At 44.3% G+C, this 71,578-nt stretch overlaps 5 protein-coding genes across 5 annotated transcripts; 4 read left to right on the top strand and 1 right to left on the bottom strand.

Moving 5' to 3' along the window:
* The first annotated feature begins 14,822 nt into the window (after positions 1 to 14,822).
* Positions 14,823 to 15,833, top strand: LOC123440689. The gene is made up of 2 exons (XM_045117246.1): positions 14,823 to 14,918; positions 15,022 to 15,833. Exons 1-2 carry the CDS (start codon positions 14,858 to 14,860, stop codon positions 15,420 to 15,422), a joined length of 462 nt encoding a protein of 153 aa, XP_044973181.1. The 5' UTR covers positions 14,823 to 14,857; the 3' UTR covers positions 15,423 to 15,833.
* A 1,447-nt stretch (positions 15,834 to 17,280) lies between these two features.
* Positions 17,281 to 19,327, top strand: LOC123442068. The gene is made up of 4 exons (XM_045118181.1): positions 17,281 to 17,375; positions 17,419 to 17,884; positions 18,651 to 19,199; positions 19,280 to 19,327. The coding sequence occupies exons 1-4, from the start codon at positions 17,281 to 17,283 to the stop codon at positions 19,325 to 19,327; spliced, it is 1,158 nt and encodes a 385-aa protein (XP_044974116.1).
* A 13,888-nt stretch (positions 19,328 to 33,215) lies between these two features.
* Positions 33,216 to 36,395, top strand: LOC123445217 (protein CPR-5-like). The gene is made up of 5 exons (XM_045122174.1): positions 33,216 to 33,555; positions 34,353 to 34,409; positions 34,493 to 34,528; positions 34,606 to 35,274; positions 35,368 to 36,395. Exons 1-5 carry the CDS (start codon positions 33,307 to 33,309, stop codon positions 35,902 to 35,904), a joined length of 1,548 nt encoding a protein of 515 aa, XP_044978109.1. The 5' UTR covers positions 33,216 to 33,306; the 3' UTR covers positions 35,905 to 36,395.
* A 565-nt stretch (positions 36,396 to 36,960) lies between these two features.
* LOC123445216 lies at positions 36,961 to 39,640 on the bottom strand. The gene is made up of 3 exons (XM_045122173.1): positions 39,191 to 39,640; positions 37,458 to 37,667; positions 36,961 to 37,338 (listed from the first exon to the last, which is right to left on the bottom strand). The coding sequence occupies exons 1-3, from the start codon at positions 39,510 to 39,512 to the stop codon at positions 37,220 to 37,222; spliced, it is 651 nt and encodes a 216-aa protein (XP_044978108.1). The 5' UTR covers positions 39,513 to 39,640; the 3' UTR covers positions 36,961 to 37,219.
* A 27,229-nt stretch (positions 39,641 to 66,869) lies between these two features.
* On the top strand, positions 66,870 to 68,709 carry LOC123440688 (cytochrome P450 CYP99A1-like). The gene is made up of 2 exons (XM_045117245.1): positions 66,870 to 67,837; positions 67,919 to 68,709. The coding sequence occupies exons 1-2, from the start codon at positions 66,917 to 66,919 to the stop codon at positions 68,549 to 68,551; spliced, it is 1,554 nt and encodes a 517-aa protein (XP_044973180.1). The 5' UTR covers positions 66,870 to 66,916; the 3' UTR covers positions 68,552 to 68,709.
* Positions 68,710 to 71,578: the final 2,869 nt, after the last annotated feature.

The raw sequence follows: 71,578 nt of genomic DNA, 5'->3' as shown, positions 1-71,578 counted from the left end.
CATCAACCATCCATCATCGCCAATTCCATGATGCTCTTCACCGTTCGTGAGTAATCTCATCGTAGGCTTGCTGGACAGTGATGGGTTGGATGAGATCTATCATGTAATCGAGTTAGTTTTGATGGGGATTGATCCCTAGTATCCACTATGTTCTGAGATTGATGTTGCTACTACTTTGCTATGCTTAATGCTTGTCACTAGGGCCCGAGTGCCATGATTTCAGATCTGAACCTATTATGTTTTCATCAATATATGTGTGTTCTTGATCATATCTTGCAAGTTGTAGTCACCTACTATGTGTTATGACCCGGCAACCCCGGAGTGACAATAGCCGGAACCACTCACGGAGATGACCATAGTATGAGGAGTTCATGTATTCACTAAGTGCTAATGCTTTGTTCCTGTTCTCTATTAAAAGGAGACCTTAATATACCTTAGTTTCCATTAGGACCCCGCTGCCACGGGAGGGATGGACAATGGATGTCATGCAAGTTCTTTTCCATAAGCACGTATGACTATATACGGAATACATGCCTACATTACATTGACGAACTGGAGCTAGTTACATATCTCCCCATGTCATAACTGTTACATGATGAATGTCATCCGACATAATTATCCATCACCGATCCAATGCCTACGAGCTTTTCCTGCTGCTCCTTGCTACATTACTTTACCGTTACTGTTGTCACTGCTACTACCGTTACCGCTACTGATGTCACTGCTTCTACTGTTACCACTGCTGTTCTCACTACTGCTACTGTTACCGCTGCTACTGTTGCTATCACGCTACTTTGCTACTGAAACTTTGCTGCAGATACTAAATCTTTCAGGTGTGGTTGAATTGACAACTCAACTGCTAATACTCGAGAATATTGTTTAGCTTCACCTTGTGTCGAATCAACAAATTTGGGTTGAATACTCTACCCTCGAAAACTATTGCAATCCCCTATACTTGTGGGTTATCAAACACCTCATGTGCATAGGAGGTGAGCTAGAGCACCACAAAGCTCTCCCACGACCGGCCAAAAAAACAGTGCACTACACTGCTCTGCTCTCCGGCAAGGGGTATATATAGGCTACCCATTGGTCCCGGTTTGTGGCTGAAACCGGGACTGGAGGACAACATTTGATCCCGGTTCCAGCCATAAACCGGGACCAATTGTTCTGGGCCAGGAGCGAGGCCCATTGGTCCCGGTTCTAGTTTGGAACCGGGACCAAAGGGGTCAGACGAGCCGGGACCAATGGCCCTGGCCTCACGAACTGGGACCGATGCCCCTATGGGTCCCGGTTCGTGCGTGAACCAGAATTAATGGGATTTCAAGAATGGACCGAAGCCCTGTTTTCTACTAGTGGAACATGCAATTAATATATTAACCAATGGTATCTTGTGATGGATATGATGGATATAAGAGTGCAAATGTTTGTATATGTATTAGATACTGAATATGAACTGATTATTATGAATTAATTTCATGTTAGTATATGGTACATTTGCAATTATATTTAAATGTAGGCCCTCACAACAAGTTTGACGGCATAAGTATTGGATGATGCATAATGTGTCGGCATAGCACACCGTCACATGAATTGTCGGTGTATCAATCAACGTTGGACCATCTGTCGCCATAGCCCATTGTCAGATAAACTGTCGACATATATTTGTTTGTCGGTGTAAATATGTTTGTCGGCATAGATCTGACAAGTGGTGTCATATTGTCTGTCGGTAGAGATTTATCTGTCAGGAAAAACCTTTTCTGACAGGACTATATGTTAGAAATATGCCCTAGAGGCAATAATAAAATGGTTATTATCATATTTCCTTGTTCAAGATAATAGTCTATTGTTCATGCTATAATTGTATTAACAGGAAACAGTAATACATGTGTGAATAAATAGATCACAATGTGTCCCTAGCAAGCCTCTAGTTGGCTAGCTCGTTAGTCAATAGATTATCATGGTTTCCTGATCATGGGCATTAGATGTCATTGATAACGGGATCACATCATTGGGAGAATTATCTGATGGACAAGACCCAATCCTAAGCATAGCACTAGATCATATTATTCGTATGATAAAGCTTTTCTAATGTCAAAGGTCTTTTCCATCGACCGTGAGATTGTGCAACTCCCGGATACCGTAGGAGTGCTTTGGGTGTATCAAACGTCACAACGTAACTGGGTGACTATAAAGGTGCACTACGGGTATCCCTGAAAGTGTCTGTTGGGTTGGTACGAATTGAGATCGGGATTTGTCACTCCGTGTGACGGAGAGGTATCTCTGGGCCCACTCGGTAGAACATCATCATGAGCTCAATGTGACTAAGGAGTTAGTCACACGATGACGTGCTACGAAACGAGTAAAGAGACTTACCGGTAACGAGATTGAACAAGGTATAGGTATACCGACGATCGAATCTGAGGCAAGTTCTATACCGACAGACAAACGGAATCGTATACGGGATCGATTGAGTCCTTGACATCATGGTTCATCTGATGAGATCATCGTGGAGAAAGTAGGATCCACCATGGGTATCCAGACCCCGCTGATGCTTATTGGCCGGAGAGGTGTCTCGGTCATGTCTACCTGTCTCCCGAACCCGTAGGGTCTACACACTTAAGGTTCGACGACGCTAGGGTTATAGGGAATTGTTATACGAGGTTACTGAAAGTTGTTCGGAGTCCCGGATGAGATCCCGGACGTCACGAGGAGCCCCGGAATGGTCCGGAGGTAAAGATTGATATATAGGACGGATGGTTTCGGACACCAGAAGTGTTTCGGGCGTCACCGGTAACGTACCGGGACCACCGGAGGTGGCCCCGGGGGTCCACCGAAGGGGGGCAACGACCCCGGGAGGCTAGATGGGCTAACTGGGGAAGGGAACCAGCCCCTAGGTGGGCTGGTGCGCCCCCCACCCAGCCCATGCGCACCAGAGAAAGCGGAAGGGGGAACCCTAGGCGCAGGGGAGGCCCAAGGCCCACCTAGGGCGCCCTCCCCCCCTTTTCCGTGCCCTGGCCGCCGCCCCCCTCCCATCTGGTGGCTGCCGCACCACCTAGGGGGAACCCTAGGGGTGGCGCACCCCCTCCCCCTCCTCCTATAAATACAGAGGGGTTTTGGCCCTTGGGAGACACACTTCTCCCTCTCCCTCGGCGCAGCCCTGCCCTTCTTCCTCCTACTCTCTGCCGGTGCTTGGCGAAGCCCTGCCGGGAGACCTCGTCTCTCCATCGACACCACGCCGTCGTGCTGCTGGAGTTCTTCCCCAATCTCTCCCTCCTCCTTGCTGGATCAAGGTGCGGGGGCGTCACCGGGCTGCACGTGTGTTGAACGCGGAGGTGCCGTAGTTCGGCACTAGATCGGAATCACAGCGCGATCGGAATCACACCGCGATTGGAATCGCCGCGAGTACGACTCCATCAACCACGTTCTAGCAACGCTTCCGCTTAGCGATCTTCAAAGGTATGAAGATGCTCTTACCCCTCTCTCGTTGCTGGTCTCTCCATAGGAAGATCTGAATATGTGTAGGAAAATTTTGAATTTATGCTACGTTACCCATTAGTGGCATTCGAGCCAGGTTTTCTATGCGTAGATTCTATGCACGAGTAGAACACGAAAGTTGTGGGCAATGATTTGTCAATTTGCTTGCCGCTACTAGTCTTATTCTTTTCCGGCGGTATTGTGGGATGAAGCGGCCCGGACCGACTTTACACGTACGCTTACATGAGACTGGTTCCACCGACACACATGCACACCGTGCATAAAGGTGGCTAGCGGGTGTCTGTCTCTCCTACTCTAGTCGGATTGGATTTGATGAAAAGGGTCCTTATGAAGGGTAAATAGCTTTGGCATATCATCATTGTGGTTGTCACGTAGGTAAGAAGGCGTTCTTGCTAGAAACCCAAATCAGCCACGTAAAACTTGCACAACAATTAGAGGACGTCTAACTTGTTTTTGCAGGGTTTGACATGTGATGTGATATGGACAAAGTTTTGATGTTGCATGTATGATGTATGAGATGATCATGTTATTTTAATAAGTTTCACGACTTGCATGTCGATGAGTATGACAACCGGCAGGAGCCATAGGAGTTGTCTTAATTTATTGTATGAGATGCAACGCCATGTGCTTACTACTTTTACTTCATTGCTAACGGTTAGCTATAGTAGTAGTGATAGTAGTAGTTGGCGTGACGACTTCACGGAGACACGATGATGGAGATCATGGTGTCACGCCGGTGACGATGATGATCATGCGATGCCTGAAGATGGAGATCGAAAGAGCAAAGATGATAATGGCCATCATGGATCGGACACGGGTTAGTCAACATGGATCATGTATCACTTAGATGACTAGAGGGATGTCGATTTAAGTGGGAGTTCATACTTAATTTGATTAAATGAACTTAATTGTCATGAACTTAGTCTAAAATTTGTGTTTATAAATATTGTAGATGGCCAATGTCAACCTCAATTTCAACGCATTCCTAGAGAAAAACAAGCTGAAAGATGATGGTAGCAACTATGCAGACTGAGTTAGCAACTTGAAGCTCATCCTTGAAGAACCTAAAAAGGCTTATGTCCTTGATGCGCCGCTAGGTGACCCTCCCGCTCCCGCAGCAGCCCAGGACATTCTGAACGTCTGGCAAACGCGGAGTGATGAGTACTCTCTGGTTAGGTGTGGCATGCTATAAAGTTTGGAAACGGGACTCCAAAGGCATTTTTGAGCAACACGGTGCATATGAGATGTTCCAAGAGCTGAAGCTAGTTTTTCAAGATCATGCCCATGTCGAGAGATATGAAGTCTCCGACAAGTTCTTTAGCTGTAAGATGGAGGAGAACAGTTCTGTCAGTGAGCACATACTCAAAATGTTTGGGTTACACGGTCGTCTGACTTCACTTGGAGTCGAACTTCCGGATGATGCTATAATTGACAGAATCCTCCAGTCTCTCCCACCAAGCTACAAAGGCTTTCTGCTTAACTACAACATGCAAGGGATGGAGAACACCATTCTCGAGTTGTACTCGATGCTCAAGTCTGCAGAAGTAGAAATCAAGAAAGAGCATCAAGTGTTAATGGTCAACAAGACCACTAGTTTCAAGAAGGGCAAGGGTAAGAAGAACTTCAAGAAAGACGGCAAAGCTGTTGCCGTGCCCGATAAGCCAGATGCCGGGAAGAAGAAAAAGAATGGACCCAAGCCTGAGACTGAGTGCTTCTATTGCAAGGGAAAGGGTCACTGGAAGCGGAACTGCCCCAAATACTTAGCGGACAAGAAGGCCGGCAATGTTAAAGGTATATGTGATATACATGTTATTGATGTGTACCTTACCAGCGCTCGTAGTAGCTCCTAGGTATTTGATACCGGTGTTGTTGCTCACATTTGCAACTCAAAGCAGGAACTGCGAAATAAGCGGAGACTCGCCAAGGACGAGGTGACGATGCGCGTCAGGAATGGTTCCAAGGTCGATGTGATCGCCGTAGGCACGCTACCTCTACATATACCGTCGGGATTGTTTTTAAACCTTAATAATTGTTATTTAGTACCAGCTTTAAGCATGAACATTGTATCAGGGTCTTGCTTGATGCGAGACGGCTACTCATTTAAGTCAGAGAATAATGGTTGTTCTATTTATATGAGTGATGTGTTTTATGGTCATGCTCCACTGGTGAATGGTTTATTCTTGATGAATCTCGATCGTGATGTTACGCATATTCATAGTGTGAGTACCAAAAGATGTAAAGTTGATAATGATAGTCCCACATACTTGTGGCACTACCGCCTTGGTCATATCGGCGTTAAGCGCATGAAGAAGCTCCATACTGATGGACTATTAGAGTCTCTTGACTTTGAATCATTTGACACATGCGAACCGTGCCTCATGGGCAAGATGACTAAGACTCCATTCTCAGGAATAATGGAGAGAGCAACCGACTTATTGGAAATAATACATACTCATGTGTGTGGTCCAATGAACGTTGAAGCTCGCGGTGGCTATCGTTATGTTCTTACTCTCACCGATGATTTGAGTAGGTATGGGTATATCTACTTGATGAAACACAAATCTGAGACATTTGAAAAGTTCAAGGAAATTCAGAGTGAGGTCGAGAATCAACGTGACAGAAAAATTAAGTGTCTACGATCTGATCGTGGAGGAGAATATTTGAGTCATGAGTTTGGCACACACCTAAGGAAGTGTGGAATCGTTTCACAACTGACGCCGCCTGGCACACCACAACACAACGGAGTGTCTGAACATCGTAATCGCACTTTATTAGATATGGTACGATCTACGATGTCTCTTACCGACTTACCGCTATCATTTTGGGGATACGCATTAGAAACTGCAACGTTCACTTTAAATAGGGCACCGTCTAAATCCGTTGAGACGACACCGTATGAACTATGGTTTGGCAAGAAACCTAAGTTGTCGTTTCTTAAAGTTTGGGGCTGCAATGCTTATGTGAAGAAACTTCAACCAGAAAAGCTCGAACCCAAAGCGGAGAAATGTGTATTCATAGGATACCCTAAGGAAACTATTGGGTATACCTTCTATCTTAGATCCGAAGGTAAAACCTTTGTTGCCAAGAACGGATCCTTTTTAGAGAAAGAGTTTCTCTCGAAAGAAGTAAGTGGGAGGAAGGTAGAACTTGATGAGGTAATTACACCCCCTCTCGAACAGGATAGTAGCGCAGCGCGGGAAGTTGTTCCTGTGGCGCCTGCACCAACTGAAGAGGAAGTTAATGATAATGATCATGAAGCTTCGGATCAAGTTACTACTGAATCGCGAAGGTCCACGAGGGCACGCTCCGCACCAGAGTGGTACGGAAACCCTGTGATGGAAATCATGTTGTTAGACAACGGTGAACCTTCGAACTATGAAGAAGTGATGGCGGGCCCGGATTCCAACAAATGGCTTGAAGCTATGAAATCCGAGATAGGATCCATGTATGAGAACAAAGTATGGACTTTGGTGGACTTGCCCGATGACCGGCGAGCCATAGAAAATAAATGGATCTTCAAGAAGAAGACTGATGCAGACGGTAATGTAACTGTTTATAAAGCTCGACTTGTCGCAAAGGGTTTTCGACAAATTCAAGGAGTTGACTACGAAGAGACTTTCTCTCCCGTAGCGAAGCTGAAATCAGTCTGAATCATGTTAGCAATTGTCGCCTTTTATGATTATGAAATTTGGCAAATGGACGTCAAAACAGCGTTCCTTAACGGGAACCTTAAGGAAGAGTTGTATATGATGCAACCAGAAGGTTTTGTCGACCCTAAGGGTGCTAACAAAGTGTGCAAGCTCCAGCGCTCCATCTATGGGCTGGTACAAGCATCTCGGAGTTGGAACATTCGCTTTAATGAGGTGATTAAAGCGTTTGGGTTCATACAGGTTTACGGAGAAGCCTGTCTGTACAAGAAAGTGAGTGGGAGCTCTGTAGCTTTCCTCATACTGTATGTGGATGACATATTATTGATGGGGAACAATACAAAAATGTTGAAGAGCATAAGTGTGATGTACTCTGAGTTATTAATAAGAAGACAATTGAATCCCGAATTGTCTACTTTTATTAATATTTGTGCTATGTTACTTGCTTGCGAAACGCTTGGATGCGGTCCTTTCCGATCTGGGGGTCTTGGTGTTATGTGTGTGCAAACTATGCCTAGACAAAGTGGGCATGTGGCTGAAAAATTCCAGATTAGTGAAATCTGAAATTTCACTAAGTCTGGGATTCTGGAAACATTTTCTTCTCTTATAGATGAGGATGTGCTGGTCATTCTGTTGAGAACTAGCCTTAATTCAGTGCTAGGATTTTGAACCTGATATGTTTGTGAAGCTCCCTGTCAATTTTCAAATCATTTGGAGTCCAGTAGGTTGTGTTTTGACTGCTGTCCAAAGGCTTCAGAACAAAGACAGAAACTCAGGTGCAGGAATTTTCACTAAGTCCCTGAGATCTGATGGTTTTAGGAAACTTTGTGGCCTTGTATCTTCTAGAGTTTAAGTCCTTTTGCTGTGATTCTTGCTGGTGTTGGTAGTGTTCTTGGTGGGCTACAACCACATATATTATTTGTCATGTTTGGAGTCCTGTAGCTATGTTGCATGTAGCTCCCAAAGAGCTAAGATGCAGATTATGGCAGATTATGTAGTTTTGTCATTTTGATCATTGTGTGTGCTTAGGGGATGTTGTGGTGTTCTTCCTTGCTCCATTCCATTCATGTTGGGTTGTTATATGTCTTGGCAACCTGGGAATACCAGATTTGTGTCAATTGTGGGTGTGGTGTTGAATCTTCCACGTACAGCTTCATATCTTGTTTCGTTGATTCCCGTTGATCCGTAGCTCCGTTTGCAATGTTCTTTATATGGTTTTGCATAGTTTTCACGAGCCGCATATGTTCATGCCATCCTTATGTATGTCAAAATATATTAGTGTACAGTTCTGTCCAGAAACTTATAGTAGTTTAATTTGCTTGTGCTAGTGATAGAATTAGTGATGCATGCCCATTTTTCATCTCATGCATCATGTGATTGTTGCATCTTGTGGTGCTGATGTTCATTGGTTGTTATTCTCATGTTGGGTAGCACCGGGATCGGAGAACGAATACGTGGAGTCAGGAGAGTACATGCAGGACGAACCAGAACCATTCCAAGCTGAGGATATCACAGGCAAGATGATATGACCTTGATTCCATCTCTAGACTTGTTATGCTAGTTTTTGTTTCCATGACATATTGCTCGCTGCCTACCACTGAAGTTAAATTGCCTCTTCATATGCCATGAGCCCAAACACAGTTCTCCTTCCTAGCAAACTTGTATGGCTAAGTAGGCTTGCTCAGCTACTAATGTTAGCGTTGCTAGATGCAGGTGTTTTGACTCATGTGATAACATGAGCTTTGATATCATTATATTAAATTCTGTTATTTAGTTAATGCACCTATATACTTGGTAAATGACGGGAGGCCTAGCCTTTTGCCGGGTGCTTTGTTCCATTATTGCCGCCTTAGTTACCGGTTACCGGTGTTTGATTCCATAATGATCGCTCCTAACACGTTCGGGGTTGTTATGGGGACCCCCTTGATAAATCGCGTAGTGCTAAGGCTTGACCGGCAGGACCCAACTTTGGTTTTAATCTGCTAATCACCTAATAACCTGCATAGGGAATAGCTACCCCGAGGAATTTAATCAACAACCCGGGCAAGTGCTCCTCATGAGTGTTGGTCCAACCACCTAGCAGTCGGAAAGATCACCCGGGGAAACTTGAGGTTTGGTCCTTGTCCACTTTGCATAGATGGTGTTGTCCTGAGACTGAGATATGCGACTCTTATCGGGTCGTCGACACACCGGGAGGTCCTGCTAGCCTTGTCTTACCTTAGCGGTATATCTTGCGTATAGGAATCCCAGTGAAGCTTTGGTTCTCCCCAGAGTTGAGGTTTTCCTCTAAGGAATCCGACGAGATCACGAGATTCGTGATAGAGGATGCCTTTGCGGCCTGTGTTCGTTTGTGATGGACTAGTTGGAGCACCCCTGCAGGGTTTAATCTTTCGGAAAGCCGTGCTCGCGGTTATGTGGCAACTTGGAATATTTTGTTAACATCCGGTATTAGAGAACTTAAACATAAACTAATAAAACTGCCAACTGTGTGCGTAACCGTGACTGTCCCTTCAAAGATCTCTCTTCGATCGGGAACACGGTGGGGTCATGAATGCCGTAGGTAGGAGTTCAGGATCACTTAGTGATCAAGTAATCCCGACCGCTAGCGTAGACCACCTTCACTTCCACTTTGCGTAAGTTAGCCACTTAATCAAGCATAGGTTGCTGCAGCCTGATACACTTCACCCTTACCCTACCTAATAACATGACTAGTTCTCGCACCAAGGTCTTAGATTGCTGAGTCCCCGTGGCTCACGGATTCCTCCGGAACTCCCAGCAGGTACAGGTACCCCAGAGACAGATGATCCCGACGGCACCCAGCTAGCGTGGCAGTACGACGAGGAGACAGACCGCCTCTACGTGAACTATCCAGAGGACTGAGGCGTGGTCGTGATCGTGGGCCTGCAGCAGGGTAGCATAGCATTTTCCATGTTTTGTAGTCTGTAGCGGAACTACCTTTATTGTATCTGTGATGTACTCTGAGTTATTAATAAGAAGACAGTTGAATCCCGAATTGTCTACTTTTATTAATATTTGTGCTATGTTACTTGCTTGCGAAACGCTTAGATGCGCTTCTTTCCTATTCGGGGGCCTCGACCCCCAGATCGGAAAGGACCGCATCCTGGTCGTTACAATAAGGGCCTATTTGAACAAGAGTTTTCCAATGAAGGACCTTGGAGAAGCTGCATACATATTAGGCATCAAGATCTATAGAGATAGATCGAGACGCCCCATAGGTCTTTCGCAAAGTACATACCTTGACAAGACATTGAAGAAGTTTAATATGGAAAACTCAAAGAAAGGGTTCTTGCCAGTTTTGCAAGGTATGAGATTGAGTAAGACTCAGTCACCGACCACGGCAGCAGATAGAGAGAAGATGAGTTCTGTCCCCTACGCTTCAGCCATAGGCTCTCTTATGTATGCTATGCTGTGTACCAGACCCGATATAAACCTTGCCATAAGTTTGGTAGGGAGGTACCAAAGTGATCCCGGTATGGAACACTGGACAGCGGTCAAGAATATCCTTAAGTACCTGAAAATGACTAAGGAAATGTTTCTCGTTTATGAGGTGACGAAGAGCTCGTCGTAAAGGGTTACGCCGACGCTAGCTTCGACACAGATCCGGATGACTCTAAGTCACAGACCGGATATGTATATGTTTTGAATGGTGGGGCAGTGAGCTGGTGCAGCAGCAAGCAAGAAGTCGTGGCAGCATCTACATGTGAAGCGGAGTACATAGCTGCTTCAGAAGCGGCTCATGAAGGAATTTGGATGAAGGAGCTCATCACCGACCTTGGAGTGGTTCCAAGCGCGTCGGGTCCAATGACACTCTTCTGTGATAACACTGGGGCCATTGCCATAGCCAAGGAGCCCAGGTTTCACCGGAAGACGAAGCACATCAAACACCGCTACAACTCCATCCAGGACCATGTCCAGAGTGGAGTAATAGATATTTGTAACGTACACACGGATCTGAATATTGCAGACCCGTTGACTAAACCTCTTCCATGGGCAAAACATGATCAACACCATAATGTTATGGGTGTTCGATACATCACAATGTAACTAGATTATTGACTCTAGTGCAAGTGGGAGACTGTTGGAAATATGCCCTAGAGGCAATAATAAAATGGTTATTATCATATTTCCTCATTCATGATAATAGTCTATTGTTCATGCTATAATTGTATTAACAGGAAACAGTAATACATGTCTGAATAAATAGATCACAATGTGTCCCTAGCAAGCCTCTAGTTGGCTAGCTCGTTAGTCAATAGATGATCATGGTTTCCTGATCATGGGCATTAGATGTCATTGATAACGGGATCACATCATTGGGAGAATGATGTGATGGACAAGACCCGATCCTAAGCATAGCACTAGATCGTATTGTTCGTATGCTAAAGCTTTTCTAATGTCAAGTGTCTTTTCCTTCGACCGTGAGATTGTGCAACTCCCGGATACCGTAGGAGTGATTTGGGTGTATCAAACGTCACAACGTAACTGGGTGACTATAAAGGTGCACTACGGGTATCTCTGAAAGTGTTTGTTGGGTTGGTACGAATCGAGATCGGGATTTGTCACTCCGTGTGACGGAGAGATATCTCTAGGCCCACTCGGTAGAACATCATCATGAGCTCAATGTGACTAAGGAGTTAGTCACACGATGACGTGCTACGGAACGAGTAAAGAGACTTACCGGTAACGAGATTGAACAAGGTATAGGTATACCGACGATCGAATCTCGGGCAAGTTCTATACCGACAGACAAAGGGAAACGTATACGGGATTGATTGAATCCTTGACATCGTGGTTCATCCGATGAGATAATCGTGGAGCAAGTGGGAGCCACCATGGGTATCCAGACCCCGCTGATGGTTATTGGCCGGAGAGGTGTCTCGGTCATGTCTGCCTGTCTCCCGAACCCGTAGGGTCTACACACTTAAGGTTCGATGACGCTAGGCTTATAGGGAATTGTTATACGAGGTTACCGAAAGTTGTTCGGAGTCCCGGATGAGATCCCCGGATGTCGCGAGGAGCTCTGGAATGGTCCGGAGGTAAAGATTGATATATAGGACGGATGGTTTTGGACACCGGAAGTGTTTCGGGCGTCACCGGTAACATACCGGGACCACCGGAGGTGGCCCCGGGGGTCCACCAAAGGGGGGCAACGACCCCGGGAGGCTAGATGGGCTAAGTGGGGAAGGGAACCAGCCCCTAGGTGGGCTGGTGCCCCCCCCACCCAGCCCATGCACACCAGAGAAAGGGGAAGGGGGGAACCCTAGGCGCAGGGGAGGCCCGAGGCCCACCTAGGGCGCCCCCCCCCCTTTCCCTGCCCTGGCCGCCGCCCCCCCCCCCCCATCTGGTGGCTGCCGCACCACCTAGGGGGGAACCCTAGGGGTGGCGCACCCCCTCCCCCTCCTCCTATAAATAGAGAGGGGTTTTGGCCCTTGGGAGACAGACTTCTCCCTCTCCCTCGGCGCAGCCCTGCCCTTCTTCCTCCTACTCTCTGCCGGTGCTTGGCGAAGCCCTGCCGGGAGACCTCGTCTCTCCATCGACACCACGTCATCGTGCTGCTGGAGTTCTTCCCCAACCTCTCCCTCCTCCCTGTTGTATCAAGGTGCGGGAGACGTCACCGGGTTGCACGTGTGTTGAACGCGGAGGTGCCGTAGTTCGGTACTAGAGCGGAATCACACCGCGATCGGAATCGCCGCGAGTACGACTCCATCAACCGCGTTCTAGCAACGCTTCCTCTTAGCGATCTTCAAAGGTATGAAGATGCTCTTACCCCTCTCTCATTGCTGGTCTCTCCATAGGAAGATCTGAATATGCGTAGGAAAATTTTGAATTTATGCTACGTTACCCATCACTATAGGCGACAACTCCTTTCTGTCGGGAGAGGTCTTTGCCGACACTAAATGTGTTGCCTTAGGTGACTTATGCCGACAGATTATTTGATGTTGATATGAGTGTCGTGGTGTAGTGATATGACACGTTATTTGGTTGTAACCTGCATAAAATGTGGTGACCACTTCTCACCAGTGGTGACCTTACCACACACGATCTTACTATATTTCAGTGCTAGCTAGAAAACAAATTATAGTTCATCCTAACTACTATCAAATGACAGTACACATTATTAAGAGCCATATGGTTAAATATAGGAAAGTTCATCATCGATGTTAATGAGGTGGAAGTCCATCCTCTTCCTCTTCCTCTCCTGCTGATGTTTCTGTTTCTTCGTCTTCGGCTTCTTTTGCTTCTTCTCCTCATCTAGTGCTTCTTCTTCTTCTCTTCTAATGCTTCTTCACTTATGTTGTTGTTCTTGCTCTTCTTCTTCTTCATCAGATCCTTGTCTGACCTCTGTTATCCCACATTGCATGTGCACGTTTCATCTCTTCTATTTTTTCAGGCTTTGTTGTCAAATGCCTCCATAACATGGTCAAAGTTGACAACATCTTCACCGTCACATCTTCCTTCTTAGGCACCAGTTCATCACAACCCATTGCAGGATCCAGTTATGCAAAATGCAACAAGCAAGAACAAGCTTGACCTGAATGGGAAAGTGTAGAATGGCTCCTAATCTAGGATCTTAAACATGTTCTTCACAACTCCAAATGCCCTCTCAACAGTAACTCTAAACCTGGAGTGTATGAAATTAAACAACTTATGTGGAGTCCTAGGATAATCCGTTGATCAATCTTACACCTTGCCTAACGGCCTAAAAATCAACCTAACATATAGGGAGGATGGGGTTTTGCTTACCGGCTTCGGAGACGACGATGATGAAGGGGGCATGGCTAAGTCGAGGACGACCAGACGGTGGCCAAGATAAATGGGAGCAACAGCTCCTGGTGTCGAAGAGTGTTCCTGTCGCGTCTGTCATCGCTTGGGTAGATCTGAGTCGTGGCCACCGTCGATGCTAAGAACGGAGGAAGTGCTTGTCCTAGAGCTAGTCGTGAACAAGTAAATAGGAGGGTGAGGTTAGATTTGACGACGTCCCATCATGCCCGATTTTCATCTCTCTCCATCCCAAGTCGATTTCATCCTGCTCCCTCATGTGAGAGTTGCATCCTTTTACGCCACACTCAACCTGACTCGTTGGAAAGTACCGATTTAAGGGTTTCCAGCGAGCCAGACTGCTTTAAGGTCCATGTCAATGTGAGCCACGCCATCCCGTATACGACCAAACGTATTATTTTGGCCCAAATCAGCGTGGTTAAGGTGTATGCGGGCTATCAAGCACGCCCCTATCTACTCTATTGGATACATGGGCAGAGTGACAATTCCAACAGTTCAGCAGATATGTACTAAGCATCGTGCCATCCCAGGGCCTCATGTCGCTGACTCGCACCAGGCCCTGCACTAAATTATTCAGACTGAGAACTGAATAAACTGAAGCTAACTGAAACTAAGGACTAAAGTGCAGTTAACTTTGGCGTGAGGTTTGCAGCACCTAACAAGGCCTACCCTACCAGCCACTCTAGCCGGCCTCGAGGCACTACAACCAACTTGAACTCATACGTGCAACTACCCCACCTTTACATCCACAAAAACCACCATAACCACCTCCATTCTTTGACTGCCTTCCCTTGCACTCCACACTTCTCTTTCCAACCTCGGTGAGTGGAGTATATAAAAAGAACAGCGACCATACCGAGCCACTCACCGCACGTACTCTTTCCCGCCGCGCCTCCTGAGAGCACCCAAGGACGATGGCATCGATCAGCACGGACGATGCTGCTCCGACGAGCCATGTCGACGCTCCAGTTCCAGGTAAACACAACACAACACATGCGTAGCCTTCTAGCTAGCTCTCTTGCGCGCCCAGCGGATCGACATAATTCTGTCTCGTGCGGGCACGCATGCATGCATGCAGTTGCGACGGGAGATCACGAGGAGGCGGCGGGCGTCGTCGGCAAGGGCACCGCGTCCGCGGAGCAGGCGGCGGCGAGGCGCGACGTCTTCCTGCTGGCCGGGATCAGGAAGCTCATCAAGAGCTTCAGGAGCCTGACCCACATCTTCGAGATGTACGAGGACGGCGACGAGGAGGAGGAGGACGACGACGACATCCAGATCGGGTTCCCTACGGACGTGGAGCACGTGGCCCACATCGGGCTGGACGGCTCCAGCAGCGTCGCCAGCCTCAGGGGGATGGACGGGGCCAGGGAGCTGCTCTCCCTCTCCACCAACATCTCCCTCCACCAGTTCGAGTTCGCCATGGCCTCCATCGCCGCGCATGACGACCGCAGCAGCGCTGCCATAACAGCTAGCCCGTAATTAATTAATTAATTACAGTGCTTAATTAATAACTGGGCCACAGCTCGCGCCGCGCACGTACTAGTTCTTCTACCCCCACTGGCGCTGGCTAGCCTACATGCTCTTCCCGTTCCTGGCCAATGCTGGCAGCCGCTACGTGAAAACAGGAATTAAAGATGCATGGTTGCCCCGGCCGTGGTGTATATAGTGTCACCTATGGATATTTTTGTAATTTGAGACGCCAACTGCTTTGGTGTGGAACGTGGATGTACATGCTATGTCACGTACGGAAATCTCAACCATTTTCTGTGTGTGTGTGTGTGTGTGAAAACAGCTTCCTTAGCTCAACCTTGCTTTTTTAGGAATAGTTTTACTTCCTTAACAGCATTTGTGGTACTCACTATTAATTAAGCATTTGGAGTATACAAAACGTGATGTTTCCTGCAAAACCGGAGCCTCCTAGCGTAGATTAATGCTAATTTAACTGATCTTCCATTCTTCAAAAAACTATTCGCTTCGTCCCATAATATAGACAGTTTTAAAACTACACTAATGATAAAAACGCTCTTATATTATGAAACGGGGGAGTATCTAACAAACACAGGCATATAAAAAATACAACTTAAACCACTGTAGTTCTTGACCTCTTCCTAAGAATTGAAAATCTCGTTGATGGCTTTCGTTGATGTTGTCAGTCTCCTTTACATTATCGGGTCCTGGTGACTGACACTTTGAGGGACATTAGACTATTGTAGCACAACGTAACACAACGTAGCAGAGTGTATCATCATAGCATTTACTTGTTTTGAATTTATAGTGAAGACATGATACCGTGCGCTGAATGATGATAATCTCAAGGTGCTGCTGGAAAGCTGAGATATTTTGACTGAGTCATAAAAGAGAGATCGTTGCGGGACAAGAACTTTTGAAACCTGGGTGTATATACATCCTATATGTAAAAAAATAGCAATTCATGAAAATGTTTTTCAAAAAAACTTGACCTTCCATTGTATTTGAAAGAAAAAAATCACAGAAAAAAATTACACTTTGACTTCTTTTCAAAAAATTCAATTTTCAGTCAAAATAGTATGAATAGCGACCTATAATAACAAATAAATTTTGTCTTTTTTGCCCAGAAGTCAATGTTGGCTTTTTTCTCGTGAAAATTTATATACTAAAACAAAGTCAAGTTTAATCTAAAAATACTTCAGAACTATTTTGACTTTTTAATTAATTATTAAAAAAATCTTCATATAAGATGCATATACAACCAGGAACCAAAGTGTATTTCCCTATCGTTGTGTGCATTTGTTTCTTTACCTATGCCTCCTTCTCCCATGTGTTTGCTAACACCATTTCCTTCGCTGTCTACTTCAATCATCTTGTCATGAATATGTATTTATGTGGATTGTAACTATTCACCATACTGGAATGTTCAGAGAACTTATTTTAAAAAAGTTCAGAGACAGAGTAGTGACATCGAAGTGTACATTGTGGACGACAGATAGATAGACATTACCATTAATTACTCGAGTGAAGATGGGATAAAGCATAAACAGGAGCGCTATTGGGAAGAGCCAACCTGGGCACTTATTTGATCTATACTACTAATAAAAGATCAAACAAAAACTTCTCTAAATACACACAGCTATTACCCCTTAAAAAACAAACACCAATCACCATCACACAATTAGTCAACAAATTACAATCTAACGGCCTTCCACCATCCATGCACCACGACGGTGTGCAGTTACCAAATTAACAAAGGCTGACCGTGCTCCACCTCCTCCTACAGCGAACAACTGTTGCACCTCCCCGGAAAAAAAAACGAGCCAATCAACTACAGAAATTTAGGCAGAATTAACGGCAGCCACACGCCATGTCCTGCACCATCGCCGTCGCCTCCGCCTCCGCCTCCCCCTCCCCGTCCGCCTCCAACTCCCCCTCCCAGTCCGCCTCCGCCTCCCCCTCCCCGTCCGCCTCCGCCTCCCCCTCCCCCTCCCCCTCCCCGTACGCCTCCGCCTCCGCCGTCGTCGCTCCCGCCGATCCGGGTGTCCGAGGACACCTCCCGCTTCCGCTACACCAACCCGACGGGCCACCCTCCTGGGCTCCGGATCGCGCACATCGCTGCCGAGGCCGTGCGACTCGTCGGGGGTGGGGGCGCGCGGTGGGTGGTGCTCGTGGACGACGACATTGTGCTCTCCCCGGACAACTTGGTGGTGATGCTCGGGAAGTACGACTGGAGGGAGATGGTGTACGTCGGGGCCCCGTCGGAGAGCCACTCGGCCAACAACTACTTCAGCCACGGCATGGCGTTCGGAGGCGGAGGCGTCGCGCTCAGCTTCCCCCTCGCCACTGCGCTCGCGCGGACGCTCGACGTGTGCATCGAGAGGTACCCCAAGCTGTATGGAAGCAACGACCGCCTCCATGCTTGCATCACAGAGCTTGGCGTGCCCCTTTCACGCGAATATGGATTCCATCAGGTGTGGAGCTATATCCTTCAACTTTTGTTCGGCACTCAACATTTTTTTTTTGCTATTTACAGCGCTTATCTTATTTGTAGAGATCTTATCAAATGGCTATAAATCTCATCCGAGCAACGCAATTGGGTCGCTTAGCCTGTCGTGCTATGTAGATTCTGCTAGCAAACTGTAGTTCTCAGGCGCGCTCCTCCCCCCATTCCATGCTTCATTAGTGCAATGTGACATGCTATTCATGTCGACTGAACGAATATGGGGATTGCTGAGGAATTAGCCCCATCGTAGATCTTGCTTTGCAAGTTTTGATGCTGATGCGCTGTTTTGAACTTAACTATGGGTATCATGCTTGATTCGTTATGACAGAAAGAAAGTTGATCCTTTGTCTGTGGTACCACCCTAGCTGTGTCCTGATTTGTTACCTCGCTGGTTGTAAAGCATGTACAAAAGTAGGGCCTTGCCAGAGTGTTTATGATAGTGAAAGCAAGTTTGGTTGGGCTTGACTGGTGCTTCCTTCTCATAGAATTTGCTTGCTTGTCTACTTTGTTTACGGTACTATCTTTGTACATCTCTCTGTTGAATAAGCAGTGCATCATTAGAGAAAGAGACAATTACTGATCAAGTTGTTTTGCTTAGTGTGGGCAATCGACCTTTGACTACATATTTTGATTTTCCAGTTCATTTATGTATTATGGATTTGGAATTTTGAATACATCTCTCTAACCTCCCTGCTCTCCTAATGTATGTACTTTCTCTCTGATGTTGTAATCAGTGGGATATCAGAGGCAATGCCCATGGTATATTGGCTGCTCATCCAATCGCTCCTTTCATCAGTATCCACCATGTGGAGTTTGTAGATCCTATATATCCTGGATTGAACTCTCTTGAGAGCTTGGAGCTTTTTACGAAGGCTATGAAAACAGAACCCATGAGCTTCTTGCAGCGCTCAGTTTGTTATGATAAAAAGCAGAAGCTTACACTTGCCATCTCTTTGGGTTATGTTGTTCAAGTGTACCCCAGTGTTCTTCTTCCTCCTGAATTGGAACGATCCGAGCGGACTTACATTGCTTTCAATAGGATGAGCCTGAGAACTGAATTCGATTTTGACACCAAGGAAATTCAGAAGTCTATGTGCAAGAAGCCAGTCTTATTTTTCTTGAAGGATGTTTGGAAGGATGGGAACATAACTAGAGGCTCCTACATAAGGTCAAGTGAACGGGATGACCTCAAAAGGAAGGTGTTTTGCTTTAGGTCACCTCCTTTATCTGACATAGACAAGATTCAAGTTTCTGCGTCCCCATTAAGCAAAAGATGGCATCTGGTTCGTTCTAACATTCCTTAGAAAAATCTCCTCTGCTCTTTCAACCTTCACAATTGCTAACCATCATTATTCTGATATAGGCACCAAGACGGTTATGCAGTGTTGTGAATGTTGGAATTATGCCCTAGAGGCAATAATAAATATAGTTATTATTATAATTCCTGTATCAAGATAATCGTTTATTATCCATGCTATAATTGTATTGAATGAAGACTCATTTACATGTGTGGATACATAGACAAAACACCATCCCTAGCAAGCCTCTAGTTGGCTAGCCAGTTGATCAAAGATAGTCAGTGTCTTCTGATTATGAACAAGGTGTTGTTGCTTGATAAACTGGATCACGTCATTAGGAGAATCACGTGATGGACTAGACCCAAACTAATAGACGTAGCATGTTGATCGTGTCATTTTGTTGCTACTGTTTTATGCGTGTCAAGTATTTATTCCTATGACCATGAGATCATATAACTCACTGACACCGGAGGAATGCTTTGTGTGTATCAAACGTCGCAACGTAACTGGGTGACTATAAAGATGCTCTACAAGTATCTCCGAAGGTGTTAGTTGAGTTAGTATGGATCAAGACTGGGATTTGTCACTCCGTGTGACGGAGAGGTATCTCGGGGCCCACTCGGTAATACAACATCACACACAAGCCTTGCAAGCAATGTAACTTAATGTAAGTTGCGGGATCTTGTATTACGGAACGAGTAAAGAGACTTGCCCGTAAACGAGATTGAAATAGGTATAGGGATACTGACGATCGAATCTCGGGCAAGTAACATACCAAGGACAAAGGGAATGACATACGGGATTATATGAGTCCTTGGCACTGAGGTTCAAACGATAAGATCTTCGTAGAATATGTAGGATCCAATATGGGCATCCAGGTCCCGCTATTGGATATTGACCGAGGAGTCTCTCGGGTCATGTCTACATAGTTCTCGAACCCGCAGGGTCTGCACACTTAAGGTTCGACGTTGTTTTATGCGTATTAGAGTTATATGGTTGGTTACCGAATGTTGTTCGGAGTCCCGGATGAGATCACGGACGTCACGAGGGTTTCCGGAATGGTCTGGAAATGAAGATTGATATATAGGATGACCTCATTTGATTACCGGAAGGTTTTCGGAGTTACCGGGAATGTACCGGGAATGACGAATGGGTTCCGGGAGTTTACCAGGAGGGGCAACCCACCCCGGGGAAGCCCATAGGCCTTGAGGGTGGCACACCAGCCCTTAGTGGGCTGGTGGGACAGCCCAAAAGGCTCTATGCGCCAAGGAGAAGAAAATCAAGAGAGAAAGAAAAAAAAAGGGAGGAGGTGGGAAGGAAGGGGGACTCCCTCCCACCAAACCTAGTCCAACTCGGTTTGGGGGGGGGAGAGTCCTCCCCCTTGGACTCGGCCGACCCCCTTGGGGCTCCTTGAGCCCCAAGGCAAGGTCCCCTCCCTCCCACCTATATATACGGAGGTTTTAGGGCTGATTTGAGACGACTTTTCCACGGCAGCCCGACCACATACCTCCACAGTTTTTCCTCTAGATCGCGTTTTTGCGGAGCTCGGGCGGAGCCCTGCTGAGACAAGGTCATCACCAACCTCCGGAGCGCCGTCACGCTGCCGGAGAACTCTTCTACCTCTCCGTCTCTCTTGCTGGATCAAGAAGGCCGAGATCATCGTCGAGCTGTACGTGTGCTGAACGCGGAGGTGCCGTCCGTTCGGTACTAGATCGTGGGACTGATCGCGGGATTGTTCGCGGGGCGGATCAAGGGACGTGAGGACGTTCCACTGCATCAACCGCGTTCTCTAACGCTTCTGCTGTACGGTCTACAAGGGTACGTAGATCACTCATCCCCTCTCGTAGATGGACATCACCATGATAGGTCTTCGTGCGCGTAGGAAAATTTTTGTTTCCCATGCGACGTTCCCCAACAGTGGCATCATGAGCTAGGTTCATGCGTAGATGTCTTCTCGAGTAGAACACAAAAGTTTTTGTGGGCGGTGATGTGCGTTTTGCTGCCCTCCTTAGTCTTTTCTTGATTCCGCGGTATTGTTGGATTGAAGCGGCTTGGACCGACATTACTCGTACGCTTACGAGAGACTGGTTTCATCGTTACGAGTACCCCCCTTTGCTCAAAGATGACTGGCAAGTGTCGGTTTCTGCAACTTTAGTTGAATCGGATTTGACCGAGGAGGTCCTTGGATGAGGTTAAATAGCAACTCATATATCTCCGTTGTGGTGTTTGCGTAAGTAAGATGCGATCCTACTAGATACCCTTGGTCACCACGTAAAACATGCAACAACAAAATTAGAGGACGTCTAACTTGTTTTTGCAAGGTATGCTTGTGATGTGATATGGCCAACGATGTGATGTGATATATTGGATGTATGAGATGATCATGTTGTAATAGAAATATCGACTTGCACGTCGATGGTACGGCAACCGGCAGGAGCCATAGGGTTGTCTTTATACTAACGTTTGTGCTTGCAGATGCGTTTACTATTTTGCTAGGATGTAGCTTTGGTAGTAATAGCATGAGTAGCACGACAACCCCGATGGCAACACGTTGATGGATGATCATGGTGTGGCGCCGGTGACAAGAAGATCGTGCCAGGTGCTTTGGTGATGGAGATCAAGAAGCACGTGATGATGGCCATATCATGTCACTTATGAATTGCATGTGATGTTAATCCTTTTATGCACCTTATTTTGCTTAGATCGACGGTAGCATTATAAGGTGATCTCTCACTAAAATTTCAAGACGAAATTGTGTTCTCCCCGACTGTGCACCGTTGCTACAGTTCGTCGTTTCGAGACACCACGTGATGATCGGGTGTGATAGACTCAACGTTCACATACAACGGGTACAAAACAGTTGCGCACACGGAACACTCGGGTTAAGCTTGACGAGCCTAGCATGTGCAGACATGGCCTCGGAACACATGAGACCGAAAGGTCGATCATGAATCATATAGATGATATGATTAGCATAGGGATGCTTACCACTGAAATTATACTCAACTCACGTGATGATCGGACTTGGGATAGTGTAAGTGAATCATGAACCACTCAAATGACTTGAGAGATGTACTTTTTGAGTGGGAGTTTAGCATATAATTTGATTAAGTTAAACTCTAATTATCTTGAACATAGTCTAAGTCCACTTTGAATATATTTGTGTTGTAGATCATGGCTCACGCGACAGTCATCCTGAATTTTAATACGTTCCTAGAGAAAGCTAAGTTGAAAGATGATGGAAGCAACTTTGTAGACTGGGCTCGTAATCTTAAGCTAATCTTACAAGCTGGGAAGAAGGATTATGTCCTTAATGCTGCGCTAGGAGATGAACCACCCGCTACGGCTGATCAGGATGTTAAGAACGCTTGGTTAGCACGTAAGGAGGACTACTCAATAGTTCAATGTGCAGTCTTGTATGGCTTAGAACCGGGACTTCAACGTCGCTTTGAGCGTCATGGAGCATTTGATATGTTCCAGGAGTTGAAGTTTATCTTTCAGAAGAACGCCCGGATCGAGAGGTATGAGACCTCCGATAAATTCTATGCTTGCAAGATGGAGGAAAACTCGTCTGTCAGTGAACATGTGCTCAAAATGTCTGGGTACTCAAACCGTCTAGCTGAGCTGGGGATTGAACTCCCGCAAGAGGCTATCACTGACAGAATCCTTCAATCACTGCCGCCAAGCTATAAAGGCTTTGTGTTGAACTACAACATGCAAGGGATGAACAAGTCTCCCGGCGAGTTGTTTGCGATGCTGAAAGTCGCAGAGTCTGAACTCCGTAAAGAGCATCAAGTGTTGATGGTGAATAAGACCACTAGTTTCAAGAGAAACGGCAAAGTCAAGAAGGGCAATTCGAAGAAGAGCAGCAAGCCTGTTGCCAATCCGCCGAAGAAACCCAAAGCTGGACCTAAGCCTGAAACAGAGTGTTACTATTGCAAGGGTATGGGTCACTGGAAGCGCAATTGCCCCAAGTATCTGGCAGATAAGAAGGCGGGCAAAGAAAAATCAGGTATATTTGATATACATGTTATTGATGTGTACTTAACCGGCTCTCGTAGTAGTGCCTGGGTATTTGATACCGGTTCTGTTGCTCATATTTGCAACTCGAAACAGGAACTGCGGAATAGACGAAGGCTGGCGAAAGATGAAGTGACGATGCGCGTAGGAAATGGTTCCAAGGTTGATGCAATCGCCGTCGGCACAGTGTCACTTCAGCTACCGTCGGGATTAGTGATGAACTTAAATCATTTTTATTTAGTGCCTGCGTTGAGCATGAACATTATATCTGGATCTTGTTTATTGCGAGACGGTTACTCTTTTAAGTCAGAGAATAATTGTTGTTCTATTTCTATGAGTAACATCTTTATGGTCATGCACCGAATGTGAGAGGATTGTTCATATTGAATCTTGATAGCGTTACGCATATACATAACATTGAGACCAAAAGAGTTAGTGTAAACAATGATAGCACCATATTTTTATGGCACTGCCGCTTAGGTCATATTGGTGTAAAGCGCATGAAGAAACTCCATGCTGATGGACTTTTGGAGTCACTTGACTTTCATTCACTTGACACGTGCGAACCATGTCTCATGGGCAAGATGACTAAGACTCCGTTCTCCGAAACAATGGAGCGTGCAAGTGACTTATTGGAAATCATACATACCGATGTGTGTGGTCCGATGAGCGTGGAGGCACGCGGCGGATATCGTTATTTTCTCACCTTCACTGACGATTTGAGTAGATATGGTTATGTCTACTTGATGAAGCACAAGTTTGAAACATTTGAAAAGTTCAAGCAATTTCAGAGTGAAGTGGAAAATCATCGTAACAAGAAGATCAAGTTCCTACGGTCTGATCGTGGGGGTGAATATCTGAGTTTCGAGTTTGGTGATCACTTAAGACAATGTGGAATTGTTTCGCAGTTGACACCGCCTGGAACACAACAGCGTAATGGTGTGTCCGAACGTCGTAATCGTACTTTATTAGAGATGGTGCGATCTTTGATGTCTCTTACTGATTTGCCGTTATCATTTTGGGGTTATGCATTAGAAACAGCTGCATTCACTTTAAATAGGGCACCATCAAAATCCGTTGAGACGACACCATACGAACTGTGGTATGGCATAAGACCAAAGTTGCCGTTTCTTAAAGTTTGGGGATGTGATGCTTATGTCAAAAAGCTTCAGCCTGAAAAGCTGGAACCCAAAGCGGAAAAGTGCGTCTTCATAGGTTACCCAAAAGAGACAATTGGGTACACCTTCTATCTCAAATCCGAGGGCAAAGTGTTTGTTGCTAAAAACGGAGCTTTTCTCGAGAAGGAGTTTCTCTCGAGAGAATTGAGTGGGAGGAAGATAGAACTTGACGAGGTTGTCGAACCTCTCATCCCTCTGGATGGTGGCGCAGGGCAGGGGGAAACCTCTGTCGTTACGACGCCAGTTGAGGAGGAAGTTAATGATGATGATCATGAAACTCCAGTTCAAGTTTCTGTTGAACCACGCAAGTCGACGAGATCACGTGCTGCTCCAGAGTGGTACGGTAATCCCGTCTTGTCAATCGTGTTGTTAGACAACAATGAACCTGCAAATTATGAAGAAGCAATGGTGGGGCCAAATTCCAACAAATGGCTAGAAGCTATGAAATCTGAGATAGGATCCATGTATGAGAACAAAGTGTGGACTTTGGAGATACTACCTGAGGGCCGCAAGGCTATTCAGAACAAATGGATCTTTAAGAAGAAGACGGACGCTGACGGCAATGTGACCGTTTATAAAGCTCGACTTGTGGCAAAGGGTTTTTCACAAGTTCCAGGAGTTGACTGCGATGAGACTTTCTCACCTGTAGTGATGCTTAAGTCCGTCAGAATCATGTTAGCAATAGCTGCATTTTTCGATTATGAAATCTGGCAGATGGATGTCAAAACGGCGTTCCTTAATGGTTTCCTTAAGGAAGAGTTGTATATGATACAGCCCGAAGGTTTTGTCGATCCTAAGAATGCTAACAAGGTGTGCAAGCTCCAGCGATCCATTTATGGACTAGTGCAAGCATCTCGGAGTTGGAACAAACGCTTTGATGAGGTGATCAAAGCATTTGGGTTTATACAAGTGGTTGGAGAATCTTGTATTTACAAGAAAGTGAGTGGGAGCTCTGTGGTGTTTCTAATATTATATGTGGATGACATATTACTGATTGGAAACAACGTAGAGTTTTTGGAGAGCATAAAAGGTTACTTGAATAAAAGTTTCTCTATGAAGGACCTAGGAGAAGCTGCTTACATTCTAGGCATTAAGATCTATAGGGATAGATCAAAACGCCTGATAGGACTTTCACAAAGCACATACCTTGATAAAGTTTTGAAGAGGTTCAAAATGGAACAGTCCAAGAAAGGGTTCTTGCCAGTTCTACAAGGTACGAAATTGAGTAAGACTCAGTGCCCAGCAACTGATGAAGATAGAGAGCATATGCGCTCCGTCCCCTATGCTTCAGCCATAGGTTCTATCATGCATGCAATGTTGTGCACTAGACCGGATGTTAGCCTGGCCATAAGTATGGCAGGTAGGTTCCAGAGTAATCCAGGAGTGGATCACTGGACAGCGGTCAAGAATATCCTGAAGTACCTGAAAAGGACTAAGGAGATGTTTCTCGTATATGGAGGTGACGAAGAGCTTCGCCGTAAAAGGTTACGTCGATGCAAGCTTTGACACAGATCCGGACGACTCTAAGTCACAAACCGGATACGTATTTATTCTTAATGGGGGTGCAGTAAGCTGGTGCAGTTCCAAGCAAAGCGTCGTAGCAGATTCTACATGTGAAGCGGAGTACATGGCTGCCTCGGAGGCAGCTAAGGAAGGTGTCTGGATGAAGCAATTCATGACGGATCTTGGAGTGGTGCCAAGCGCATTGAATCCAATAACCTTGTTCTGTGACAACACTAGTGCCATTGCCTTAGCAAAGGAACCACGGTTTCACAAGAAGACCAGACACATCAAACGACGCTTCAACCTCATCCGCGACTACGTCGAGGAAGAGGACGTAAATATATGCAAAGTGCACACGGATCTGAATGTAGCAGACCCGCTGACTAAACCTCTTCCACGGCCAAAACATGATCAACACTAGAATTGTATGGGTGTTAGATTTATTACAATGTAATTCACATGGTGATGTGAGGGCTGGATTATTGACTCTAGTGCAAGTGGGAGACTGTTGAAATTATGCCCTAGAGGCAATAATAAATATAGTTATTATTATAATTCCTGTATCAAGATAATCGTTTATTATCCATGCTATAATTGTATTGAATGAAGACTCATTTACATGTGTGGATACATAGACAAAACACCATCCCTAGCAAGCCTCTAGTTGGCTAGCCAGTTGATCAAAGATAGTCAGTGTCTTCTGATTATGAACAAGGTGTTGTTGCTTGATAAACTGGATCACGTCATTAGGAGAATCACGTGATGGACTAGACCCAAACTAATAGACGTAGCATGTTGATCGTGTCATTTTGTTGCTACTGTTTTATGCGTGTCAAGTATTTATTCCTATGACCATGAGATCATATAACTCACTGACACCGGAGGAATGCTTTGTGTGTATCAAACGCCGCAACGTAACTGGGTGACTATAAAGATGCTCTACAGGTATCTCCGAAGGTGTTAGTTGAGTTAGTATGGATCAAGACTGGGATTTGTCACTCCGTGTGACGGAGAGGTATCTCGGGGCCCACTCGGTAATACAACATCACACACAAGCCTTGCAAGCAATGTAACTTAATGTAAGTTGCGGGATCTTGTATTACGGAACGAGTAAAGAGACTTGCCGGTAAACGATATTGAAATAGGTATAGGGATACTGACGATCGAATCTCGGGCAAGTAACATACCGAAGGACAAAGGGAATGACATACGGGATTATATGAATCCTTGGCACTGAGGTTCAAACGATAAGATCTTCGTAGAATATGTAGGATCCAATATGGGCATCCAGGTCCCGCTATTGGATATTGACCGAGGAGTCTCTCGGGTCATGTCTACATAGTTCTCGAACCCGCAGGGTCTGCACACTTAAGGTTCGACGTTGTTTTATGCGTATTTGAGTTATATGGTTGGTTACCGAATGTTGTTCGGAGTCCCGGATGAGATCACGGACGTCACGAGGGTTTCCGGAATGGTCCGGAAACTAAGATTGATATATAGGATGACCTCATTTGATTATCGGAAGGTTTTTGGAGTTACCGGGAATGTACCGGGAATGACGAATGGGTTCCGGGAGTTCACCGGGGGGGGGGGGGCAACCCACCCCGGGGAAGCCCATAGGCCTTGAGGGTGGCGCACCAGCCCTTAGTGGGCTGGTGGGGCAGCCCAAAAGGGCCCTATGCGCCTAGGAAAGAAAATCAAAGAGAAAGAAAAAAAAAGGAGGAGGTGGGAAGGGAAGGAAGGACTCCCTTCCACCAAACCTAGTCCAACTCGGTTTGGGGGGGGGGGGGGAGAGTCCTCCCCCTTGGACTCGGCCGACCCCCTTGGGGCTCCTTGAGCCCCAAGGCAAGGTCCCCTCCCTCCCACCTATATATACGGAGGTTTTAGGGCTGATTTGAGACGACTTTTCCACGGCAGCCCGACCACATACCTCCACAGTTTTTCCTCTAGATCGCGTTTTTGCGGAGCTCGGGCGGAGCCCTGCTGAGACAAGGTCATCACCAATCTCTGGAGCGCCGTCACGCTGCCGGAGAACTCTTCTACCTCTCCGTCTCTCTTGCTGGATCAAGAAGGCCGAGATCATCGTCGAGCTGTACGTGTGCTGAACGCGGAGGTGTCGTCCGTTCGGTACTAGATCGTGGGACTGATCGCGGGATTGTTCGCGGGGCGGATCGAGGGACGTGAGGACGTTCCACTACATCAACCGCGTTCTCTAACGCTTCTGTTGTACGGTCTACAAGGGTACGTAGATCACTCATCCCCTCTCGTAGATGGACATCACCATGATAGGTCTTCGTGCGCGTAGGAAAATTTTTGTTTCCCATGCGACGTTCCCCAACAGTGAAAGGATATGTTAATGGTACTTTGTTTATGTTTGTTCGGCAATGTGGACGCGGAGCATTCGGCTCAGCCTCTGATTCTCTTGATTGATGGAGATCAGAGATGTATATTTTCTGTCCAGATGATACCTGCAAGATGTAGTTACCATCCTACATTCTTTGGATCAAGTGTTCTGGAGGCTCTTTTTCTGCCTCAAGCACTTGGCAGTAATTGGCTGCTTCTATACTACTGTTAAACAAGCAAACAAGAACTTTCTTACGTGTACCCAACAATTATCTTTTCTTATTTTTTTGTTTCTGCTTTCTTTTATTATTTTCTGCTTTATTTAATTCCAGCAACTATTCCCTATAGCAAAAATGTGTGACATGGTCCAACACATATCTTACAGTATTTTAAATGACCACAAAAATAATTGGGCCCATTGGAATATGTTTGGATTTTTCCATGGAATTTAAGAGCACTTTTAAATGCAAAAATGACTCTGTTTTGATGGTGGGGTCCACACCAACGTCGAGGGTGATGTTGTTTTCCTTAATAATAATTGTTTTGGATTATTCCACAATTGTGCAACATTTTTCCGATGTTGTTTGGAAAATTATTTTATTTTCATATAATTCAAGTGGCTTTTTACGTGGAATTTGAAAAGAGATATGAATTTCAACTTGATCATATCCAATTTAGCAAAATGATTTGTTGCTGATCATGATCATCATTGTAGCTTAATTACAATGCTTACAGTAGCAAAAGCTGAGGATGTCACAAGACCGGCATACCCCATTAAGAAGCCACAATTCTTCACCTGTGAGGTAGCTCTAGAAGCTTTAATTTCACGTCAACCGATTATTATGATTTGTTGCTCAGCAAAGGACCTACCTATTATTATGATTTTACACTATCGTTTCCGTTCACTGGTTATATATGTTGGGACTGTTGATATTTTTTGTGATTTGCAGTTACTCACAACGGATTTCTGTTTGATTTTTTGGAGTTTCTCGAGGTGATACCTCAACCTTTATATGCAAGTGTCAAAAGATCTCAGGTTGTATATATTTCCTTTGAAATATCAGGTTGTGTCCTGTTCTAATGCCAGCTTATCTGTATTTTAAGCCTTTTTTCAAACATCGAAGCTAGATATGATGCATCAAGTGAAGAAGTTAGGATTCATTCCAGCTTGCTGCAACCTTCAAGTGAGCCCAATGTTTCTCCTTGTCTTATGTTACTCCAAACATTTTTTCCATTATTTCACTGAATACATTTGTTTCCAATTTTTCAATTGAGTGCAAGTAATGTGTATATTGTGTGTGTTTCAATATTTTTGCAGCTATATATATATATACTAAAATTTTAATATAAAAAGCAATTTATAAATTATTCGATTAGTCGTGCGTTGCACGTGCATGCTAACTAGTACATCTAAAAACAACCAATTCCGTGATACAAAGTTTCTGAACATAATCTTTGCATACTTTTTATTGAATGAAATACTCAACGGTTTCCACAAAATCCACAAAACATTCCTGAAGATTCTGTAGGAATCGTCTTTCATTCTCGAGTTTCTAGGAAGGGAATCACTTTCATCCTTAAGTTTATGGGAAGGGAGTCGTATTTCCTCCTCAAGTCTTTGAAGGAGAAAATTGCAAGACTATAAAGCATGTCATGCTGAAGACTAACAAATGACGATGATCCCTAATTTGCGCGCAGCGACCATAGAGAGGTGGCTAATCTCCCTACCACGAACAACAAGTCCTCCCGTGCTATCTTGACAACACCGGGAGCCTTTATGTCAAGTTAGAGAACACATTTCTTCCGCAATGTCTCTCATTCTCTAGTATGCGTTGGTTGCTAACGAAATACATGGAAATCTACAACATGACCGACAGATTGTTGAATGACACCCTGATGGATCTACCTCAAGCTACCTGCCTTGCAACTTCTCTAGTTCTTTCTTTTCCGTTTTTGGTATTTAACTTTTGTGTGTTTCTCTCGACCTTTTCTTTGGGGCTGAGCAACCCCTTCTTCTTATGCTCCTCTTTGCACCCTCATTGACACCTCTTGGTGGTCAGTTAAGGGCCGCACCATCGTAATTTTCACCCCCACCCCACCCCCCATCAATGAAAAGATATGCAATATCCGTATTGGCGAGAAAAAAATGTTTCTCTCCACATCTTTGGCAATTAATGCTATGAGACCGTTTTTCCACATGGAACATCAGGCCTTTGTACTACTTTCGTAAAACAAAAAGGAACAATGTACTACTTCCGTATTTCTGAAGCACTATGTTATGATAGCTCCACCAAACGAACAAGTTCATATAATCCCGTTATTGTTCATCGTAATACTTTATTTTTTTTCTAAAAGTCATAACAAAAGCCATCATTGTGGGGATGTAACTCAGATGGTAGAGCGCTTGCTTAGCATGCGATTGCTACACATTGGTCATTTAATTAGTACTACGTTCGTAAAAAACACTTGTACGTATATGACGTTAAAATTCAAAATTTCTAGGGGATAAATTACCATCTCTGAAGCACTATGTTTTGATAGCTCCACAAGACGAACATTTCTAAAGAACCATGATTTGATAGTTCCACCAAACCAACAAGTACATATAATCCCGTTCTTCTTCATAAACTTATACTCTATATGTCCTTATGATTATGTCATTAGAACCAGTAATGAAAATTTAACAACTTAGGGATGAAGCTCAGATTGTAGAGCGCTTGCTTAGCATGCAAGAGGTACGGGATCGACACCCTACATCTCTATGTTTTCTTTGTAATTTCTCTCTTGAAAGATTTTTCTTCTTCTACGCAAGCGTGATACCAGTCTGCGGGTGAACTTTGCTGTCATTCTTCGGCAAAAAGGAAAAACTTTGCTGCCATTGTTGGCTTCAGGAAATGAAAAGCCCGTTGAGATGCAAGCAAGCAAAATCACCAGTTTTGCCGTCACGGAAGCATGTGCAAGTAGTACGCCATCCATCACACAATGGCCACAAATATGATTTCCATTGATTTCTCCAAACAAAAACGATTTGTGTCGATTTTGAAATAATTCCATTGATAAAGTTCAACGAAACCATTGATTTTCTGCCAATGACAATCACAAGCATCTGCAAGTAGTACGTCATCCATCACACAATGGCCACAAATATGATTTCCATTGATTTCTCCAAAAAAATGTTTTGTATCGATTTTGAAATGATTCCATTGATAAAGTTCAACGAAACCATCAATTTTCTGCCAATGACAATCACAACCATATGTTTGTCCTTGTTATAAAAAAAACATATGTTTGTCCTTCTCAAAGTTTCTAATCCATCGATGCATCTTTGAAATCATTATGTTCTCAATTACATCATTCATTTGACACAAAACCGCTTCAGAATCAAAACTTCAAAGGGCAAGTGAAGTCGAAGCTGCCACTAGGTTGATGGCATGTCGGGCGGCACAGGGTCTCCGCCCCTGTGCCATCGCGGACACCCGACCACCGTTGCATGGAGATGACACCAGGTCATCGTGGCGTGATGCATCTGTCGCCACGGTACATATGGTCTTTTTTAACATTTTCATCCGTAGATGATCTTTTTTAATCATCCTTTATTATTAAATAGCTACAACCCACTATCTAATTTTCCTAACCATACAACCATGACATATAAACAAGTATGCATGCAAGACATAAATAATATTTTTTTGCATTACTCTACGCATGCAATGGTACCACATCATTAATTCATGCATATTAGTCATAAGTACTCCCTCAGTCTGGAAATACTTGTCGTAGTAATGGATGTATCTAGATGTATTTTTGTTTTAGATACATCCATTTGTATCCATTTTGTGATAAGTAATTCCAGACGGAGGGAGTAGTTTTTTTCATTAGAGTTCATCCTACATATTTTGTTAGAAACTACTCCCTCCGTTCCTAAATATAAGTCTTTTAAGACATTTCACTACGAACTACATATATATATATATATATATATATATATATATATATATATATATATATATATATATACTTTAGAGTGTAGATTCATTTATTTTGCTTCGTATGTAGTCCACAGTGAAATCTCTTAAAAGACTTATATAGGAACTAAGGAAGCATAATTTTCACTCTCTTTTAATACGCTTTGTATTTTATTGTTTCTAAGGGGTTGTTTGGTTGTCGGCCGCACCTCGCCACACCACAAGTGTGGCGCGCCACAGCTGCTTAGACTGTCGTTTGGTTTCTTACAAATATTTGGCTCGCCACAACCTACAGCCTGTTTCGCAGTAGACCTTTTTGTTAAAAGTGTGACGTCCGTTTTTTTGCTCGCCACAATCTACGGCGCGCCGCAAAGTATGGCTTAATAAGTGTGGCAATTTAAGTCATGAACCAAACAACCCCTAAGCTTACATTTGTTTTTCATTAGTTTTAGATTTTTTATAACAACTATTTATCCATATTTTAGCAATGTTTCCGCAGCAACGCGCGGAGCATCATCTAGTTTCACGGAAGAGGTGGTCCTTTTTGACGAAAAAACCTCTTCTTGTCGCCGCAAACGAGAGAGGTGAAGCCGATTTGGGAAAATTTTATAGGAGGGGTAACTTGGTCTTACCATGTTAGCCAAATCCTCTTCATGATGTAAATGTCTAAAAAAGGGGGGAAATGATAAATTGGCAAGTAAAATTGGTTAAAGATCATGTATACTCCTTTCGTTTTTAAGATTTTTTAGAGATTTCATTAGAGGTTTACATACAAAGCAAAAAGAATGAAACTATACTTTAAAATATGTCCATGTACATCTGTATGTAGTCCTCTAATAAAACTTTAAAAAAATTATATTTAGAGGGAGTAGTATACAATGTAAAAGAAAGCTTGGGAAAGATGGGGCAAAATCCCATTTTCTCAACGAAATATCCAACGGCTAATTCAGCCGAACCGCCGCGCATATGTAATTCCCACGCGCTTCGTTTTCGTTCTTCTCGGCCGTTCCCCATTCAGTCTCCATCTAGATCGCGGAACCAGGACAAACCCCATTTGATTACTCCCCCGCTACCCCCTCCGGGATGGACGACGGGCCCCGCCTCGCCGGCGAGCCCGCGCACGTGTCCTCGCCGGCATCCTCTTCCAGCTCGCGGGCCTCCCGGCCGCGTAAGGGGGTGCGGCTCCGCCCGCTGCGCCGGCGGCGCGGTCCGGCGCCCGCCACCCTGGCCTCTCGGGGCGGCGACGGCGACGGCGAAGATAATGGCGGCGCTGCCGCGCAGGACGACCTCGCGCTGCCACTGGGGATGTCGTTCGCGGCCGTTCTCGCGCGGGTACGTGCTCTGCCGGCCGGTGGTACACAATAAAGTCTCGATTTTTAGCTTGGTACTAGTACGCGGTTGCGCCAGTCCAGCATTTGTACCCCCTCTGATCCGAGTTAATTGAATTCGGATAGGAGGGAGTAGCATTTTCCTTAAAACTATATGCTGCCTTTACACAGTTGCATCATCTTTTGGTTTTGAGGTTTGCACATTTGTAATTGTACTGCACCAATGCATATGCTGTAAAACCTCCAGTCAACATAGAAACCCGAAGAAGTGTTTACGCCTTTAAGGGTAGTTTCATGGAACATAAGTTTAGTAGTGTGCCTATTGGAACTTGGAAGGAGAACCTCCTTCTGTATTGTGCAGCAAAAAAGTAAAGGAAAATTTACTGTTTACTTGTACTAGCATGGGGTGATATAATTATAGATGAAATAGCATGGTGTATAATGTTGGCAAACCGTGGCTGCTTGTCCGACTGAGCACAGCTTGTAAAGTTTGTGCAACATCTGCTATTCGTTCCAAGATTCCTCATTACTAATTTCCATATCTGTGGTGCATGCTAAACACTCTAAAATTGAACTGTTGAATGTGCTAAGCCTTTCTTTCCTCCACCTCTGCTTATCAGTGCATCAACTTATGCATGTCATTCGTTGTGTTTTCATCCCACAACTACACACTTGTTCTCTTTAGTAAACGATACATTGTACTCACCTGCATACCACTACACATTTGCGTTTCATGATCATTTTGTTAAATGGTCTACCTTATTGGTCAGAGTAATAAGGAGTTCCTTCCCCTGATGATAGGTTATGAATTCGAGCAATGATTCAGGAGAAAGATTGCATCCGGTCATCCTTTCCAAGGTACATGATTTCTGATTTAGCGATAAGCTCTGTAAACCATTTTAAAAATTGTTGTCTCAAATCAAGCTGGATTCGAAATGCAGATCTGTACCTCAGCAGTGAAGGAATCTTTGGCAAATGTAAGCATGGGCCTCTTTTTTGGAGCTTACTTTTCTGTTGACATTCCTTGCATATCTTTTACTTATCAGTTGTATAGACATATGGTGACAGGTTTGACAGTTTCATGAGAAATTTTGAGAATTCATTTAGCAGCACATTGAGGACGCTTCATCGTATTAATGAGATACCTGTCAACCAGAGAAGTCCTACTCCTGAATACTCTTCTACGCATGGAGGCTCTGGGGCTGTAGGAAACTCGAGCGCTGTTGATCTGCAAAATCATACAAAAGAAATCGAGCAGGACCTCGTGAACTCTGCAGAAAGTCAACTTGTTCTTTATGCCAGAGACAATCAACAGCTGGCGGATTGTGCTCATACCAGATCCTCCCGTGTAGCTGATCGGTGCATTCTCAGTGCTTTTGAGAGATCTGTGAAGGAGCAGGCTCGCTCAAACGAACTCAAGGAATGTGAGATTAGTCTTAGCATGAGAAAGCTGCAACTGAAACAGTCTGAATTAGCTCTTAGCTCCTCCTCACACATGTTAGAGAAGATTAAGTTGTCCTTTGGTTTTCAGAAAGCTTCCTTCCAAGGAGAGAAATTCAGGACTCAGATGCAGGACACAAGGCATGCAGAAATCCTGAGGACACTTATAGATTTCCTTGTTAGTGCAGTGCTAATCATGTCAGTGTGTTTTGCTTATGGAACTTACGTTCACTCGTACCAACGGATAACTGATGTTACAGCAGCTTGTTCAGCTGCTTCAAGGGTACGTTCATGTACCCTGTCGCTAAAAATTACTCTTGATAAGTCTCTTTGTTGATCAGAAGCTTCTCACTGTCTCTTTTCCCACCTCATGCAGGGATCTAAATCTTGGTGGGTGCCAAATTCAGTGTCAAACTTCAATTCTGGCTTGCAATTCATCAGATGTCATGTGATAGCAGCAACACGCATGTGCTTTGGCATAGTAATGATTGTGGCAATTGCATGGCTAGCATCCCAGCGTTCCGCACTGACTGGATCAAATATGCCTATAACTTTCAATTTCATTTTGTTGGGAGTTATTTGCGGCTTTGCTGGAAGGTTTTGTGCCAACACTCTAGGCGGTGATGGAAATATCTGGCTTGTGTTCTGGGAGATACTTTGTTTCATCCATTTACTCGGGAACTGTTATCCATCTGTTATTTACCATGTTCTTCATGGTCCTATATCAATATTTCACAGCAAGGACGGTGTATGGCTGCCGTACTGGGTTCGCCGGTGCATATTCTATGCTGCGCTGGGGCTTGTTCTCCCGGTCTTGACTGGCTTACTTCCATTTGCTTCTCTCTCTAACTGGAAGGACCATTTCTCTGAAGAGATAAAATCCCTCTTTGTTGGTGACAAAGTTGAAGCCTGAAGTATCTTGGATGCAATAATTGCCACTACGCTGATTGGCACACTGCTATTCTGTCTTGTCCCGGTCAAGTGTTCAAATAAACCTTTTGGACTTCTGGACAAGTAAGTTATGTTGAATTGGACATTTGCCTCGGAAGTTTATCCCCTGAGAAGGAAAATTTGGATGGGAGTTCATGACATTGTTGAATCTTGAAGGAAGAATAGTTGAAGGTATCAATGCTTGCAGTCAAATGGTGCAAGCTTCTTCGTTGTAGTGAACTTGTGACCTTGCACTCAGATTTCAGGTATCAATGCTTCAGTTTGCTGTAGTGTGTTAAGAGTGCAGACCGGTTAACTGCTACCTGTGATGTAGTTATGTTCGTCTAATATTTCTCCTGGAATGAGAGTCTTTTCTTGCCTCACTTGCCGTGTAAATTCAGAGACAATACGGTGTTAAGACTTAAGAGTGCAGACCGTTTGAGTACCACCTTTATTGTAGTTATGTTCTTCTAATCTTTCTCCTGGAATGAGGTTTTTCTTACCTCAGTTGTGCAGTCTGTTTGCTCGCTGCCAATATCTTGTGTTGACCGCTTACTCATAAAATGTTTATGCTGCCATTGTTTTAGCTGTATGCCTGTATGTATGATCCTCAACTATTTTACATGCAAAGCTCAAAAGTATGCACAGTTATGCTGAACATCTTGAATAGTCTACCTACTTTCTCTCATTTGTGTACACAATCATAAAGTTCGAAATTTATAATTTAAGAATTTACATGGCTATCAATCATATCTGTCTAGTGAAATCCTGAATATTTGAGCTGATCGCATAAAAATGCAGCAGTTGCTGTAATTGATTACTAGATTTCTGTTTTCATTAAGAGAAACTCCTTCCTAAAAGAAAAGTAAATTAATTTTATCTCAAATTTGTAGATTGGGTACTGGAGCTGTTGATAGCTTTTTCTATAAACTTGCTCAACAAAATTAATATGACATATCTCATATTTTTCTATAAAGTAGGGAGCAGGTCCTACTATCATTTAACAAAAGCTCTGATTACTGATTTTTCAGTGCCGGCATTAGTATTTTGCACTGATTCCATCATGTTTGACCACCATTAGCATGTTTTCTGGCATCATATCAAACATACCGATGTACACAAGAAATAAGTACTAAACTGTACAACTGTTGCAACTGGCACTTGATACAAACCTGAAACTATGGCTCCATGTCTTTAAGCCTCTCTTAGCCATGTCAGTTCATCATCTTAGCTCTGCCGGTTGTTTCGGATAACAGGATTTGTGACACAAAAATCTCAGTCTACAGGATAGATCGGCATCACCGGACTCTCTTGCATGGGAGTGAGGTGACCATCTCCTCATCTCGTGGCCGCTTTCCGTGCCCGTTGATGAAGCTGCAGGAGAATTTAACTGGCTGCTGTGTTTCTGCTCCATTGACTGATCATCCAATGCAAGAACAACCGAACAAGAGTTAAGAATTCGGTATATGATGTATTTAGTTTATGAATATGAATGATTAGTTAAGACTCTTGAGAACTTCGTCTGTTATCACTCACCTGCTGTGTAGTCTACTTCTTTGATCCTCTTAGATGGAGTCATGTCGTCCAATCTGAGCCTTCTCTTCAAACCAAGGGTGATCTCATCACTAAGTAGCTCCTCACTAGATTTTGAAAGTGCTGAGCCGTTGTGTTGGAGCTTGCTCTTCTTGGAACAATTTTCTGTCTCCAACCCAGACTTTCGCTTCGAGGACTGAAGAACTCCAGGATCTGACAGGAATATCATCCACACATTCAAATCAAATTTTCTTTGCATAATCCTTTTCTCTAGTGCAGCATATCAACATTCTTCTAGCACTATGCACATAAGTAACACAGCTTTGCAACAAGTAGATGAGAGCATCTGTAGCAGACCCCGTATAAGTGGTCAAACCTATACAAAATTTGTGTTTAGACCCCGTATAAGTGGTCAAACCTATACAAAATTTGTGTTTTACAGTTTTGGTCGCAAAAAGTGTGCAGAACAGAAACAGTAAAAGTGGTCCAACTCATAAAATTTTTAAAGGGCACGGTAAAGTCACACCTGAAACCCTTATTTTTGAAGGTTGGAAGGCCGATTCTAGGGGGGCTCGTATACCGGTCAAACCTCGCCGGAGCAAACATGCTGCCACAAAGTTTGCCGGAATCCACCCTAAACTTGTCGAAATTCATCACCGCACGCCGGAAAAGGCTACTGGACGCCGCAATCGATCGCCGCCAGTTTGAATTGGACGAGGTCGACCTCGCCATGGCCTCCCATTACCTCAGCCTGGCCGTCGGAATCCTCCCAGCGCGGCATGCAAAGGGGCACGGCTCGGCTGGCAACAGAGCAAGTCGTTGACGACGGAGTCGACGGGGCATGGCCGACGGGCGACAAGGCATGGCCGGTGAGGCTAGGCGCGGCCGGCGCGGTGATGGGGCTCGGCCGACGGGCGACGGGGCGCGTCGGACGGGGTTGAACACGGTCGGCGTGGCCGGCACGGCCGGCTGGAGGAAGGGGCGGCGACCGCCGGACCGGAGGAAGGAGATCTTTACCGTAGTTTTACAGTTTTTTTTACAATTTATGTTCGGGCATAGCTAAAATAAATCCTTAAAATGCCTTTTTTTCGTCCATATCTCACTTTTACAGTTTGTGTTTTTATAGTGTCTGCTAGAGATGCTCTGAGAGTGTTGTGAGCCTATGAGCATAGTGTATGTCAACAGTTACAGAATCATTCCCGCAAAAAAAAAAAAACAGTTACAGAATCAGGAAGAATGGAGTTGAGTTGGAAAATAATGAAGCCATATTTGGAAAATAACAGACGTATCACTACCGGGGCAGTCAATACCCTTGTTCAAATTATCAGGAAGAGTATAATTTTTAATGCCCCTGATCTGAATATGCTTCCAACTTGCTCAAATAAGTTGCTACTGTATCTTTGGACCCTTAATTTCGTGTACAACTAATATTTGATTAAACTGACAAAAAACTCAACCAAGCATTGGACCCTGAACAACATTGACTGCTCTATCAGTTAAACGGAGATTCCTTGGAGACGCGGCATGTTGGTTTCAGAGAAGCAGAGATCAACAGGTTTGTGGCTCCACTCTCGGTCGCACAATTTACTTCCACAGCCGCAAACTTGACAGGTTAAAAAATGTCACGAAACCAACATGGAATCTTCCATCCAGCATGTTTCACCATGGATAAAGAAACCGGGTTTGCTCAAAGAACACGGCGGCACCCGCAAGAACCTACTATGAGAGAGGCGCACCTGGGCGTGGGGGCGGAGGCGCGGGCCTGCCGCGGACGGCGACGGGCGCGGCGGGGTCGGCGCCGGCGGGGAGCCCGCGCGCGGCGAAGAAGGCGAGGAGCGCGCCCCAGGTGACCGCCGTGGAGACGTGGCCGGGGCCGCGGCTGACGAAGTAGCCGTTGAGGCGGACGCTGGCGGGGTCCAGCCCCAGCGCTAGGCCCACGCGGGCGAGGTCCACCCCGCCGCCTCCGTCGACCACGATCGCCGCCGACTCTGGCGCGGCGTCGGGCGGCGAGGGAGACCGGCGCAGGTGCAGAGTCCGGAGCGGCGGCGCCGTAGGCATCGGCGGCGATTCTTGTTCGATGCTCGCGCGCGCGCAGCTGGTACGATGGGGGCGAGGGAGAGGAACGATGGCGAACACTCTGGTTGCTTCGGCTCTGCTTGCTGCTGCTGCTGGCGCGGACTCCTGCGGTGATTTCTGGAAGTGTCGCCGCGGCGCGGTTGGTTGGTTGTCGGATACGGACTCTCGCTGCGGCAGGGTCCCGGCCCACTCGGACACCAACAGCGTGATCTTCTTGTAGCAGGCTCGGCCCTTGATCCCGCTCTCATCTCGGCCCATTTAAATCACCCATACTTTTTTTTGATTGATTGCAAGTTTTTAAAGCTAGCTTGGCTTGGTTAAATCACACATACTTAATGCAAATACTTTCTAAATACTCCAAATGAGCGACTTATAAAATTATAAAAATAATTTTACATGTGCGTGAACAGTTTTTCAACATGTGAACATTTTCGTTTTCAGGGGCTCTTCACCCCTTTCTTCTATAAAATATGATATGCACACTCATGCATATTCTAGAAAAGAACATTTCTGCTTCAATTGCTAAATTGAATATAAGACCTAAACAGTTTTTTATATGTCTAAACACTATTATATGAAAAAAAAACTTAGAGCAACTCCAACAGAGCGATCTGAAACATCTGTCTGCGTCCGTTTGGATTGACAGACAAAAATGAAGGCCCAACGTGTCGATCCAAACCCAAAAAGCGTCCGCGCGGATCCATTTTGGCCTAAAATTGCATCTGAAATGCATCGACACGGACGCGGCGCGCGCCTTCTCATGTCCGTCCTTGTTCATACGTGGCGCTCGATCAAAGCCGACGTCGTCTTTATTAACGACGATCGCCCATCGCGGGCCCTCGCGTCAGCGACCCACGGGCGTCCTTTTTTAATTCAAGCGTAGGGGGGATCGTCCTCTTCTAGAAGTCGTCCCCGTTCCTATCTAGCCACCATTGCTCCCCCGCCAGCAGCAAACCCTAGCGACCACCACCATGGGGTTCTTCTTAGTAAAAGACATGGGCAAGTCCCCCGCCGTCCTTGTCCGCGCGCCGGCGTCTTCCCATCCGCCTCGCCAGCGGGTCAGCGTGCCAATGCACTAGTCAAGGTGGTACTGGGAGCACTGTGTCCCCCTCCCCTACCCTGACATCACGTTGTCGTACGACTGACACTTGGATCTGGAGAGGATCCTTGTGCCAGCGGCACCGCGGTCGGCGCGGGCGCATGAGGAGGGGGTGAGGCGCCGGCAGGAGCAGCTAGCGCCAGAGCAGCGGCGCAACCCCGTCTATGTTGCGGGCTCCCCCGACTGATATGCCTAGTTCGCATGGGAGCACGAGGAGCAGCGTCGGTGTGGCGTCCGTGACATGGTGGCTGGACCGCCGTTGCCCCTCGTCGGCGCGAAGAAAACCAGGAGGCGGAGGCAGCGCACCAGAACGCACTGGCGCCGTCCTGTGTTCGAGTGAGGTGGAGGCGCGCCTGAAGGAGTAGGAGGGGAAGGAGGTTACGAGAAGCAACTGGCGAAGGCCATTGCGCTCTCCCCTGTCGATGACACAGTTGTACCGCCGCTGGCCCCGCCATCCCCCGCCTCAGACCTGAGATGTACGCCTGGGAGGGGGTGGTACACGAGTGGGTCAGCGCGCCATTCATCTAGTTGGGTGCAACGTCGGAGGAGGAGGTGGCCTACCTGGAGCACTGACGGCAACGGCGGGTGTCGGAGGAGGGTGCGGAGGCCCGACGGATCGAGCTCATGGAGCGTGAGGCCGAGGCTGAGGAGGAGGAGCGACGTGCTGTCCAGCGAGTGTCGGTGCAACCACCGGTGGACGACGTCGCCGCCGCCTAAGAGATGACGACCCCTGGGCTGGCCCGACACCGATGCTCGTGAACCTTGCCGGCCCCGACAACAATGACGAGGAGGATGCCTAGGGCAACGCACCTTCTCGTTTTTAGTTTATTTTAAATTTCATGTTTTATTCTAATGTGGACTATCGCCGGTTTTGATAATTAATGATTTTATATTTTTTTAAATGTTTTTTCATGCCGTCTAAAAATAAGTCGCTGGCTATATTGGACGCAAACGCCGATCTAATTGTAAAAACGGACAAGGATATTCGTTGGAACGACGCAAATGGACAAAATGCAGACATATACGTCCTCCGTTTGGACTGCTACATTGGAGTTGCTCTTAAAGCTCGCTGCAGCTCGCCACTGCCTACTACCAACCAGAGTCTTCTAGGCTTAAAAAAAACAGAGTCTTCCAGAATAGTACACGGTTTGGTAAGTTATAAACCGAATCGTTGACGTAATCCAGCACGTACACGGCTCGGCCAGGCTTTGGCCTGGATCGATATATACGTACACGGCGTCTCTCCTGGGATGCAGAGAACGCTTCCAAAAAATCCTTTAGAGGCATCGATCATGGGGAAAGCAGCACGCTCGAAGGCAGCTAAAAGGACCGCCGTCGCTTGCGCGGGTGACGGAAAAGAGCAGCAGCGCAAGGCGATGCCCGAGACAGACGCGCAGAAGGTGGCCCGGAAGCGGGCGCTGCTAGCGTTCGGCAAGGCGGCGTACGCGGAGGCCATGCGCTACATCAACATGGAGGAGGAGGACGTGGTGGAGGAGTACCGGCGGGCGGGCAAACTGCACAACTACGACCAGGACAAGGAGTGGAAGAAGCGCTTCGCCAGAGTCTACATACTCCACCCATGCCCGTGCAGCAAGAAAATGGCCGCCAAGATCGAGGAATACAAGTTTTACCTCGAGGAGGACGAGGACGACTTCAGGATGGGGCTTTATTCGTTGATCGGGCAGGGCGATGAATCTTAGGGTTTGTTTCTAGCCGGATGAACCTAAGGTTACTACGAGATTTAGATAAACGAGTTCGCGTGGATATTTTGGAAGTAGCTACTTTTTGTTGCTACAGTGTATGTGTTTATACACTTTCATATTTAGATTCACACTTCATATACCGTGTAAAAAGGCTGGAAAAGAAGTTTTTCTGAAATGTTCCTGGGCTACAGTGTATGTGTTTATACACTTTCATATTTAGATTCACACTTCATATACCGTGTAAAAAGGCCGGAAAAGAAGTTTTTGTGAAATGTTCCTGGCCACCGGTCCCATGGAGGAAAATTTGGTGTTATGCACTCCAAAAGGTCCGGACCTTCGCTGTAGGGGAACATGTGCTACAGAACACAAAATTATTCGCGCGCGGAGGCAAGTAAAGATTATCTCACCAACGATAAACACATCGAAAAGACATGATGAATAGTTGGTGAAGCTCGCTGATTTCCATAGCTAGGGTTATACGTTTCAACCGCGAGAATATTTTCGGGACGGTGCACCGATCTAGTGTCCAAGTATGTGACACGTGGGAGAGGCAGCCTAGCGACTTACCGACCAAAATCAATCTAGATAGGGAGAGAGAGCGCACAGGGCAGCAGGGGTTGGCCTTCAAGAGCTTTGTGTGCTCGATCGGGGGGGGGGGCTAGATGGAAAACGTTTCATGCCTATATATAGGTGGAGGGAAAAGGGATGCACCGACATGGAGAGGGGCCTCCCCTTGGCTCGGCCAACTTGGAGGACTCCATGCTAGTTGTCTTGCACCCCAAGTTTCCGCTTCGTCTGGCCGAGTTGGGCCCATGTGTGGCCTTGCCTGCTACTCCAGTAGTGGGCGGTCGACTAGGGACCCTCTAGAATAATATGAATGCTCGTGAATGTTTTCGGATACTTCCAGTACATGTCGGGACACTCCTAGAATACTTTCGGGGATCATCCAGAACAATCATGGAGCAAATTCTCTCACTTCTTCATCATTTTATAGCACTCCTACGTACCTCTAGATGCTAAGTGTGTGACATTATGCTTCCTCTTAACTAGGGAGGTGTTGGGTCCAGGTGCGAGAGTTTGTAGCAAGCAACAAATTTCCTCAACTGACATTAAGGTTTATCGAATCAATAGGAGTTTAGAAATCACAACCAATGATCAACACAAGTACACACAAATACAAAACTTTCTCGGCTTAGTGAGGTTGTCAATCTTACTAGCTAGCTAGCTATATAAAGGATTGAACCGACGAAGGAAACATAAAAAGGCTTGGACTTATTGAAACATAAATATAAGAAATTTAAAAAGTGTTAATTGAGATTGAAAGTTTCGTAGGAAGAAAATGGACTGGGACCCTAGGTTCACTAGTGGTCTCTCTCCAATAAATCATGGTGTGATAAAAAATCAAAATTAAGTAGACATAAAATACAAAATTTATGAATATAAATATTCATGGCATAATTAACATACGAGCATCACGTCCCAGTATCTATAGGCCATTATCCAACAACATCTATAGGGTCATAAATTTCTACGCCGAGGTTCCTCAGGAATACGACAACACCGCAGGAATCGTAGAAGCAAAGCGCACCAAGGCGTAGCGGTGACGGCGGGGGCCTGTCGGGGACAACCAAAGGCGCAGAGGGGTTGGCACCGGTGGTTAGACAATGATGACCCACAAGTATAGGGGATCAATCATAATCCTTGCGATAAGTAAGAGTGTCGAATCCAACAAGGAGCAGAAGGAAATGCTAAGCAGTTTCAACAAGGTATTCTCTGCAAGTGCCATGAGTAACAGCGATAAATAGTTTTGTAGCAAGATAATTCATAACAAGTGACAAGGAACAATAGTAGGAAGTGTGCAGCAAGATAGAATAATCATTTTCATAGAAAAGGACATGCATGTAAGTACTCTTATATGAGGCAAGCGCTCCCGAGGACACATGTGAATTTATGTCTAGTCATGTCCATCATGTTGAGTTGATTCACGTTCGTTACTTTGGTAATTTGATATGTGGGTGGACCGGTGCTAAGGTGTTGTTCTTACTGGAACAAGCAACCCACTTATGATTAACCCATCTCGCAAGCATCCATGACTACGAAAGAAGAATTAAGATAAATCTAACCATAGCATGAAACATGTGGATCCAAATCAACCCCTCATGAAGCATCGCATAAACTGGAGTTTAAGTTTCTGTCACTCTCGCAACCCATCATCTATTTGTTACTCCACAATACCTTCCCTTAGGCCCATAACATGGTGAAGTATAGTGTGGTCGACGTTCACACGACACCACTAAGAGAAGCAACAACATAAACATCATCAAAATATCGAACAAATACAAACTTCACATATTTACTTATAACAAGACTTCTCCCATGTCCTCAGGAACAATAGTAACTACTCACGCCTCATCAACATGTTCAAAATCAAAGGTATAATAATGGTAATCAAGGATCTAAATATAATATCTGTCACCAAGTAAACCTATTAGCATCAACTACAAGATGTAATCAACAATACTAGAACCCACAGGTACCAATCTGAGGTTTTGAGACAAAGATTGAATACAAGAGATGAACTAGGATTTGAGATGAGATGGTGCTGGTGAAGATGTTGATGAAGATTGGTCCTCCAACGAAGGAGGAAGTGTTGGTGATGACGAAGGCTTCGATTTCCCCCTCCCAGAGGGAAGTTTCCCCGACAGAATCTCTCTACTGGAGAGCAAAAGGGCCTCTGCACAGGTTTACGCCTCGAGATAGCGGTGCTTCGTCTCAAAAGTATCCTTATGATTTTTTTCTAGGGTAAAACACACCATATAGGAGACGAGGGGGGGGGGTGAGGAGACCTGCTGGGGCCCGACATGATAATAGGGTGCGCCCTGTTGGCTTGTGGCCAGCAGGTGGGTCCCCTCTAATATATTTTTGGCCCAATAATTCTTATATATTCCATAAAAATTCTCCGTGAAGTTTCAGGTCATTTGGAGTCCATATTGTAATTATGCCCTAGAGGCAATAATAAATATAGTTATTATTATAATTCCTGTATCAAGATAATAGTTTATTATCCATGCTATAATTGTATTGAATGAAGACTCATTTACATGTGTGGATACATAGACAAAACACCGTCCCTAGCATGCCTCTAGTTGGCTAGCCAGTTGATCAATGATAGTCAGTGTCTTCTGATTATGAACAAGGTGTTGTTGCTTGATAACTGGATCACGTCATTGGGAGAATCACGTGATGGACTAGACCCAAACTAATATACGTAGCATGTTGATCGTGTCATTTTGTTGCTACTGTTTTCTGCGTGTCAAGTATTTATTCCTATGACCATGAGATCATATAACTCACTGACACCGGAGGAATGCTTTGTGTGTATCAAACGTCGCAACGTAACTGGGTGACTATAAAGATGCTCTACAGGTATCTCCGAAGGTGTTAGTTGAGTTAGTATGGATCAAGACTGGAATTTGTCACTCCGTGTGACGGAGAGGTATCTCGGGGCCCACTCGGTAATACAACATCACACACAAGCCTTGCAAGCAATGTAACTTAGTGTAAGTTGCGGGATCTTGTGTTACGGAACGATTAAAGAGACTTGCCGGTAAACGAGATTGAAATAGGTATGCGGATACTGACGATCGAATCTCAGGCAAGTAACATACCGAAGGACAAAGCGAATGACATACGGGATTATACGAATCCTTGGCACTGAGGTTCAAACGATAAGATCTTCGTAGAATATGTAGGATCCAATATGGGCATCCAGGTCCCGCTATTGGATATTGACCGAGTAGTCTCTCGGGTCATGTCTACATAGTTCTCGAACCCGCAGGGTCTGCACACTTAAGGTTCGACGTTGTTTTATGCGTATTTGAGTTATATGGTTGGTTACCGAATGTTGTTCGGAGTCCCGGATGAGATCACGGACGTCACGAGGGTTTCCGGAATGGTCCGGAAACGAAGATTGATATATAGGATGACCTCATTTGATTACCGAAAGGTTTTCGGAGTTACCGGGAATGTACCGGGAATGACGAATGGGTTTCGGGAGTTCACCGGGGGGGCAACCCACCCCGGGGAAGCCCATAGGCCATAAGGGTGGCACACCAGCCCTTAGTGGGCTGGTGGGACAGCCCAAAAGGGGCCTATGCGCCAAGGATAATAAATCAAAGGAAAAAGAAAAAAAAAAGGGAGGAGGTGGAAGGGAGGGGGACTCCCTCCCACCAAACCTAGTCCAACTCGGTTTTGGGGGGGGGGAGAGTCCTCCCCTTGGCTCGGCCGACTCCTTGGGGGTCCTTGGACCTCAAGGCAAGGCCCCCCTCCCTCCCACCTATATATACGGAGGTTTTAGGGCTGATTTGAGACAACTTTTGCCACGGCAGCCCGACCACATACCTCCACGGTTTTCCCTCTAGATCGCGTTTCTGCGGAGCTCGGGCGGAGCCCTGCTGAGACAAGGTCATCACCAACCTCCGGAGCGCCGTCACGCTGCCGGAGAACTCTTCTACCTCTCCGTCTCTCTTGCTGGATCAAGAAGGCCGAGATCATCGTCGAGCTATACGTGTGCTGAACGCGGAGGAGCCGTCCGTTCGGTACTAGATCGTGGGACTGATCGCGGGATTGTTCGCGGGGCGGATCGAGGGACGTGAGGACGTTCCACTACATCAACCGCGTTCTCTAACGCTTCTGCTGTACGATCTACAAGGGTACGTAGATCACTCATCCCCTCTCGTAGATGGACATCACCATGATAGGTCTTCGTGCGCGTAGGAAAATTTTTGTTTCCCATGCGACGTTCCCCAACAGTGGCATCATGAGCTAGGTTCATGCGTAGATGTCTTCTCGAGTAGAACACAAAAGTTTTTGTGGGCGGTGATGTGCGTTTTGCTGCCCTCCTTAGTCTTTTCTTGATTCCGCGGTATTGTTGGATTGAAGCGGCTTGGACCGACATTACTCGTACGCTTACGAGAGACTGGTTTCATCGTTACGAGTAACCCCCTTTGCTCAAAGATGACTGGCAAGTGACGGTTTCTCCAACTTTAGTTGAATCGGATTTGACCGAGGAGGTCCTTGGATGAGGTTAAATAGCAACTCATATATCTCCGTTGTGGTGTTTGCGTAAGTAAGATGCGATCCTACTAGATACCCTTCATCACCACGTAAAACATGCAACAACAAAATTAGAGGACGTCTAACTTGTTTTTGCAGGGTATGATTGTGATGTGATATGGCCAACGATGTGATGTGAAATATTGGATGTATGAGATGATCATGTTGTAATAGAAATATCGACTTGCACGTCGATGGTACGGCAACCGGCAGGAGCCATAGGGTTGTCTTTATACTAACGTTTGTGCTTGCAGATGCGTTTACTATTTTGCTAGGATGTAGCTTTAGTAGTAGTAGCATAAGTAGCACGACAACCCCGATGGCAACACGTTGATGGATGATCATGGTGTGGCGCCGGTGACAAGAAGATCGTGCCGGTGCTTTGGTGATGGAGATCAAGAAGCACGTGATGATGGCCATATCATGTCACTTATGAATTGCATGTGATGTTAATCCTTTTATGCACCTTATTTTTCTTAGAACGACGGTAGCATTATGAGGTGATCTCTCACTAAAATTTCAAGACGAAATTGTGTTCTCCCCGACTGTGCACCGTTGCTACAGTTCGTCGTTTCGAGACACCACGTGATGATCGGGTGTGATAGACTCAACGTTCACATACAACGGGTGCAAAACAGTTGCGCACGCGGAACACTCGGGTTAAGCTTGACGAGCCTAGCATGTGCAGACATGGCCTCGGAACATATGAGACCGAAAGGTCGATCATGAATCATATAGTTGATATGATTGGCATAGGGATGCTTAGCACTGAAACTATACTCAACTCACGTGATGATCGGATTTGGGATAGTGTAAGTGGATCATGAACCACTCAAATGACTAAAGAGATGTACTTTTTGAGTGGGAGTTTAGCATATAATTTGATTAAGTTGAACTCTAATTATCTTGAACATAGTCTAAGTCCACTTTGAATATATTTGTGTTGTAGATCATGGCTCACGCGACTGTCATCCTGAATTTTAATACGTTCCTAGAGAAAGCTAAGTTGAAAGATGATGGAAGCAACTTTGTAGACTGGGCTCGTAATCTTAAACTAATCTTACAAGCTGGGAAGAAGGATTATGTCCTTAATGCTGCGTTAGGAGATGAACCACTCGCTACGGCTGATCAGGATGTTAAGAATGCTTGGTTAGCGCGTAAGGAGGACTACTCAATAGTTCAATGTGCAGTCTTGTATGGCTTAGAACCGGGACTTCAACGTCGCTTTGAGTGTCATGGAGCATTTGAGATGTTCCAGGAGTTGAAGTTTATCTTTCAGAAGAACGCCCGGATCGAGAGGTATGAGACCTCCGATAAATTCTATGCTTGCAAGATGGAGGAAAACTCGTCTGTCAGTGAACATGTGCTCAAAATGTCTGGGTACTCAAACCGTCTAGCTGAGCTGGGGATTGAACTCCCGCAAGAGGCTATCACTGACAGAATCCTTCAATCACTGCCGCCAAGCTATAAAGGCTTTGTGTTGAACTACAACATGCAAGGGATGAACAAGTCTCCCGGCGAGTTGTTTGCGATGCTGAAAGTCGCAGAGTCTGAACTCCGTAAAGAGCATCAAGTGTTGATGGTGAGCAAGACCACTAGTTTCAAGAGAAACGGCAAAGGCAAAAAGGGCAATTCGAAGAAGAGCGGCAAGCCTGTTGCCAATCCGCCGAAGAAACCCAAGGCTGGACCTAAGCCTGAAACAGAGTGCTTCTATTGCAAGGGTATGGGTCACTGGAAGCGCAACTGCCCCAAGTATCTGGCTGATAAGAAGGCGGCCAAAGAAAAATGAGGTATATTTGATATACATGTTATTGATGTGTACTTAACCGGCTCTCGTAGTAGTACCTGGGTATTCGATACCAGTTCTGTTGCTCACATTTGCAACTCGAAACAGGAACTGCGGAATAGGCGAAGGCTAGCGAAAGATGAAGTGACGATGCGCGTAGGAAATGGTTCCAAGGTTGATGCAATCGCCGTCGGCACAGTGTCACTTCAGCTACCATCGGGATTAGTGATGAACTTAAATCATTGTTACTTAGTGCCTGCGTTGAGCATGAACATTATATCTGGATCTTGTTTATTGCGAGACGGTTACTCTTTTAAGTCTGAGAATAATGGTTGTTCTATTTCTATGAGTAACATCTTTTATGGTCATGCACCGAATGTGAGAGGATTATTCATATTGAATCTTGATAGCGATACGCATATACATAACATTGAGACCAAAAGAGTTAGAGTAAACAATGATAGCGCCATATTTTTGTGGCACTGCCGTTTAGGTCATATTGGTGTAAAGCGCATGAAGAAACTCCATGCTGATGGACTTTTGGAGTCACTTGACTTTGATTCACTTGACACGTGCGAACCATGCCTCATGGGCAAGATGACTAAAACTCCGTTCTCAGGAACAATGGAGCGTGCAAGTGACTTGTTGGAAATCATACATACCGATGTGTGTGGTCCGATGAGCGTGGAAGCACGCGGCGGATATCGTTATTTTCTCACCTTCACTGACGATTTAAGTAGATATGGTTATGTCTACTTGATGAAGCACAAGTCTGAGACATTTGAAATGTTCAAGCAATTTCAGAGTGAAGTGGAAAATCATCGTAACAAGAAGATCAAGTTCCTACGGTCTGATCGTGGGGGTGAATATCTGAGTTTCGAGTTTGGTGCTCACTTAAGACAATGTGGAATCGTTTCGTAGTTAACACCGCCTGGAACACCACAGCGTAATGGTGTGTCCGAACATCGTAATCGTACTTTATTAGAGATGGTGCGATCTATGATGTCTCTTACTGATTTGCCGTTATCATTTTGGGGCTATGCATTAGAAACAACTGCATTCACTTTAAATAGGGCACCATCTAAATCCGTTGAGACGACACCATATGAACTGTGGTATGGCAAGAGGCCAAAGTTGTCGTTTCTTAAAGTTTGGGGATGTGATGCTTATGTCAAAAAGCTTCAGCCTGAAAAGTTGGAACCCAAAGCGGAAAGGTGCGTCTTCATAGGTTACCCAAAAGAGACAGTTGGGTACACCTTCTATCTCAAATCCGAGGGCAAAGTGTTTGTTGCTAAAAACGGAGCTTTTCTCGAGAAGGAGTTTCTCTCGAGAGAATTGAGTGGGAGGAAGATAGAACTTGACGAGGTTGCCGAACCTCTCATCCCTCTGGATGGTGGCGCAGGGCAAGGGGAAACCCCTGTCATTGCGACGCCGGTTGAGGAGGAAGTTGATGATGATGATCATGAAACTCCAGTTCAAGTTTCTGTCGAACCACGCAGGTCGATGAGACCACGTGCTGCTCCAGAGTGGTACGGTAATCCCGTCTTATCAATCATGTTGTTAGACAACAATGAACCTGCGAATTATGAAGAAGCAATGGTGGGCCCAGATTCCAATAAATGGCTAGAAGCCATGAAGTCCGAGATAGGATCCATGTATGAGAACAAAGTGTGGACTTTGGAGGTACTGCCTGAGGGCCGCAAGGCTATTCAGAACAAATGGATCTTTAAGAGGAAGACGGACGCTGACGGTAATGTGACCGTTTATAAAGCTCGACTTGTGGCAAAGGGTTTTTCACAAGTTCAAGGAATTTACTACGATGAGACGTTCTCACCCGTAGCGATGCTTAAGTCCGTCAGAATCATGTTAGCAATAGCTGCATTTTTCGATTATGAAATCTGGCAGATGGATGTCAAACGGCGTTCCTTAACGGTTTCCTTAAGGAAGAGTTGTATATGATGCAACCCGAAGGTTTTGTCGATCCTAAGAATGCTAACAAGGTGTGCAAGCTCCAGCGATCCATTTATGGACTGGTGCAAGCATCTCGGAGTTGGAACAAACGCTTTGATGAGGTGATCAAAGCATTTGGGTTTATACAAGTGGTTGGAGAATCTTGTATTTACAAGAAAGGTTACGTCGATGCAAGCTTTGACACAGATCCGGACGACTCTAAGTCGCAAACCGGATACGTATTTATTCTTAATGGGGGTGCAGTAAGCTGGTGCAGTTCCAAGCAAAGCATCGTAGCAAATTCTACATGTGAAGCAGAGTACATGGCTGCCTCGGAGGCGGCTAAGGAGGGTGTCTGGATGAAGCAGTTCATGACGGATCTTGGAGTGGTGCCAAGCGCACTGAATCCAATGACCTTGTTCTATGACAACACTGGTGCCATTGCCTTAGCAAAGGAACCACGGTTTCACAAGAAGACCGGACACATAAAACGACGCATCAACCTCATCCGCGACTACGCCGAGGGAGAGGACGTGAATATATGCAAAGTGCACACGGATCTGAATGTAGCAGACCCGCTGACTAAACCTCTTCCACGGCCAAAGCATGATCAAAACCAGAACTGTATGGGTGTTAGATTTATTACAATGTAATTCACATGGTGATGTGAGGGCTAGATTATTGACTCTAGTGCAAGTGGGAGACTATTGGAATTATGCCCTAGAGGCAATAATAAATATAGTTATTATTATAATTCCTGTATCAAGATAATAGTTTATTATCCATGCTATAATTGTATTGAATGAAGAATCATTTACATGTGTGGATACATAGACAAAACACCGTCCCTAGCATGCCTCTAGTTGGCTAGCCAGTTGATCAATGATAGTCAGTGTCTTCTGATTATGAACAAGGTGTTGTTGCTTGATAACTGGATCACGTCATTGGGAGAATCACGTGATGGACTAGACCCAAACTAATCGACGTAGCATGTTGATCGTGTCATTTTGTTGCTACTGTTTTCTGCGTGTCAAGTATTTATTCCTATGACCATGAGATCATATAACTCACTGACACCGGAGGAATGCTTTGTGTGTATCAAACGTCGCAACGTAACTGGGTGACTATAAAGATGCTCTACAGGTATCTCCGAAGGTGTTAGTTGAGTTAGTATGGATCAAGACTGGGATTTGTCACTCCGTGTGACGGAGAGGTATCTCGGGGCCCACTCGGTAATACAACATCACACACAAGCCTTGCAAGCAATGTAACTTAGTGTAAGTTGCGGGATCTTGTATTATGGAACGAGTAAAGAGACTTGCCGGTAAACGAGATTGAAATAGGTATGCGGATACTGACGATCGAATCTCGGGCAAGTAACATACCGAAGGACAAAGGGAATGACATACGGGATTATACGAATCCTTGGCACTGAGGTTCAAACGATAAGATCTTCGTAGAATATGTAGGATCCAATATGGGCATCCAGGTCCCGCTATTGGATATTGACCGAGGATTCTCTCGGGTCATGTCTACATAGTTCTCGAACCCGCAGGGTCTGCACACTTAAGGTTCGACGTTGTTTTATGCGTATTTGAGTTATATGGTTGGTTACCGAATGTTGTTCGGAGTCCCGGATGAGATCACGGACGTCACGAGGGTTTCCGGAATGGTCCGGAAACGAAGATTGATATATAGGATGACCTCATTTGATTACCGGAAGGTTTTCGGAGTTACCGGGAATGTACCGGGAATGACGAATGGGTTCCGTGAGTTCACCGGGGGGGCAACCCACCCCGGGGAAGCCCATAGGCCATAAGGGTGGCACACCAGCCCTTAGTGGGCTGGTGGGACAGCCCAAAAGGGGCCTATGCGCCAAGGATAAGAAATCAAAGGAAAAAGAAAAAAAAGGGAGGAGGTGGAAGGGAGGGGGACTCCCTCCCACCAAACCTAGTCCAACTCGGTTTGGGGGGGGGGAGAGTCCTCCCCCTTGGCTCGGCCGACTCCTTGGGGGTCCTTGGACCCCAAGGCAAGGCCCCCTTCCCTCCCACCTATATATACGGAGGTTTTAGGGCTGATTTGAGACAACTTTTGCCACGGCAGCCCGACCACATACCTCCACGGTTTTCCCTCTAGATCGCGTTTCTGCGGAGCTCGGGCGGAGCCCTGCTGAGACAAGGTCATCACCAACCTCCGGAGCGCCGTCACGCTGCTGGAGAACTCTTCTACCTCTCCGTCTCTCTTGCTGGATCAAGAAGGCCGAGATCATCGTCGAGCTGTACGTGTGCTGAACGCGGAGGTGCCGTCCGTTCGGTACTAGATCGTGGGATTGATCGCGGGATTGTTCGCGGGGCGGATCGAGGGACGTGAGGTTGTTCCACTACATCAACCGCGTTCTCTAACGCTTCTGCTGTACGATCTACAAGGGTACGTAGATCACTCATCCCCTCTCGTAGATGGACATCACCATGATAGGTCTTCGTGCGCGTAGGAAATTTTTTGTTTCCCATGCGACGTTCCCCAACAGTCCAGTGATTTTTCAGCCTTCTTTTCTTGGTTTTCACATCGAGAATTTTAGTCTCCAGTAATTTCCCTCCTTGTAATGTACCTTGCATATTCATAGAGTAAAAACAAAAGAATTGTATCATAATGAGGAATAGTGGATAAGAATATCATAAATATCAATAAGAATTCATTATGCAAAATGAACGTATCAACTCCCCCAAGCTTAGACCTCGGTTGTCCTCATGCGAAAGCCGAACTCGATAATTATGATCACATAATTTGAGAGAGAGAGGTGTCGATAAAAATATAATACAAACATGAGACATCATGAATATTAACATATAAGCAAGTTTTTAATCATATAGCTTCTCATAAACAAGTAATAATTTATACACAACATTGAAGGATAAAACATAAACTTTATTGGCAAACAACAAACTATGTTCTTAGTTATTAGGACAATCATAATTCATCGTCTTTCGTAGGAGAGTCTAAGTAAGAGCTTTCATATTATTAAGTTCACACACTCAACTATCATTTAGTCTTCTATGCTTGTTGACACTCATTGCATATTTTTGGAGCTAGTGTTTTTATCGGAAACATAGAAAGATATGGGCTTTATTATTCTGCCACCCAACTTATTTACCTCAAGGATAATGTCAACAATAATGGTTCATGATCTCCTATATATATATATATATATCCCCAATACATGATGCTTGCTAACTAGAGAGTTAACAGGTTGGAATAAAAATAAACTTTATTGACTCTTGCACGAAAGTAAATTCATGAAGATAAAAGATAGGTCCCTCGTAGAGTGAAGCAGAGGTTGTCACGCGCTTTTAAGTTGGATGTGCAAACTCTTAATGCAAAGGAACATCACTTTATATTGCCTCTTACGATAACAAACTTTATTATGCAATTTGTCCCTTTTATTTCTTTGCCATCACAAGATCGTACAAAAGCTTATTTTCCCTTCCAACAAAAGATCATACATGTTTAGGAGCAATTTTTATTGCTTGGTGCACCAATGAAAACTTACTTGAAGTATCTTACTCAATCCATAGGTAGATATGGTGGACTCTCATGGCATGAAACTGGGTGTAAGGGTTATGGATGCACACGTAGTATCTCTACTTAGTGCAGGAAATTTTGGCTAGTAAAAGATCTAAAGCAAGCATCCCATGTTAGAGGATCCCTGGCAAAATAAATTCTATGTGAATGTAAACTATCATGATCATTATGTTGCCTTCTATGTCCAACACCAACACTTTCTCATTATATAATATTTGGTGGGGGCACACAATCATAAAAGACATCCAAGATAGTGTATTTAAATGTGAATCTTCTCTCCTCTATCATAATCTTGCATAGATTCTATCAATGATTAATGCCATGTTTGTTTATTCCCAACAACTTTTATCACTTATATTTTTCTATGTGAAGTCATTACTCCTCATGGGATTAGCATATGATCTTTTTATTTATTTTATTTTAATGCTATGATGATAGATGCATGAGAGTAAAGCACATAAACTCAACTAATCTTTATTATATAACTCCCACACTCGGTTACAAGGATAGATAGATCTCAAAGGAAAAACTCTAAGCAAAGCAAATCCGACGTTTTGTTTCTCTAAATCACGACATAACTAAGGATCGAACTAAGATAGATGGTAATGATAAAAGTGATGGTGATACATACCGGCACCTCCCCCAAGCTTGGAGAAAGCTAAGGGTGGTTCGCATACCCATGTACTCAGGCGTCCTTCTTGGGTGATGGTGGTGTTGGATAGTAGGTTTGGTCTCCATCTTCCATGGCATAGGTTTCCAATTGAAGAAAGAAGAGCTGGTCTCTAGAATTCTGAAATTTGCAGCTATACTCATCCTGTTGAAATGAGATTCATACTCATATTTTTTGTTTTGCACATCATAAATTTGAGCGTGAAGATCTTGGAGCCTGTCATGGAGTTTGAAGATCATATCCACAATTTCATTGTTGTCCTTCTTATTCTTATGAATAGAATCTGTAATCATGGAGTGATTAGCATTGAGCCCATGCTCCACCATCCCTTAGCACTTGAAGATCTCTTGGTCCACTAGTGCGAGCCTGGACTTCTCGCTTCCCTCCTTCTTTGGCCCTTGTACGTCACGAATGTGAAGCACCCCCTCATGCATCTCAATGGTTTGAGGGTGTTTCATCACCTCTGAGAGGTAAGGGTTGATGACCTTCTCGAAGAAATTGTCCTTGGAGGATCTTGATGTTGTCATGGCGACCTAGATCTATGAGAAAAGCAGCTTGAAACAAGCATACAGGAGAAACTTGCGATGCGGTAGTCAAAACAGACATGAGTATATATAATGAATTTTTATAGGTCAAAATACAAGTCCAAAAAGAAAACGCAGTCTCGGAGGCACATGAGGGACCCACAAGCTATCAGGGGTGCGCCATGTTGGCTTGTGCCTCCCTCGTGGGTCCCTCTGACTCCTTTTTATTTTTGGTTTTTTTCTTAAATACCAAAACTAATAAAATATTTTTTTGGAATTTTTGGAGTCGCTTTACTTACCGTATCACATACTTACCCCTTTTCATCTTTCTGGAGTGTTCCAAAAGGTCTCTTTTATGTGTTCTTCCGGAGTCATAACTTGAATAATATTAGTTTCAACATTGATGGGCGTACCTGAGATATAGTGTTTAATTCTTTGCCCATTTACCACTCTTGGATTTTTGCCTACGAAGTTTTTAATCATTATAGCACCGGAGTGACAGACCTCCTTGATGACATAAGGGCCTTCTCATTAGGAGAGAAGCTTACGTGCGAAAAATCTGAAACGAGAATTGTACAGAAGAACAATGTCTCCTACATTGAATTCCCGTTTTTGGATTCTTTTGTCATGCCATCTTTTAATCTTTTCCTTACACAACTTGGCATTTTCCTATGCTTGTGTCCTTCATTCGTATAATGAATTAATATCAAATAACCTCTTTTCACCGGCAAGTTTACAGTTATAGTTAAGTTTTTTAATTACCCAATAAGCTTTTTTTCTAACTCAAGAGGTAAATGGCGTGCTTTCCTATAGACCATTTTATAAGGGGACATTCCCATGAGATTTTTATAACCAGTTATATAAGCCCATAAAGCATCATCAAGTTTCTTAGACCAATTATTTGTAGACCTATTAAGAGTCTTTGGCGATATTATTTTTATTTCTTGATTGCTCAAGTCAACTTGATCACTAGATTGAGGATGATAAGGTGATGCAGTCCTATGGTTAACATCATATTTAGCTAGAAGTTTATGGAAAGCACCATGAATAAAATGTGAACCACCATCAGTCATTAAATATCTAGGGACTCCAAACCTAGGGAAGATAATATCTTTATGCATTTTAATAGAAGTGTTATAATCAGCACTACTAGTTAGATTAACTTCTACCCACTTAGTAACGTAATCAACGAGAACTAGAATATGAGTATACCCGTTAGATGAAGGAAAATGTCCCATATAATCAAAACCCCAAACATCAAATGGTTCAATAGCAAGTGAATAATTCATAGCCATTTCCTGACGTCTATCAATGTTACCAATTCTTTGACATTCATCACAGGAGAGGACATACTTATGAGCATCTTCGAAAAGAGTAGGCCAATACAGACCAGATTGTAGTACCTTCTGTGCAGTTATGTCACCAGCATGGTGTCCTATGTATGCCTTGGAGTGACACTTTCATAGGATCTCTCCCAATTCATGCCCATGTACACATCGTCTAATAACACCATCTACTCCTTCTTTATAAAGATGTGGGTCATCCCAAAAGTAATGTCTTAAATCATAGAAAAACCTTCTCTTTTGTTGGTATGTGAAACTAGGTGGTATATATTTAGCAACAATGTAATTAACATAGTCTGGATACCAAGGAGTATTGTGTGAAGCATTTATAACAGCGAGTTCCACATCAGGAAAATTATCATCAATAGAAAGTGGTCATCAAGAACATTTTTCATCCAAGACAATTTATCCGCTACAGGGTTTTGAGCTCCCTTCCTATCTATGATATGAAAGTCAAATTCTTGAAGTAAAAGCACCCATCTAATAAGTCGATGCTTAGCATCCTTCTTTTTCATAAAGTATTTAATAGCAACATGATTAGTGTGAGTAGTAACTTTAGAATCAACAATGTAAGGTCTAAACTTATCACATGCAAACACAGCTGCTAACAATTCCTTCTGGGTAGTAGCATAATTTATTTGAGTGTTGTCTATGGTTTCACTAGCATAATGAATGTCATTCAATTTCTTGTCTACTATTTTCCCTAGAACATCACCAACAGCATAATCACTAGCATCACACATAATCTCAAATGGCAAATTCCAATCAGGTGGTTGTACAATAGGTGCAGAAATCAAGGCTTTATTAAGTATTTCAAAGGCTTTACACAATCATCATCAAAAACAAAAAGAATATATTTTTTAAGAAGATTAGTTAGTAGCCTATAAATCTTTGAGAAATCTTTAATGAAGCGTCTATAAAAATCAGCATGACCCACAAAACTACTTATACCTTTGATATCTTTAGGATATGACATTTTCTTTATTGTATCAACTTTAGCTTTATCTACGTCAATGCCTCGTTCAGAGATTTTATGCCCAAATAGTATACCTTCATTCACCATAAAGTGGCACTTCTTCCAATTCAAGATAAGGTTAGTTTCCTCGCATCTTTACAAAACTCGATCAAGGATGCTCAAGCAATCATCAAAAGAAGTCTCGTACATGGAAAAAACATCCATGAAAACCTCAACAATCTTTTCACAGAAGTCAGAGAATATAGCAGCCATACATAATTAAAAGGTAGCAGGTGCATTACATAAACTAAACTGCATACGTCTATAAGCATATAAGTTCCAAAGGGGCATGTGAAAGTAGTTTACTGTTGATCCTCTTTTGAGACTTGCCGTTGTGGTCTGTGCCCACATGCCCCACGCTCCTCTGCTGTTGCGTTGCTGCCCGCCCTGCCGCTCGCCCGTGTAGCCCCGTGCCCTTGCGCCCGCCTTTGCCCCGCAGCCTCCTGCTGCTTGCCTTGCTTCTACTCTTGGCTGTTGTGCTGCCTCCGCTTCTGTGATTTGTTCCTCGCTGCTGCAGTTTAGCTAGTGCGATGCTCCTCGTCGCCCCTGTGCGTTGCTCATGCTGGCTGCGACCGCTCACGGCAGAGCCCACGGATGGCTGCCGCCGTTGGCCGGCGCAGCTCCTATCGTCCGGCCTCGCTGTGCCCTGGCCTCGACCAATGGCTGCGTGCGACCAGTCGCCGCTAGTGGCTGACCACGACCACTGCCTAATGGAGCCGACCTGGTTTAGTTTAGGTGCTAATCCCCATTACGACACCCCCTCCCCCACCAAACAACCAATGACTGTTGGGCCTCACTGCTATAAAAAAAAGAAGCTGCTACGCATCCACCGGTGGATATTTAATAAACATCCACCACCTCGACAGCCGTTCGATCTCGTGCTAGCCGTTTGATCCGCTCGTGGACTTAATTCTTCAAACGACGCTCGAGTTGCAGAAACAATCGCTTTGTTGCAAAACATAAACTTTAGATCCATTAATTCCTGAAACAAATGCCGAGTTTCAGAAACAATCACTTTGTTGCAGATTTTTTTCCCTTCGTCTTCCTGCAGCAGCGGCCACAGCGGGTTGCAGAAACAATTCCTGAAACAACGAACGGGTTGCAGAAACAATTTCTCCAACTCCTGCAACAACAGCCACGTTGCAGAAACAATGACCGCGCTGCAGAAAACTACAGAGGGATGAATGGCTACAGAGGAGAGGGAGAGGAAGCAGAGGTGAAGAGATGCCTCATCTTTCGGCGAGCTCTCCTCGGTGGGCGCCGCTGCCGCCTCCGCGTGCAGCCCTGTCCTCAGTGAGCGCAGTGGAGGCAAGACGGCGGCCGGTCTGGATAAGAACTGGATAAGAAGAAGGCGGTCGGGAGAGATGAGCTTGGCACGGGAGGAATGGATAAAAAGAAGTGGTTCTGGGACACGTGTTGAGCATATGACGTGGTGGACGTTTTCCCGAGATCCATCGGTTGATCCAAAGACTTTTCCATAAAAAAAACTAATTAAACCCTGTTAAATAGTACAACCAATGACATGTGGGTCCCGAGGCCCCGTTGACTAGTCAACAATCCCCTGTTGACTGTTGACTAGGGTGTCAATAGGGCCCCACCTGTCAGCCTCATTCACGCTCTGGTTGGGTACACTTTTGTGTACCCATAGCATTTGCGTTTAATATATTTTCAAACTTATAATAAATCCAAAATTTCAAAATATAATTAAAACTTTAAAAATTCATATAAAATAATTAGTAACTCGGATGAAAATAAGTTATACACGAAATTTTCTGAGAAAAATCCCAGGAATCCGAATACGCTGTGTGTTCATCTTTCACATGGTCCTAGCATGATAAAATGGATATTTGCCATTCGGATCACCTGTATATTAGAAGCTAGAGACCCGGGAAATATCATCAGATATTTTCCTGCTCGGTCTATGACGTGTAGTACTGTGTTAGCTCATCCCTGGATGTGCATATTGCCATGTCATGCATCATGTTGCATCTGCTTGTTTGTATTTATGGTTTTTTTGCCCCCCTTCTCTTTGGTAGACACCGAGACTGACGCTGCTACGGGGTACAACTACGCCACTGACGTTCACCCTTTTGGAGCAGAGCAACAAGGCGAGCATTCCCCCCCCCCCTCCCCGATCATTCCGATATCACCTACTATTTTCTCTCTACTACTTGCATTAGAGTAGTGTAGTTGTTACTGCTTATCGGTTTGATCCTATACTGCTGCATGGCATGTCCTTTCTACTGTTGTTGATACTCTTACATGTTATCCTAAATGCCTAGTATACATTTTCTAGTATTCCATCAGTGGCCCTACATTCATTCTTGTCCGTCTACTATATATATATATATATATATATATATATATATATATATATATATATATATATAGATATATATATATATAGAGAGAGAGATATATATATATATACATACACATACTATAAATGATACTTGATGTGACTAAATTCGGGTCGACTCGTAGAGTACTCGCGAGTGATTCACGGACTCGGGGTTGAAAGGACATTACCGCGACGACCCCCTGAGTGGATCTTTGTGGCAGAGCGACAGGGCAGGTTGAGACCGCCTAGGAGAGAGATGGGCCTGGTCCCTGGTTGTTGTCGGCGGTTATTTCATAATAACACGCTTAACGAGTTTGGGTATTTGATCTGAGTTGGTTGATTGACCTATACGCACTAACCTTCACGCGGGAACAGTTATGGGTACTCGGCGCCGTTGTATCAGCCAAAGCTCTTCGGACGTCCGCACTGGAGCGGCGCGCGTCCGAGTGGTCCACGTAAGCACCTGCCTTGTAAAAGAGGTCGCCAGGACCAATCTCAACCGCCCACGCAACATGCAGGAGTGCAAAGGGCGATGGCCCCAAGACCCCTGCGCATAGGATTTAGTCCAGCCGGCTAGCCTCTCTATTGAGTCTAGGTAGGGATACGACGTGTTGATCTCCTGAGGCCGGTCATGACTCAGGAAAGTGTGTCCGGCCATGGGTTATCAAGCGTGTTGTGGAACATGGTGCACTCTTGCAAGTATGACTTAACTATTCGAATAGCCGTGTCCATGGTAACAAGACGACTTGAAGTTGTATTCCGACCGCTTACAACTAAAACCAAATACTTAATAAAATACATTCAGATAAGTGACAGATACAACTCAGCGATTGCTCTCTCTCTCTCACGGAGACGAGGAGAGGATCTCCGGGTTAGGATTATTGTTATATGTTGATACTTGTTACTATAAAATTTGTTCTCTTCTCATGCTGCAAGATGATGGCTGCCAGAAGTGTAGTCTTCGACAGGACTAGCTTTCCCTCCCCCCTTATTCTGGCATTCTGCAGTTTAGTCCACGAATACTACCCCTTTCATTTGATACAATGCATATGTAGTTTAGACCCGATGTATGTCTTGCGAGTACTTTGGATGAGTACTCACGGTCGCTTTTGCTACCTTTTCCCCTATGTTCTTCTACCCGATTGCCGCGATCATATGAAGGATCCCAGGACCCAGATGCTACCGTCGATGACTGCTACTACCCCGACGGAGCCTACTATTACTTGGAGGCCGTTAACGACCAGGAGTAGTTTGGAGGCACCTAGGCAGGAGACCTTGCCTTTTCGATCGATGTATCTTTTGTGCTAGCCTTCTTAAGGAAAAACTTGTTTACTTAATGTGTGTATTTAGATATTGTTGCTTCCGCTGACTGATGTATTCAAGCCCTCGTGGCCTGGCTTGTAATATATACCTTTATGTTTGAAGTTGTATCTAGAGTTGTGTTGTGATATTGATTAGTAAGTCCTTGAGCTTGATCGTACATGTATGTGTGTATGATTAATGCACAATCAAATCAAGGACGTCACAACATCATGGCTTCATCTTCACCGGCGGGAGCTCCTCGAGCTCCCTGTTCACCGGGGGAGGGAGGAGCGCGAGCTAAACGCCTCGGAGGAGCTGCCGGAGAAGAGGCCGATGTGCGCGCGGTCGTACTCCTCTGTCTCGCGACGGAGGAGCGACGATGGCGGCGTCATGCTCCATTGCGTGTACCGACGGGCGGCGCACTTCCGGACGGCGTCGTATCTGACGCTACGAGCCCTCTCGGGGTCATCGTTCATATGGCCGCCGGAGTTGGCCATCAAGAGCGGTGGAATGGAGTGGCTACGCGGCGGAATAGATGCGCGCGGTGACGGATCTGAGGCACCGACGGTGAGGTGAGGGACTTTTTGCGACGGCGAAGGGATAGGATTTGGACCCGTATCCAGCGGTCGCGATTACGGGCCACCGCAAAAAATTTATAGGTCGTTCCGTATTTACAGTACATGGTCTGGCACAAAACACAACCCAAACCCGTATAGTCGTCGGAATTTTACAGTTCCGACGATTATACGGGGTGTGCTAGAGATGCTCTTAGTCACATATGGCGCATGTTTTAGAGGGAATTCACATAAGAATTGACCGCACACCCAATGTCTATCAACACTAACACGTGAGAGGAGGACGACTATAGGCACAGATGGGCGTATACCTTATTTGTCTTACAAAAGGTGTATTTTATTGGCTAAAATGTAGCATCAAGAGGATATATAACACAATAAACATACATCTGACCTATCCGTAGCTAGGAAGCACACGATCAACATCAACACACAAAAACATGATAGAAACTAGTAAAGTCTTATAAGACCAAAACTATGCCTCAGGAAGATAAAAAGACCCAAAAGATCATGCATGTGATTGGCAAATTGCAACAAGACCATATCCGCACCAACCATGTCATGACCAACCATGTCATGACACCACATGAACAACAAGGTTCTTCAACGCCTTTAGGAACGAAGCAATACTGAAGTGTCACCGTCACGAGATTGAAGCATTTCCAAGCAATGCCTTTGAACCTAATGACATAAGAGTCATTCCACTTAAATGATCTCTTGATGTGATTGTAAACTATGTATGATAAATTAGTAAATCCTCATAGAATTTCTCTGTATTTTATAATAAGGAGGAGACCATTCATTACCTCTTTGTGAGTGCTGTTTGGCACATATCCTTTAAATTTGACTCATTTATGTTTGGGAATGGCCTACATATACATCTATATCTGATTTGTGTACTCTATGCTCACGTAATCTTGTTTGCTTGTTGATCAATTTTATATGTTGTAACTACATTATTTTTTATTAGTAAATGATTTCTAAATTTTAATCCCCAACAAGTTACTTATCTATCAATCAGTCGTGTTCTTTGTCTATGTTGCAGTGTATAAACAAGGAGCACATCATAGTGGGGGCTTGGAACAATAGGTTGTACTAAGGAAAAAGTTCATTTTAAACCTTGAATTTGTAGGAATCGGATGAAATGAACCCTCAAATCAAAAGCTCGGTCGATCGTACACAGAACTATGCAATCCTGATCTACGAACCCTATCAAATGTTAAACAGGATTCATCTGGTGGACCGATCCGCTTTAGTTTTTTGTTCAAAAATAGAAATTCCAGAGGATGTATACCCTACTCCCCGTTGGACCGGTCCACTTAAGTTTTTTGTGGCTAAAAAATAAAAAATAGCACATGGGGGTGGCTCGAACAAAAAAACACTTGTTGATCGATGTGTTGCATTCACTTGCCCACTTTTTCTTCCTTTTCTTCCTTTAATTATTTACTTTCCTTTTTATTTTTATTTCCCATTTTCGTTTTTTCTCAAATTCATGAAGCTTTTTTGAAATCTATGTATGTTTTTTCAAATTTGTATATTGTTTTCAAAATATTTTAAAGTATATAAAAACCGGTGTCCATCTTAGATGGAAATAGAAACAAAAAAACCTTGTTAACCAGATTTTAGAAAGAAAAAAGTTCATGACTTTTGAAAAAGGGTTCACAGATTTAGAAAACATTTTAAGATTTTTAAAAGAAGTTCATGAATTTCGAAAAGAAAAAGTTCACGGATTCGGAAATAAGTTCATGAGCCTTCGCTGAAGGCAGCAAAGAATGGCCCAACCCCGTTGGAGATATTGAATTTCAGGCATGCAAACGAAATCAGAAAAAATAATCATAAAATTCCCCTAAAAAAATATGTGTTGAACAATTCTCGAATAGACATTGAAATTTTGTAATATATGTTGAACAATTGTCTAATACACATCGAACATTTGTGTATTGTTTTCAATATTTTAAATTTTAATTTCATGAACCAGATTTTCAGAACAAAAAAAGTGCATGAATTTAAAACAACGGTTTAATGGATTTGGAAGAAGTTCTACGATTTTGAAAAGAAGTTCACGAATTTTCAGAAGAAAATTCCACAGATTTGGAAAAAAGTTCACCAGCCTTCGCTGAAGGCAGCCAGGAATGGGCCGGCCATTTGGAGCTATCAATTTCAGGCGCGCAAAAATAAATCAAAAAAAGTCGCGACCTCCTTGCCATTAATGGGTGGAACTTATCAACCGAACTAGTGAGTTCAACTTCTTTTGAACATTTTAGAATATTACACATTTAATATTTTGTAGTAGTCGTTGAATAATTTTTTAATATACGATGAACATTTAAAAATATAAACAATGAACATTTTTAAATATATGATGAACATTTTGGAAAAAACTCTATAAATAATGTGTTGAACAATTTTCGAGTATGCATTGAACGTTTTTAATATATAAAAAGGACAGCCCGGTGCATGTAGCTCCCGCTTGCGCAGGGTCCGGGGAAGGGTCCGACCACTTTGGGTCTATAGTATATATGTTGAAGAAATTTCAAAAACATAGGGAACACTTTATATTCATTGAACAATTTCTAATATACCATTAACATTTTATAATGCATGATAAACTTTTATGTAATGTACCATGAACATTTCCTAAATATACAATGGACATTACGATAACATACAATGCACTTTGTATAATATAGGGGAAAAATTAAAAGGAAAAGAAGATAAATATAAATAGAAACAGAAAACAAAAAGATATACAAAAGGAAAAAACCAAAAAAGAAAAACAGGAAAGAAAAAAGAGAAAGGAAAAAAGAACCAGAAAACAAAAACAAAGAAAAACAAATAACGTGCAAAAAAACTGAAGCAACAACATGCAGCGCACACTCCCGTGAACTGAGCCGGCCCAATCCCAATTATCCTTTGTCACATCGACAATTTCCTGATTGTAAATGATCCGAAGGTTTGTTTTAGACCGAGATTGTATAGTCATGATGCAATCGATCGAGATATCTCTACGAACGCAGGGTTTAAAATATATTTTTTCCTTGTACTAAGCTATCAGGGAATTAAGCCCCAACAGTTTTGGCAACAGACTTTGCTTGCTGCGGTTTCCATCTTTGCTTGTCGTGTTGACCGTCTAATTATTTAGGCTGTCACCATCTTTGAATGCACAAATGATGGTTATTTATTCTCTCCCATCACATGGGAGAAAAATAGTCCAATTTCTTGAAAAATCAAGATGACCTGTCCATGTGATAATGCTATTCTCAAACAAAGCATGATGAGGTATCCAGTTGGATAATGCTCATTCAATTGTTTATCAACCTGACGGGTCAACACAGTAATATTGAATTGTATTGGGCGCAATCGTGCACTTATCTTTACTTCTGTAAAGAAAAAACCTGGTTCATGGCGATGGTGTATCTGCCATCTGTCAGTTATGACCATCAGATTTGCATCTAACACACTTGAGGTAAGTTGTGACATTTTCGCCACACCAGCCCACTGTCTATTCAAACAAACCACCTTTTTTTTACCTCATCCAAACAACCTTGAAGCAAACTTTCGTCTCGTTCTATATAAAAGCAAGCACCATTCTAAATAACAAGTTTAAGGCAAATAGAATATAAAATAAGTCTGTTGGCAACAACACCAACCCTAACAATAAAAGAGTAAAAAGGCCACCAAGCAGCCAATGAGCCAATACATGAGGGACTAATCGGTGAGGCAAGGCGACATGATGTTACTGAACCGGACCCGTTGCCTACAAAACGGGTGTCTGTCCTGCAAAAGGGACATGAATTTAAATGTAGAGTCACAGGTCCGTGTAAGAAGACTGTTATAACCACCTTATAAGGTGTCATCCAGAGAGATCAGGTCATTGCCACAAATACTAACGAGGGAAAAGGCTCTCCTCCTTCTAATGTGTTGGCCCGAGTTTCAAGAAATCCTGTCAGGACCAGGGTCTCCCAGTTAAATCTCAGAGCCTCACGGACAAATCATCATAGAAACAAGAGTGTTTTTTCTTCATGTTTGTGAACATGTATTATTCTACTTTAAATCTAGTAACATACTGGTAAATTGTTATTCCCTCTATAAAGAAATATAAAAGTGTTTAGACCATTACAATATTTCTTTGCGGAGGGAGTATTAGACTTGAAAGTATGTACTTTTATGAATTCAAATACTATCTTTTTACAATTTAATTTGCTTTCCGCGTGTTAGACAAAAGAATTATATCTTTCCACATGCACCTAATTATATTCGAATTTATAATATACTGTAATTCATAGTACGGCGGACATGGGCATGGGACATCGCAAGGCTTATAAAACTCCGAGAGCATTAGTTCTTGCTGTTCGTCTCAGCAAAACAAATCAAAGCCATCCACATGAAGCTAAGCGCAGCCACCGTCTTCCTCTCCGTCGTCTCACTGCTGATCCTTGTGTCCTTGCTTAGCCGCAGATCGTCGGCAAGTTCCAAAAAGAAACGGCCTCCAGGTCCATGGTGCCTCCCCTTGATCGGCAACCTTCTCCACCTCCTCACCTCGCAGCCGCAGGCGGCGCTACGGGACCTGGCCAGGAAGCATGGCCCGGTGATGTTCCTGCGGCTGGGCCAAGTCGACGCGGTCGTGATCTCCTCGCCGGCGGCGGCGCAGGAGGTGCTCCGGGACAAGGACCTCACCTTCGCATCGCGGCCGAACCTGCTCGCGTCAGACATCATCCTCTACGGGAACATGGACATCGCCTTCGCGCCCTACGGCGCGTACTGGCGCACGCTACGCAAGCTCTGCATGATCGAGCTCCTCAGCGCGCGCAAGGTGCGGCAGCTCGAGCCTGTCCGGGACGGCGAGACCCGTTCCCTTGTCAGGAAGGTCGGCGCCGCGGCCCGAGGCGGCGAGCCGGTCAACCTCGGGAGGCTGCTCTGTTCGTGCTCGATCTCGATCACCGCCAAGGCGACGTTCGGCCGGCTGTGTGACGAGCAGCTCCAGAAGCAGTACATGCCGGTGGTAGAAGTGGCTGTGAAAGAAGGCGGAGGTTTCAGCGCCGGGGACCTCTTCCCGTCTCTGTGGTTCGTCGACGTCGCCACTGGGCTGACACGCCGACTGTGGCGAACGCGCCGTCAGCTGGACGCCATATTTGACAAGATGATCTCTGAGTGCGAGGCACAGCGAGCGGAGAAGAAGAAGACCACGTCGACGAAGACCACCGGAGATGAAGAAGAACACCTCCTGAATGTCTTGCTTAGGATCAAGGACGAGGGGAAGCTTGAGGTCCCCATTAGCATGACAAGCATCAAAGCAATCTTATTTGTAAGTGGTGACACGGTCTCAAAACCGTATTAAATAATATATCCGGCCTTTTCTTTTCTTTTGTTCATGCTCGTGGTGCAGGACATGCTCACCGGAGGAACGGAGACAACGTCGTCGGCCGCCGAGTGGATCATGTCGGAGCTGATGAGGAACCCCGAGGCGATGGCCAAAGCACAGGCCGAGGTTCGCCAGGCACTGGACGGCAAGAGCCCGGAAGAGCACGAGGGCCTCTTGGACAAGCTACGCTACACGAAGATGGTGATCAAGGAGGGCTTGAGGTTGAACCCAGTGCTGCCGCTCCTTCTCCCCCGCCTCTGCGGGGAGACCTGCGACATCGGCGGGTTCGAGGTCGCCAAGGGCACCAAGGTCATCGTCAACGCGTGGGCGATGGCGCGGAGCCCCGAGCACTGGCCCGACGCGGAGGAGTTCAGGCCGGAGAGGTTCGACGGTGGCGCGGCGGCGGACTTCAAAGGCTCGCAGTTCGAGTACCTCCCGTTTGGCAGCGGGAGGAGGATGTGTCCTGGAGATACCTTTGGGCTTGCCGTGCTGGAGCTCATCGTGGCGCGACTTCTCTACTACTTCGACTGGAGCCTCCCCAATGGGATGCGGCCGCATGAGCTCGATATGGAGATGATCGTCGGCTCCACGGCGAGGAGGAAAAACCAGCTGCACCTGTTGGCGTCGCCGTACAGGGAGCTTCCCGTGGAAATCTGAAGGCTGCGAGCCTGCGCACGCAGCTCTCATCGTTGTGGTTAAACTTCTTTTTTTAGATGTGTTCATGGTTCTGTTTGGAGCTTGTGTTCTTGGGTTGGACAAATATAAATATCACTACTGTAATTCACATATATATGTTGAATTTCACATTTGATAAATACTGGGATCTTCTTTATCTTTTTAACTTGACGAGCTTATAAGGTTTTGGATCCCAATATTGCGTTAATCCACTGCATGGCGATGGCTAAATAGGCAAAATCTTGAACTCTTCGCAAGTAGGGATGGCAATACGTAATCATTATTCACGTACCTTACGGGTAAAAACACTATTAGGATAAATGTATGAAAAAAATACTCATGAGTATATAAATAGAAAAATCTGAAAACCATCGGCCATCGGATAGAGTGGGTATGTATATGGGATCATATAATCCATATCCATATACCCATGTACTCATATAAAATGTATGTAAACTCAAAATTATCTCTACAATCTACACTATATTAAGAATTTGTGAACTGAAAGTGTATGCCTATGTGTTATTGTTTATGACTCTATGATGTTATTTTATAAGTATGTGTTGGAGTTATAATCTATCTTTATAGACTATATGATATGATGCAGTTTATAACTACAAGTTGTTCAAATTGATGTTTTGCAAATATGGGTAATTTTATTCGTGGGTACCCGTCTATCTTATTGTGTAACGGGTATGGAAAATAATTATATCCGTTGACGGATATGAATAAAGATGATGAGTAATCTTAGAGGGACATATAAGCATATGGGAAGGCTTCATCCGTACCTATACCCTGCGGGTGCCATACCTACTCGCAAGTGGCTGGGGCAAAGATCATGGAGCCCTGTTTTGGGAAAACCAAGACGAGAAGTTAGCATAGCCTAAGGCCATGGGCCACCATTTCTCATTTATCTCTTTTATTCACATCATCATTTGATCAAGGAGGATACATACCTAGCGGCAGTGCATGCACGCCTTGTTCAGCGGCGACGGCTAATTGAGGAGGTCCTATTGGACGCGCTTTGCGGCAAATTGCCGCCGCGACGCACACAAGGGGCCGAGTGGGCCATCCCATTTATGCGTCGTGGCGACGTAAAAATCAATCGAAAAATAGGTCGAAGGTGGGATTCAAACTCATTACCTCCAGCTCTAGAGCCAATAACGCTACCCACTCGGGCTGTCCTGCGCTAATAAAAATTGTCCAGTGCGAAATCTAAAAGAATATGTAGGTGGGGATCCTATATTTTTAAAACTTTTTCGACCATTCTTTTGGAAAATATGAAAAAGGTTATTGAATATGTGAGCGATGTTTGAAATCGTGAAAATAATTTTGAAATGCTGAAAAAACTGAACACTTATCGTAACATGTGAACACATTTTAAAATTCGAACACAATATAAAAACATGAACATATTATAGAAAAGGCAAAAAAATATGAATTTTTATTAAAACCAAACATTTATTTTAAATGAAAACAAAAAAGAAAAAACACGAATAACTTTCCTAAATGCAAAATATTGTTTTTGAAACATGACCATTTTATTAAAATGGGAACAAATTAAAAAAACCTGAATAAATTCAGAAAATAATGAAAACACTTAAAGTTCTGAATGAGCTTTTTTTCAAAATATGAAATTTTTTGAAAAACATGAAAAATAAATTGAATGAACATTCACTAAAATTTGAACAATTTGTGTTTTGTAGAAAATTAGAAATTCCAAACATTTTTCAAAAGCTAGAATAAAATGTGAACAACTTTGAAAATGGGACCATGTTTTGAAATGGGAACATTTTCTAAGTTCCAGATCAAAAGTTGGAAATGCGAACATATTATAAAATTTCCAAACAAAAATTAATAATACAAAACAAATTTTAAACTCGAACATTTTTTAAACAGCTAAATAATAAGAAAAATGAACATTTTTTGGAATTTATGAATAAGTTCTGAACTTGTGAATTTTTTTAAAAACAGAAACATTTTTGAAATACAGCAAGAAATTTTGCAAATAATGACCAATTTATTGAAGTGGGATTTTTTTTTCCAAATTCCAGAACAAAAGTTGGAAAAGGGACATATTATAAAAACAAATTTGTGAACTTTTTTTTTCAATTACAGAACAATTTTTGATTTTTTTAACATTCTCGAGAAAAGTAGAAATCTTGAACATTTTTTTGAAATTTGTGAACAATCTTTGAAACCTGAACATTTTTTGAAAATCTTAATAAAATGAAATGTGAACTTTTTTTAAATTTAGGAACAAATATTGAAATTCCGAAATTTTGTAATTCCCAGGAAAATTGGGGAAAAGGGAACATATTTCGAAGCTTTGAACATATTAGGTAAAATAGTGTAAATATTATGTAAATCGAGAACATTTTTGTAAAATCCTAAACTAATTTTCAAAATCCAGAACATTTTTTGAAAAAGCAATTTAGTTTCTGAATTTGAAGAACAATTTATAAAAATTCTGAATATTTGTCAAAAATCAAGAACATTTTCTGAAAATCCAGAATATTTCTTATAAAAAGCGAAAATAATTTTCCGAATCTGAAGACCATTTTTTCAAAATCTATTTTTTTAAATTTAGAGTATCATTTTAAAAGCTAATATATTTTTTGAAATTTCAAAATCATTTTTTGTTAAATCTAGAACATTTTTCGAAACATAAACAGAAAGAAAAAACATAAAAGAATAAATAAAATAGAAAAAGAAAATAATACCGGTTCGGAGAACCTTCGGCTATGTTTCGGTTGGAAACGTCTAGAAGGTTCTCAAAACCGGGGTACAAACGGGTCGGCCCACTTATGAACCAGATGTGGAATCCCTGTTCGAAGCCCCGAGGTAAATAGAGAATTCTGGCTAATTGGGGAGGTTCTTCTAGTTGGTCGCTCTTTGGGTCGAGCAGCGCGCGGACGCACAGAGGAATCGGGATTGGGCAGGCGCAGTAACAGAAAACATTGTATAAAATCCTGAAACATTTAGATAACAATTTCAGAACATTCTTTC

Source organism: Hordeum vulgare, chromosome 3H, assembly GCF_904849725.1.
Source record: "Hordeum vulgare subsp. vulgare chromosome 3H, MorexV3_pseudomolecules_assembly, whole genome shotgun sequence".
NCBI classification, from domain to species: Eukaryota; Viridiplantae; Streptophyta; class Magnoliopsida; order Poales; family Poaceae; genus Hordeum; species Hordeum vulgare.
The sequence above is the reverse complement of the archived record's forward strand: the minus strand, read 5'-3'. Positions and strand labels throughout refer to the sequence as shown.

Excerpts from the sequence above, each read along its gene's own strand:
- LOC123440689 (XM_045117246.1), top strand. The coding sequence starts at position 14,858 with ATGGCATCGATCAGCACGGACGATGCTGCTCCGACGAGCCATGTCGAC. Across the intron at positions 14,919-15,021 it reads TGTCGACGCTCCAGTTCCAG|TTGCGACGGGAGATCACGAG; the intron begins GTAAACACAACA and ends GCATGCATGCAG.
- LOC123445216 (XM_045122173.1), bottom strand. The coding sequence starts at position 39,512 with ATGCCTACGGCGCCGCCGCTCCGGACTCTGCACCTGCGCCGGTCTCCC. Across the intron at positions 37,668-39,190 it reads GCCTCCGCCCCCACGCCCAG|ATCCTGGAGTTCTTCAGTCC; the intron begins GTGCGCCTCTCT and ends TATTCCTGTCAG. Across the intron at positions 37,339-37,457 it reads AGAAGTAGACTACACAGCAG|TCAATGGAGCAGAAACACAG; the intron begins GTGAGTGATAAC and ends TTGGATGATCAG.
- LOC123442068 (XM_045118181.1), top strand. The coding sequence starts at position 17,281 with ATGTCCTGCACCATCGCCGTCGCCTCCGCCTCCGCCTCCCCCTCCCCG. Across the intron at positions 17,885-18,650 it reads GCGAATATGGATTCCATCAG|TGGGATATCAGAGGCAATGC; the intron begins GTGTGGAGCTAT and ends TGTTGTAATCAG. Across the intron at positions 19,200-19,279 it reads TAAGCAAAAGATGGCATCTG|GCACCAAGACGGTTATGCAG; the intron begins GTTCGTTCTAAC and ends ATTCTGATATAG.
- LOC123445217 (XM_045122174.1), top strand. The coding sequence starts at position 33,307 with ATGGACGACGGGCCCCGCCTCGCCGGCGAGCCCGCGCACGTGTCCTCG. Across the intron at positions 33,556-34,352 it reads TCGCGGCCGTTCTCGCGCGG|GTTATGAATTCGAGCAATGA; the intron begins GTACGTGCTCTG and ends CCCTGATGATAG. Across the intron at positions 34,529-34,605 it reads TGAAGGAATCTTTGGCAAAT|ACATATGGTGACAGGTTTGA; the intron begins GTAAGCATGGGC and ends TCAGTTGTATAG.
- LOC123440688 (XM_045117245.1), top strand. The coding sequence starts at position 66,917 with ATGAAGCTAAGCGCAGCCACCGTCTTCCTCTCCGTCGTCTCACTGCTG. Across the intron at positions 67,838-67,918 it reads GCATCAAAGCAATCTTATTT|GACATGCTCACCGGAGGAAC; the intron begins GTAAGTGGTGAC and ends CTCGTGGTGCAG.